The sequence below is a fragment of the Panthera onca genome, chromosome A1, assembly GCF_046562875.1.
Source record: "Panthera onca isolate mPanOnc1 chromosome A1, mPanOnc1 haplotype 2, whole genome shotgun sequence".
NCBI lineage: Eukaryota > Metazoa > Chordata > Mammalia > Carnivora > Felidae > Panthera > Panthera onca.
Window position 1 is genome coordinate 216,704,379 of NC_138339.1, and position 72,089 is coordinate 216,776,467.

Below are 72,089 nucleotides of genomic sequence, written 5' to 3' on the forward strand. Positions count from 1 at the left end.
TCCGACTTTATAAGACTATTTGCTTTTCCTGATTCGTGCTCTGGCCTCGTCTTTTCTTGTGAGTTTGCGTTAGTCATTTGATCCTTTCCTCTAGCTTTAATTCACACATGGAAGCAGATGATTCCCAAATTTGTATTTTTAGCGCTGTCTTACCTTCCAAGCTCAGTCTCACATTCCTAACTCTCTCTGCTAGACATTTGCACCTAAGTGTACCACCCGTATCTGAAATGCAAAGTGTCTAACTTACTTTCTTCCTGCTTGCTGTTTTTGCAAAAAGGTAGTGATATTCTTTGATGCAGTATCAAAATCAGATTGAGTGTAGTTGGAAGTTTATCTTGCTTTTACATTCCCGTTTTCACCAAATTCCACCAATTCTTTTTTTTAAAGTAAGTCCATTCCATTCCATAAACCCGTCTATTGGACATGAGCTACAGCCGCAGCTCAGTGCTGGACACTGGGGTATATGGTTAACTTACCCTGAACAAAATGGAAATCTTGTGCTCAGGGGCCCTAGAGTCCAGTTGTTAAAATGTGTGTACAGTTTTCATTCCCAGGACCATTGGATTAATTGTTGTGCATTCCATATTCTCCTGCTCCAAAACCACCAATGCTCGTTTTCTACTGGATAATGCTAATATTCTGAATTCTGGGTTTCAAAGTAACCCTTAATTGGCTCTTTCATACTATAATAACAGTTTACATGCTTCATTAGTTCACTGTGTGCCAAGATGTAAACCCATTCCGCCCATTGCTTCACGGTTTTGTTAGGTAGATACTACTATTACCCTTTTACAGATGAGGAAGCTGGCACAGAGTGATTAAATAACTTGCCCAAGGTTGCACAGCTTGTAAATGAAAGATCCAAGGTTTGAACCCTGGAGTCTGATTCCAGAGACCAGTCATGAAACCGCTATGCTCTCATGCCTGCCCTGTACCTCTGGGCTATGCTCTTCCTCAGGCCAAGTCACAGGGAAGAACTTGAACACCAAAAGCCAGTCTGTTGACAGGCCAGTCACTTAAAATTTGTGATTTGGCTTGAATGGATGAACTGCGCCTCTCTGAGGTTGGTTGCGTGAGAATTTGAAATAAGAAACAGCAAGAACTGCCATTCACATGGATGCTTAAATATGGGACTTCTATGCTATACTGTTTTGCCAATTCTGATATATTGGGGATGTTTTTGAATTGAAAACTTAAAATTGAGATTAAGATAAATTTGTAATTCACATTATTTATTGTAAAATGCCTTTTTGATAGGTATTTAAGTTGCATTTAAATTGCTTTATAACTGTCACATCTGTTTTTCTTTCTAATCTTGCCAACTTTTTAGTATTTTTCTACAAATTTTCTCTGGTAGCTTGTCAACTTTACTTTTTTGGTTTTAGCAATTAGTATCCAAAAATTAATCTTTAAAGTGTTTGTTTTGACACATCTGTGATTTCTCACTAGTCCAGATTTAATGATCCAGAATAGTAACCCTTCCTAGATTACTCAGTCCCCCCTCACTGCCTGATTTGACTTGACACGTTGCTTTTTTCTATTTTCTGCAAACTTGCACCAATTATTCATGTCGTAGTTAATCTTGTTATAAGTACTTCACATTTACCCAGATTGTTTTGGCTAATTTCATTTTCCTTTAGATACTTTTAAAAACCATTTTTTTTCTTGTTCAAACTTTATTTTTAGTATTCTTTTTCAACTTTTGAAAGATACTAGCCATTTGCAACAATTATGGATCTAAAAATTTTAAAATAAGTTTAATTCAAAACTAGATTGACATTTTAGCACATAACTTAGAAATAATATTACAATTAGAAATATTTTGAATATTTGAATCTGTATAATAGAAATTTTAATATGTGACTAATATTTCAAGTTAAATTTTATTCAAATCAATGACATCTCTGAAAGGAATCAAATTAGCCCAGATAATCTTGTATTAAAAATTATAAGAAAAATACCATATATGAAATCATTTTGATTACTTCTGATATATTTATATTTCATTATGTTAAAATATATATTCATATATTAAAAATATATGTATATATTTTATATATTAAATTAAAAAATATATATTTTATATATTCATATATTTTATTATGATAAAACATACTTCTATTTCATTACATATATTTTGAAACGTTTTTGTTAAGTATCTTAAAAATTCCTGTTAGAAATTATAACATAATATAAATATAAAATTCAGAAAGCTGGCTTTTTTGCAAGCTATCCACTAGGTAAAATAGCTTTCTGAAAATGGATTTAAAAATGTTTCTAACATCTATTTTAAGTTTATGTTGTCCTACACACTGAATCCAATGGTCAAGGGTCAGTTTTATTTCACTCATTATTTAAGTAGCATTTATCATAATTCTTTTTAAAATACTTCTTTCACTTCTAAAATACCATATAGTAAAGTAGTCCCTTAATTCCTGGGTTTGCTTCTCTGATTCTGTCTCTTCTTGACTTCTAGATATTGGAGTCTTTGTTTTCTCTCCCTACACAACTTTCTACTCTAGATCTCATAAAGGTGCATGGTTTTAATAGTCTCTCCTACTGTTCTCTTCTGAGCTTGTATCTTTAGTCCTGTCCTTGCTCCTGACCTCCAGACTTGGAGATCCAATTGTTGTCCACTTAGATTCTTTATAGGCATTTCAAATTAAACACACTGAAAACAGAACAGTGAATTCTCAACTCCTCTCATCCAAATTATTAACGATTCTCACCTTGTCCTAGTCATTACTAATTCACATTCCTGCTGTGACCAGCAGCTGGTCCCTGCTTCTCCTCTGGATCCTCTAACTTCTATTTTCCACAACATAGCCAGAGGAGTAATGTTCTAAGAGCATACTCCAGACTCAGTACTCTGCAATATCTTAGTATCTGTAGATCCCACAGGCCTACATTACCAGGTCTCTGACTATCTCTTCATCTCCAACCCCATTTCCTTACTGTGTTCCCTGTTTAGTTCCAGTGAGCTAAAAGATTTCTAGAACATACCAAGTTCATTTGCATCTCTGAACTTTTGTACTTGCTCTTTCCTATGCTATAGCACTGTTCTCAGCCTGATTTTCTTTCACATGATTTACATCTTTGCTCACATATCTCATCCTTAGGGAGGACTTCCCTGACCATTGCATGTAGAATAGAACTTACCCCTTTTTATGCCTTGAACCTGTTTCATTTTCTTGATAGCTATTATCACTACCTGACATTATGGTATGTATTTTGTTGTTGTTGTTCCTATCCCTCTGACTAAGCTTTATGAAGTTGGAGATTTTGTTCAACTCAATGCTTTCCTAGTAGAGCACCTGGCACATAGAAGATGTTCAGCAAACATTTGTTGAACCCATGTACATGGAAAATGCCACTTTCTTGACTTGGTGAATCTTTGGTACAAATGGCAGTCATCAAACTACCAAAGGTGTCCTTATGGCTTTCACCATCTTGTAAAGTTTTCAACGTCATACATACATTATATTGCTTAAAAGCCACAGGCAAATGGGGCACCTGGGTGGTGCAATTGTTTAGGTGACCGACTTCGGCTCAGGTCATGATCTCGCGGTTTGTGAGTTCAAGCCCCATGTCGGGCTCTGTGCTGACAGCGCAGAGCCTGGAGCCTGCCTCAGACTGTGTGTCTCCCCCTCTCTCTACCCTTCCCCTGCTCATGCTCTGTGTCTATCTCTCAATAATAAATAAACGTTAAAAAAATTAAAAATAAAAAAAAGCCACAGTCAAACTTGGTATGGAATACAGCAAGGTCCTTCAGACAAATTGATCTCCTTACCTCAAAGACAAATTTTTAGTTCCATGGAAAGATTTCTAACAAATGACAGTCACTGGGCTGCATCATGTTAGTTTTTGCAGGGAAAACAAAACAAAACACCACCACAAGGAAAGTTAGACGGTCATTCCAGATTCTAAAATTTCTCTGAGGAACAAGGTCTTAGCTTGAGTTGAAAACAGCCAATTTGACTGAGATCAATAGAATATGAATGTTGGCTGGAATGTGCATGGTTCTGACCTGTTAAAGAGGGCTATATTTTGTATGCAGATTTATAGCAGTGGGCATTATATAAAATGCATGGTGGTTTTTATTGTGTAGCCCTCCGATAATACATGAGCAATGGTGTCAATGTTCTGCTAGGATTTATCCTCACCCTCTGAGCACACCAGACCTTACATTCTGTTATAGAGCTCATTTATTGTGCAACAGATCATCTCCAAACGTGGGAGAGATTAAGATGCCTCACAGGTCAGAAAACTGCTGAATGGAGCTGGTGATAGAATGCTTGAAGGATGGCTTGGGTACTACAATGATATCTTAACACATCATCCTCAAACCTGACTGTGTTTTGTCAGACAATTTTCCTGGCAAGAAAAAAAAAAAACCAAAACAGAAGAACCAATTTGCTTCTGTGTATCTGCGTGTTCCTGCACCTTCAGATCAGCGTGGGTGTATTAAAGGGCATGTGGCTAAAATAATAGCTACCAGGAAAAGCAATGATAAATTGAAAATTAAAAAATTGCTATTGAAGATCATTTTTTGCTTATTTTAGTGCATTCGTGTTTATATAGAATTCCTGAAAGCACATTTTGACTCTTAATCTTTGAGTACTTGCCTTTTATGCCTTACTCGTAACAACATAGCATTGGTTCAACATAGAGTGTTTTCAGAACATTTGTGTTCTCTTTACCAAATAACTTGCTGTTCCATTTGTCCCTGATTTCAAGTCAAGGGGCGAATATACCCAAGACTCAGAATTTAGATACTTCAGATGTGGTATCTGTGAGATGTAAAAACAGAAAAAGAAGACCTTCCCTTGTTTTTTTGTATTAAGTCATAGCTGACAAAGGAGGGAATTTTAGATCTCTCTCTCCTATTCACCCTATGCAAATTGAACAAACATCCATTCCAGAGGGTTACATTCTAACTGATAACAGTACTGTGGTTAAACTTTTAAAGGCCAAGAAAGACCAATTAGGAAATGAGGGGGCAGAAAGGCCTTTTAACATGGTGAATAAGCAGTCCATCGGAATTGTTTCTTTCATTCTTTTTTTTTTTTTTTTTTTTTTTTAACAGGAAACTTCCTGGTAGGGTCTGGGGTAAGGGAACTTTGCTTCTTTAGCATCTCTTCTTGCCATGCCTGTGGCCTGCATGCCACAACCTTTATCCCTTAACCTGCTCTATTTGAAGTTAGGGCATCAAGATGGTTCTGAAGTGACTATTGAGGGCATCCCTAAGATGATAAAGAAATGTGTGAAGATGTGTGAAGCTAGCACTGCAAACAAGTTGGTAATGTTGGCAGTAGGAAGGATGTAGGATTTGGGTCTGATTGTGTTTTTGAGATTCAGTTAATTTTTATTCCGTTAGCTGGCAGGACTGTCTTTATTTGGAGATAGAAAATACAGTCTTACGTTGTGGTGGGCATTAGCTTTGGAATCAGGTCGCAGTTTGAGAATGTATTCCTATCAACCACTGACTATAGTATTTTGAACGAGTCCGTTAACTCCGAACCTCAATTTTGATATCTGTAGATAGCATAAAAACAATGTTTAAATGTTCTAACAATTAGAAATAGTTGAAGAACAATGCCTGTCATAGAGGCTGCCCCTAATTCTATTGTACTGCTTTCCTGAATTTTTCTTCGTTATGCTTTCTATTAACATATTCCCCACCCCATCACCACCCCCACAGAAGCTGTACCACACTGGGGTCTGTTACCCCAAGGTCAGTGCTGACTTGCCCTTTGGGTAAATGAAGCTGTGATTGTGTTTCGTTGGGGTGAGGGGCATAGAAGAAATTACTTAGCTGAATAAACAAAAATCTATCAAGATGGTGGCTTTGAACAGAGGTACTTTGAGACTATTGGAGAGGAAGTGGGATGAATAGATCAGGAAACTGATTTTGCCTTTCTGAATTTTGTTTTCTTTTTGGATGGGGAGCGCTTTCATTTCAAGGGTGTTTTAATGCTTTTTTTAGGGGTACACTACTCTAACCTGAGTGTAGGGAGAAGCCTTTTCTTTGATTTTCCCTACCAGATGGGAGGCAGATGGTAAGTGTTAAAGGAGTGCGGGAGGAAGAATAGAAGAATTCAGTTAGTGGTGAACTCTAGCTGGGCCCCTACTGTTGAGTATGTATCTTGTATTTGCAACACCAGGGGACTGAGTCACACACTAGGGTGATCGGAAAGAGAAACCAGAGTGCTGGTTCATATATTCTACAGTATCCTCCACATTAGGTCAGCAGCTGGCCTTGGAGTTCCCCCAAAACAGTAGATTGCTTTTGACCAGCTGGGCTTTTTGTTACATGATTGGTAAGAACTAATGAATCTGTAAGCCTCTCTCTCCCTATCAGAAAACATTAGAGTACCCACATGCATTACTGTGAGGCTCCCATATTGAGATTTCAGAAACGTTTCCCTGGAGACCACCATTTTGTCCAAGTTGGAAAAACAGGGACCATATTTACCCTCCTGCCTGAAACATTTCACTCAGGTAAAAATACATGAAATGACAGATTTTAAAAGGTAATGGGTATGATTCCATGAATGTAATCTCTGATCACATCAGGCAGGATGGGAAACAAGCAAAGCGATAGGGGAAAAAAGCAAAATGCACTCTGATTGCCACAAATACTGGCTTGAGAGAACTTGTAGCCCATTGTGCAAAGAGGAGGAACCCAGAAAGACCCCTTCAGTTGAATGAGACTAGGGTGAGGGGCCAGGAACGGTAAGGCACCTAGAGTTTGTAGGACAGAGCACAGTAAAGACGATTGCTGTGCCCAGCAGAAACATACCAGAGATGTGTGAAGGGATCCTCAAGTATTAAGCAGGGAACTGATGATTGCAAACGTAGAAGGAAAGTATCCAAGGCTGGAGAACTATCAGAAAGAATGAGAAGTGACAGTCCCTGGAGTTGACACAGGGCCAGCAATTGGGCCTCTTTCCACCAAACTGCAAAAAACCTTTATTCGTGGGACATGACCTAGAATAATCAGAAGAGTCTTCTGTCAGAAATGGAGAATGATTAGCCTCAGACTATATACTTCTCTTGCCTCACCTACCAAATACAAAAATAATGCTCACAGGGACCAAACTGTTTATCAGTAAGTTGACTGCATCGTAGAACAAAATTGAAGAATATTTATATGGATGTGAAAATATCCATGACCTAAAAGGTAAAAATCACAAAGGCTGGAATCCAATTAAAAATTATAGTTCAAAAAGAAAAAAAACTTCTTGTCATTATTAATTGAAACATAAACAAATCATGCTCAAGGACATCATACCTCTGAGATTGATGTCTTTTGCTTTGTTTTCTCAGTCAACTAGCCTACTTGATGTTGCAACAACTTTGAGGATCACAAAGAAACCAATTTCATCTTTATAGAATCACATTTATTAAATTTTTCAGTTAGTGACAAATGAAAGATCATGAGGTTCTTACCTAATTTCACTCTTTAAGTCTTCCTTAAGACATAAAGACAAAAACACAACCCAACAAAACAAATGTGTGCATTAGTAGTAAAAGAACGGGTGTAATTGGTCTCTGAACAACGATACCTACCCCCATTGTTATACAGGACTATTTTTCATAAGAATGTTCAATTGTCATGTCTTAATTTAAAACATAGTATGAAATTGGGGCGCCTCCTGTCACAAGATTTCAGGAAAGATTATAAGGAACTTCTCAATGTTTAGATCAGAGTTTTCAGACTTTAAATGACCTTAGGGTATTTTTGTTGTTGGTGGTAGGTTTTTTGTTTCTTGTACTTTTGTTTTTGTTTTGTTTGTACCCCTTACCACTTCTTTTCACCTCCCTGTGAGTTTGGTTTCAGTCTGTTTCCTAGTTCTGCCTCTCAGACGTAATGAAACCATTAGCAAGGAAACTGTTGTCCTCTGTGTTCTCTTTAAATTCTTGTCAATAGACTAAGCTGGTCTTTGTGGTCCCTTTGATTCTGGAAACTGCTCTAGTCCCTTGTCTTGCTGCTTGATTCCTGGCAACCAATTCAATAACCAAGTCTTGGTGGGTAAGTTTATACCTAGAAACTAAGAAGAGGCACCAGGCATGAGTGAGCTGATGGTCAGATCTTACTTTGATCATATAAAAAAAGTAAGTGGCTTGAGGACAAGGGAGAGTCCTTTGTCTTTGATTACTTAGCGTTACGATTGATACATAACATAAATTCAACACAGTTAGTGAGGGTCAGGAGAAAATATCAATGTAAGAGCCAGCATACAAGCTCGCTTTATAGAAAGTGCCTGTGATAACTAAAAACACAAAGAGGGAAAACTTGCCTCATTGCTGACAAAGGGAATGATGCCAGCCACCTCTCAGGATCCTGGAGAAATCTTGGTCTGCCTGGTAGTATATTGAAGGAAGTAACAAAGGATCAATTCATAGCTCTCTTTCCCCAGTTAAATAGTACAGAATTCTAGGAAACACATAGTTTTGGAGAAGACCACAACATTATTTTTGAGGGTTCAACTGTGGAGGTGAGGGGTGCCATGGGAAAACAAGGATTATTTCACTTAAAGCTAATTTTAGTTTTACCGATAAGGACTTGGAAGGGTTTCAGCATAGACCCTGGAAATGTAACATTTGCTATAGTAAATAGGAAGTGTGTGAGCAGTAGGGCACTTCCGCTGAAAATTCAGTAATTGGTGGGTGTAACCATTTTCCAACTAAAAAGTCAGGAGCACTAGAAAAAAAAATAGTAGATGCATTTAGTCCGTATCTCTGAAGTAAGGGCCAGACCAAAGAGATAATCACATACAGATAAAGAGATGCAAAAGGTAGAGAAAAACATGTGGAAAATTCTCCCCTTCACTGGGGCATTCCATGACCTTGCTTCCCATGCTATTAGGGCTCCTAATGATTTGAAGAACTAGACTGTCTAACATTCTTGGTTAATATCTAAGAGGAGAATTTCAAACATACCTAGATAAATCACGGGAGACCCGAAGGAAGATCTATTTACATTAATTGTAAGCCAAGATTAGGTGAAAGAATGCCTGTCTTTACTAAGATGAAAACTGAAATGATAGAAATGAGATTTTTTTCTCAGAGATTCTGCAAGAGGAGAATTTCAACACTTACATAAATGGTGAAGTTTCTACCACATATTTTCAAACAAATAACAGTTGTAGGAAATATTGCACTTAGAATAACATGGAGTTTTTGGAGAAAGATTTTGTGTCATAAGTAATGGCAAGTTAGAAGAAGAACCTATTTAGGGGAATCTGGTTGGCTCAGTGGGTTGAGCATCTGACTCTTGGTTTCAGCTCAGGTCACAATCCCAGAGTTTTGAAATAGAACCCTGTGTTGGGCTCCTCATTGAGCATGGAGCCTACTTGAGATTCTCTCTCTTCCTCTGCCTCTCTTTTCTGCTTGTGCTCTGTCTCTGTCTCTAAAATGAAAAAAATCTATTAAAATATTTTTATTACAGGGGCACCTGGGTGGCTCAGTCGGTTGGGCAACCAACTTCACTCAGGTCATGATCTCACAGATCATGAGTTCAAGCCCCACATCAGGCTCTGGGCTGACAGCTCAGAGCCTGGAGCCTGCTTCGGATTCTGTGTCTCCCTCTCTGTCTGCCCCTCCCCCATTCATTCGCACTGTCTCACGTGCTCTCTCTCTCTCTCTCTCTCTCTCTCTCTCTCTCAAAAATAAACAGTAAAAAAATTTAAAAAAATTATTACAGACAGAAAAAGAAACTTTAGGATTTGCTATGAGTGCTTGTGTACACAAAAGAAAACAGGAACTTGTTAGGAAAACACAAGCAACAGACTTTATTGAATTAAAGACCTGGTAGTGCTGAGGAAAAAAATGAAGGAGATGGAAAACCAGAACACACAATTAGTAGAAGTAAAAATAACATTAGACATTGTAAAGGGTTGACAGAGTTTTTGTTGAAAATAAAATAAATGAGGTATAAAGCAGATTGTGAGACTCCATCTTAGAAAACAGGGTAAATAGGATAAAGGAAAAGAAGGCTAATGAGATGAAAGTGATTGAAGACAACAGACAAGGAGGACATTTGACAAAGACCTAACACAGGATAGTTTGGTTTTTCTGAGGACATGAACAGTGTGAATTGAAAGGATGATACCATTTCAGTTTTAACAACAACAAAAAAACCAAGACTGAATTGAAAAGCCCTGAACCAGCTGGTAAAAAGACTCAGTCCACCAAGTAAAGTTAATGAAAATTGATGAAAATCTGCACATAGCAAAGGTTTGGAATTTTGTGAGACCTGCAAGAATAGAGGGGAGAAAAGTGCTAATAAAGGGGGAAAATAGCAAATTGGTCTCAGACTTGAAATATTAGATACCCACCCCCCCCCAACAAATGGAGATATACGTAAAGTGAAATGGGGCTATTTTTGTGACCCCACCCTTTCAACTCTATGTCATAGCAGGTGGTTTTTCATTTATGACAACAACGAAAATGTAGTTTCAGATCGATAAGGCTCAAGGTGGAAGTCCTTCCACACACTCTGTGTGGCAAGATATATTTTACTCAACTGAGAAACAATTGAAAGACCACAAAGGAAGTCACAGTCTGAGAAATAATAGTACCTATGGAAACTATTTGAGAATGGAATTAATTCTAAGTAAAAATGATTAGAAAAGATGCAAATATTATTCTTAAGAGAACATACAGACTGTAGCAGAAAAACAATGACCATAATGAAATGAAAGTTCCAAATCATACTTGACACAAGTAAAAAGAAAATGTCAGAGAAAGGGAAGAAGTGCATTATTTAACCTTACATAGAAAAAGAGAAATTCTGTTGACATTAAGAAAATTGTTTAAATTGTTTTTTCTAAAACCTGAAAATTAAGTACTTATAAAAATCACTTGATGTGGCTTTCCAATTAGAGAAGCAAAAGCAATATCTAAAAGAAACCAACTGGGAAAAAAAATCAGAAATAAGACCCACTGTGCCTGTTATGATGATAAATTACATAAAGTTAATTGAATAAAATGTATACTTTTGGGTATCAAACCAAAATGGAACTTTATACTATTAACAAGTGACGCACCCATAACACAGTGCCTCATGAAAACTAAGGTTTAACAAAAAACCTAGTGCAAGTGAACATTTTTTTAGAGAGCAAGAAATTAAAATTTTTTTTCTTAGAGAGACCAAGTACAAGTGGGGGAGGGGCAGAGAGGGAGACAGAATCTGAAGCAGGCTCCAGGCTTAAACTCTCAGCACAGAGTCCGACGGGAGGCTTGAACTCATGAACTTTGAGATCATGACCTGAGTTGAAGTTGGACGCTTAACTGACTGAGCCACCCAGATGCTCTGCAAGCGATCATTTAAAAAAAAATTTTTTTTAACATTTATTTTTAAGAGAGAGAGCACATGAGCAAGGGAGGGGCAGGGAGAAGGAGACACAGAATTCAAAGGAGGCTCCAAGCTGTCAGCACAGATCCTGACATGGGGCTCAAACTTGTGACCTGAGCCAAAGTTGGACACTTAGCCGACTGAACCAGCCAGGCGCCCCACGAGTGAGCATTTTTAAAGAAAGTTGGGTGCGGTATTTTCAGACAAAATGAAGTTTAAAATATGAACCATTAAATTGATTAAAGGTGGAATTGTATGTTATAATGAAGGAAATTACCAAAAAATGAAAGTATGATTTTCATCAACCTTCAGGGAGGTAATATCACAGCATTAAAATAGATACTACAAAATGATTAAGGACGAATAGAGAAACCAGAAAAGATAAATATAACCAAGTAGATAGATACATACATAAAGCAATTTTTAAAAGACTGTGCAGTGGAAAAACCTGAGATGCTTTTGTTCTCTTAGATGATAGTATTCTGGATTTCACAAGTTTTTAAGGGTGTGGTGAGATATATCCTAAACACTTCAAATTGTTCCAGTCCTCCTGGGTGTGCAGTTAGGCAATGTGCATCAAAAAAACCTTTAAAAAGTCAGTGTTTTAAATCTATTCTACCTCTAGGAAATTATCCTGGGGAAATAATGGGAGCATATACACTGATACATTTACTCATTCACAAGAGGATTAAAATCCCTGTATTAAGATAAATATACTTGTTTGAATAAAAGATTTAAATGCAACAATGAAATCCTCCTCCCCAAATACTAGAGGAAATCAAATGAGAATCATTATATAATCTTTAAGTGTGAAAAATAAATATGGGACATGAAAAGACTATTTGAGCCTTTAGGACCTTTTCTGTTAGTTTTACTGGGACTCTGCCTACATATTTCCATCCGAAGAGTTCATTCCCACCCATTCAAAGGTCACCTTCCTTGCCAACTTGCCTAAGAGCCTGGCTTCTCCCTCTGCAGCTCTGCAGTGCAACATCACATCACCCTCCTTTGTTTTGTAAATTGTGCTTGTCCCCAAATGCATTTATAATATATATTTATTTGTTGTTCTCCCACTGGAATATAAACTCAAGAGCACAGGGATATTTTTATTCATGATGATATGCGTTGAGACCAGAAAACTCTCCTGAACGTTTGTGGTATGAATGAATGCATCAAGTAATGGAACATAATGTTAAATATGAGTTCAAAATGATAATGCGGCTGCACATTTACTTCTAGAAAAATTATTACAATAAAAGGTGTACGTACATAGATACAAATCTATTTTTGTAAAGCCAGCACATATTTGCATGTGTCAAAATGTGAAAAAGCAGTTGGACTATTTTAATTTGTTTTCTACTTGCTAGTTGTATTCTCTACAAAGGTATGTGTAACCTGTGGGACTAGAAAGAAAAAATTTCAAAAATAGATGTTGAATGACTTGTGAGGGTGTCCTTGCCTCTGTATTTTGTTCCATGAAGAAGTAAGCCATGTGCTATTTATGTACAGGGTGTGACTAAACTATGTAGGTCTGTGTTCTGACAGGTTATTTTTATATCGTGTTCCAAAGACTACCATAGCTACTACTCTTCTAATTTACCAACATGTCCTTGAAATGTTGGCTAAAACAATTCTGGTGGGAAGACTGTGGAGTAGTACCAGGCTAGACGGGCAGTCGTGATTGTGCTATGTTGACAAGATGAGAGACAGGGGTGTAATACGTGAAAGATGTGACGTTGTGACCAGGAGAAAGTGGAGTTTGTGTCATGGTGGGAAGAGATTGAGACCATACGCCAGAGAGAGCAGTGGGCTGGGCAGAAGAATATCAGAGAAAGGAGACACACATTCAACTTTAAGGACCGAGTCCTTAAATAAGCGACACTTTCATGAAGTCGCCTGCTACTTACAGGAGCTGTTTAAGCTGGGGCTATTTTTTCTTCCCTTTTCAAAAAAATATCATTTTAAATTACAAAAGTTACACGTGTTCGTTGTGAAAAAAAATTGGACAATGTGAGGGGAATAAAGTGAAAGGTTAAATGCTGCCATGACTGTGGTCGCTTCTACTTTGCCCCCATATGCATTGTTATTCCCCAGACCAACTACTTTGTTTTCTACTTCATCTAACCTAATTTACTATGCATTAAAAGTACTTACCTATCTACCTATCAATCCATCTACCTACTTACTTTATACAAACCATGTTATTCCATGCATAAGTTTCAGCCAATGGCTTTGTTCACAGCGACATTTCCCATTTGAAAACACAAGGATAGATCCTCAGGGCAATTATGCTATTGAATACATGTTCTAAATACATGTTTGCAGGTATGTCTGTTGAATAAATTTCCTGAGCTTTCTGGGTCAAAAGGTATGCAAATTTCATTTTTATTGATATCATCAAGGTGGTCTCCAAATAATTGTAATAATTTGTTCCTTTTAGAGCAGGGTATCAGAGTGCTGGATTCTTCCTACCTTCATAGTACTAGATTTATTATTCTTGTAAACCTTTTCTAATTTTCCAGGTGAAAATCTAGACTATCTTCTAGTATTTTTCCTGTTAAAATATTCCTTTGATTATGAGTAAGGTAAGTATTGCTTTCTAGACTTATTTGCTATTTTTTTTTTTCTGTGAATTCTCTATTCACATTGCTGGCTCATTTTTTAGTTGTGCTATGCATCTTTTGTATTGATTTGTAAGAGTTATCTGCCTGTCAAGGAAATAAGTAATCTGTCATGTATACCTACATATATTTCTTCACTTGCCATTTGCCTTTTGACTTTATTTCTTTTGTAAAGCTTTAAACTTTGAAGGAGTCAAGTTTATGTTGACAGGACATTTTATTAATAGTCTAGAAATTTCTATGATCTTCATAGCCTTTTACACTACTGTTTTGTACTATAAGGGCTTAATAAGTGGCTAGTTTATTCTCTGGACTGGGAAAAAAAAAATCTCACAAAGACAGCAAGAGTTGGAGCTTAAACCTAATGTGTTTAAATGTGGGACTCTGACTCTGGAGGACTATAGAGAGGTCCCACCATGAAGGTCTAAAGTTTTCCTCTTGGAAAAGAACATTAGAAGGGTGGTTCAGGCCAATAAACTTGGCTCAGTAATTAGCCTATGTTTCCGGAAAGGATAAGCACAGTGAGCCTAGAACTGACTTGTGGGCCTAGAGGAAGGAGACCTAAAAGCAAATGTTAAAATCCTGTTTCTACTGTTGCCTGCTGGAGTGCAAGGCAGTATACTGCTTGGGTATGAGTTCCTCTAAAAGAAGGTAATATATGTGGTGTAAAAAAAATTTAAAAAAAAATTGTATCTTATTCTGAGAACATTGCACAGTCTGGATACCTAGCAAGGATTCCAGAACATCAGCAACTTTGTTAGTGAATTTTGAAACACAGGGAGCTCAGCCCTTCATAAGGCACATGTGGTCAACACAAGCAACAACCCTCAGTGGAGGAGCAGTGTGACTTTTTATGTGATGACAGCACCACAATTCACACTGGTGCTGTCAGAAGTCAGTGAGGGGGAATCAAGAGAGAGCAAAGGACAGGAGACTGAGTAATGGACACTGTAAGAGAGAACCTCCAGAGGCAGCTGACACGATTCCTTCGACATGGAGAAGAGTTTGAATGAGTGTCACGTGAGACCAGGAAACTTGAGAAAACAACATTGATTTGTTTGAAATTTAAATTCAGAAATTTAAATCATTAGACTCTTGTGGCCCATGTGAGAACAAGGCATTGGGAAAGGAGAGAGAAAGAAACCTAACTCAACTCCTACATAAGTGGTTGGGCTGGCAGATAAGAGACCTAAATGTAGTATTAAAAAACAAAACCCAGTTGAGTAAGTTTGAGGATCTGATTGGCTTTAAGTGATTGTTAAATCAGGCAGCATCTTAACTAGCACATAAAGGGGAGATCTGAGGAGCTGTGCAAAATGGAAAGGTTTTATAAGGGGGGACAAGAAAGTTAATGGTAAAAGATAAGACTGTTCTAGGCAAGGTCAACCACCCTAAGGGGCAAGGCAGGGAATTTTATTTAGTGGATTTATCCCATCTTCCTTTGGGAGATAGAGAGGACCCATGTGACAGACTACCTCATTGACAATCTGAGAATTCATGATTGACAGATGAAGACGTGAATGCCCAAGAGAGACTGAGAATACAATTATGTTACATATTAAGCCCCAGTTTGGTGACTTGGCCTAAGGGACACCATTTTGGGGCCTATTTTTTTTTTTTTCAAACAGTAGATACCATGACAAATTACTGCTGTTGGAATTGCACTGCTAGGTATTTATCTAAAGGATACAGGTGTGCTGTTTCTTTCTTGACATACATATATTTTTAAAGTTTATTTTTGAGAGAGAGTGAGAAAGCAAGCAAGCAGCAAAGGGGCAGAGAGAGAAGGAGACACATAATCCCAAGCAGGCTCCAGGCTCTGAGATGTTAGCACAGAGCCTGACATGGGGCTGGAAATCACAAACTGTGACATCATGACCTGAGCCGAAGTTGGAAGCTTAAATGACTGAGCCACCCGGGCGCCCCTAGGTGTGCTGTTTCAAAGGGGCACATGCACCCCAATATTGGTAGCACTATGGACAATAGCCAAAGGAAAGAGCCCAAATGTCCATCCACTGAAGAACAGATAAAGAAGATGTGGGGTGTGTGTGTGTATATATATATATATGAATATATATACATGTATGTGTATATATCTTTGTGTGTGTATGCATATAGATAGATGTACATACACAATGCAATATTACAGGAAATTGAAAAGAAGGAAATTTTGCCTTTTGCAACAATATGAATGATGCTGGAGTGTCTTATGCTAAGCAAAATTAGAGAAAGACAAGTATCATATGACTTCACTCCTATGTGGAATTTAAGGTAAAAAACAGATGAACTCAAAACAAAGCAAACAAACAAAAAACAGATGAACTTAAAGGAAGGGAAGCAAAAATATAAAAACAGGGAGGGACAAAACATAAGAGCATCATAAATACAGAGAACAAACTGAGGGTTGCTGGAGATGTTTTGAGTGAGATAATGGGCTAAGTGGGCAAAGAGCATTAAGGAGAACACTTGCTGGGATGAACCCTGAACGTTATATGTAGGGGATGAATTACTCGATCCTACTCCTGAAATCTTTATTGCACTATAAGGTAACTAACTTGGATGGAAATTAAAAAGAATTACTGTTGTTGCATACGACTGAAGTTATTTAAAGCATGATGACTGTTCTACGTATTTGGCTGGCTGGAATTGTTTGGAACATAGCATTAACCAAGAAAGAACTCACTGAAAATTAAAGCTAATATAGGTTTGTTTATTTGGGCTGTTAGAATTGCAACTTGGGAGACAGATTCAGGTAGAAACCTAATTCATGTTCTGAGAAAGACATTGTATGTGTGCATGTTTGTGTACAGAATTATATAGGCAGAAGGCTACAAGTGTGGTTCTCAGGTCTGTCCTCTACAGGAAACAGGGATTGAAGCTAGGTTAAACTGGGATTCATTGAGTTACTGTTCAAATGAGGAGTTGAAACTTGTTAAATTGCATTGATTCCTTTTGACTTGAATAATGCGAGTGATCCAGGCCTCAGGGTGTGGAGGCAGTTAAGTGCTGACTGAGGGCTTCCAGCTGATGGAAAGGTTTACAAAATAAGTTTGTAGTTTCTCCAATGAGGACATGCATAAATTCCTCCTCCCTATGGCCTTCCAACTTTATTTTGAAAAGCGACCCTCGTAACTAGGTTTGTTTGGTCACGCCATTTTGAAATTTCCTTTTACTTTAGCTTGACTGTGCTGATGCCATTGGGCGAGCCAGGCAGGATAAGAACCATCAACCATCTCTATCTACCCTCCATATTAGCTCTTGTGGGACAACATATGTGGGCAGAGCTGGTGTTCAAAGGTATTTGGAGCTCTTAGAGGACCATTAGTCTCCCACTTGAAATCTAGTGTGCATAAAGCAAGCTGCTTTAAGCAGGCAGTACAAACCCAGATACAGGAGAATGAGAAGTCACTATAAGCAGTTTGAGGTGTCACTCATTAGATTATAAAATACCTGAGATCAGACTGCTCCCCTTCTCTCCCCCCCCCCCCACCCAGTTCTTACACTGTGTACACTTTCATTAGATATTTGATGAACTGATGACCAAATTAATTCATGCCAGACAGCACCAAGCCCTAGGAAGCCCTGCCTGGAAAGGAAGGCTTACAAAGTTTTGTGGACCATTGTAAAGAACTAGGGTGTGGCCACTTTAAGATCTCATTTCCCGTTAACTTTCAGTAAAGACAAAAGAAGGGTGGGTAATGATAGAGAAATGTCACTAAAAATCTGCGAAATTAATTCTTCGTTATAATGGCAGTGATATTAGGAAGATATGCTCCGGTTGGACGTCACATAATTGGAATCTGTTACTAGATAGAATGTGGCCCTTATCAAATGTAGGAAGCTAGAAGTAGGATCACCTCATGTAGCTTAAAATAGGTAGTTTTTAAGACAGCAGCTAGTGAATTTCTGGAAGTCATTTAAGAGGTAATATGGTCAAAAGTAAAGATTTAGGCAAATGTTTAGAAAATGGTTCATAATTTTCAAGGAAAATTAAGTCCATTGGAAATATATTCTGTACTGTTTGGAGATAATTGAGTTCAAAATGAGTTTACCCCCCTCAAACAAAGAACTCAATGTAACTTTATGCCTAAAGAAATTAGAAAAAGAGCAAATCCCAAGGTGAGTAGAAGAAAGTAAATAGAGATCAGGGCAGAAAATAATTGACATAGAGACTTAAGAAAAAAACAAAAACAAAAAATACAAAAAAAAAAAAAAATAGAACGAGGAAACCAGGATATGTTTTAAAAACTTTTTTGCTTTATTTTTGTGAGAGAGACAGAGTATTGGGGGTGTAGGGGCAGAGAATGTGGGAGGCACAGAATCTGAAGCAGGCTCCAGGTTCCCAACTGTGAGCACAGAGCCTGACACAGGGCTTGATCCCACATACTGTGAGATCATGACCTGAGTGGGAGATGACCTGAGTCAAAGTCAGATGCTCAACCGACTGAGCCACCCAGGCACCCCAGGCATATGGTTCTTCAAACAGATAAAATTGACAAATCCTGGGAGGGCAAAGTATAAGAGACTCTATAATACAGAGAACAAACAGAGAGGGTTGGTGGAGGGGAGGTGGGTGTGGGGATGGGCTAAATGGGTGATGAGCATTAAGGAGGGTAGTTGTTATGATGAGCATTGGGTGTTTTATGTAAGTGATGAATCACTAAATTCTCCTGAAACCATTATTAAACTATATGTTAACTCACTTGGATTTAAATAAAATTAAAAAAAAAATAAAGACAAACCCTTAGCCAGATACATCAAGAAAAAGAGATAGGGCTCAAATCAGTAGAGAAGTAAAAACTAATACCACAGAAATGCAAAGGATTATAAAAGAATACCATGAAAAACTGTATGCCAACAAACTGGACAATCTAGAAGGGATAAATTCTTAGAAACATAATCTTACAAAACTGAACCATGAAGGAATAGAAAATCAGAACAGACTGATGACATGTAACAAAGCTCAATTGGTAATTGAAAAAAATTCCAAAAAATAAAAGTCCAGGACCAGATGGATTCACAAGTATATTCTACCATATATTTAAAGAGTTGATAACTGTACTCCTCAAACTATTCCAAAAAATATAAGAGGAAGGGAAGCTTCCAAATGAATTCAATGAGGCCAGCGTTACCCTGTTACTGAAAGCAGGCAAAGACACCACAAACAACACACAGACAAAAAACCAACTAAGGCCAGTATCCTTGATGAACACAAATGGAAAAAACCTCAACAAAATAATAGCAAACCACATATAACAATAGGTTAAAAAGATTATTCACCAGGACCATGAACAGGATGCAAGAATGTTTCAGTGTTTGCAAATCAATCAGTATCCTATACCACCATCAACAAAAGAAAAGATAAAAATCACATAATTATCTCAATAGTTGCAGAAATAGCATTTAAGATTCAACATTCATTCATGATAAAAAAACCCAACAAAATGGAATTAGAACATACTTTTACATAATAAAGGCTATATATGAAAACCTAAAACTCAAAACCTTCTCAGTGGTGCACAACTGACAGATGTCCAAGGTTAGAAATAAGACAAGGATGTCCAGTCTTAGCAATTTCATTCAACTTAGTACTGGAAGTCCTAACCACAGCAATCAGACAAAAAAAAAAAAAAAAAAAAAAAAAAAATGAGGCTTCCATATTGTTAAAGAAAAAGTTAAACTAATTATTTGTAGATAATATACCAAACCTAGAAAATGCTAAAGACTTAACCAAAAAGCTATAAATAGTAAATGAATTTAATAAAGTTGCAGGATACAAAATTGTTACTCATAAATTCGTATTGTTTCTAACATTAAAAATGAGGTCACAGAAAGAAATTGCACCAAAAAGAATAAAATACCTAGGAAGAAACTTGGGTGAAAGATCTTACTCTGCAAACAATAAAATGCTGATGAAGGAAATCAAAGATGACCTAAATTAGATATTCCATGCTCATGGATTAGAAGAATATTGCCATATTCTCAAACATTTGAGTAAAACGTCCATATTACTCAAAGCAATCTACAGATTCAATGCAATCCCTACCAAAGTAACAACATTTTTCATAAAACTAGAACAAATAATCCTAAAATTTGTATAGAACCGTAGAAGACCACAGATAGCCCAAGCAATCCTGAGTAAGAAAAGCAAAGCTGAAGGTATCACGATTCCAAATTTCAAGACGTCCTACAAAGCCATAGTAATCAAAACCATATGGTACTGGCACAAAAATAAGCACACAGATCAGTGGAACAGAACAGAGACCCTAGAAATAAAATCACATTTATATCATTAACCTATGCCAGAAAAAGAAAGAAAATAAAATGGGGAAAGACCATCTTTTCAATAAATGGTGCTGTGAAAACTGGACAGCTACATGTAGAGTGAAACTGTATTACTTTTAACACCACACACAAGAACAATAGATTAAATATCTAAATGTGAGACCTGATACCATAAAAATCCCAGAAGGAGAAAATAGGCTGTAATTTCTCTGCCATTGACCATACCAACACTTTTTCTAAATACCTGTCATAAGGCAAGGGGAACAAAATAAAAAATAAACTCTTGGGACTACATCAAAATACAAGGTTTTGAATGGTAGAGGAAACCATCAAGAAAACACAAAGACAACCTACTGAACGGGGAGGATACTTGCAAATTATATATTCATTAAGAGGTTAATACCTAAAATATAAAGAACTTAACCCACTGAACACCAAACAATCCAATTAAAAGATGGGCAGAGGACTTGAATAGACATTTTTCCAGAGAAGACCTACACATGGCCAACAGACAAATGAAAAGATGTTCAACATCACTAATGAGAGAAATGCAAAACTACAGTGAGATATTACTTTACATCTGTTAAAATGGCTACAATCAAGATGAGAAGAAACAAATATTGGCAAGAATGTAGCGTAAAAGGAACCCTTGTGCACTATTGATGGGAATATAAATTGGTGCAGCCACTGTGGAAACCAGTATCTTTAAAAAATTAAAGATACCACCTGATCTAATAATTTCAGTACTGGGTATTTACTCAGGGAAAATAAGTTAATTTGAAAAGATATGTGCACCCCTATATTAATTGCAGCATTATTTATAATAGCCAAGACATGGAAGCAACCTAAGTGTCCATCAACAGATGAACGGCTTAGGGAAACCTGGTATTTATGCAATGGACTGTTAGCCATAAAAGAGGATGAGACTGTGCCACTTGAGACTGCACACAGGGACCTAGAACAAAAGTTCCAAACGTTTCTAAACAAGAACAAAAAGCAGAATTGACTTATAAATAGAATAAACTAATGGTTGCCAGAGGAGAAAGGGATGGTGGGTTGGGCAAAATGAGTAAAGGACAGTGGGAGATACAGGCTTCCAGCTATGGAATGAGTGCGACACAGCATAAAGAATATAGTCAATGATGTTTTAATAGTGATGTAACAGGACAAATGGTAGCTTATACTTGTAGTGAACATAGCCTAATGTATAAACTTGTCAGATCACCAGGTTGTACACTTGAAACTAATAGAACACTATGTGTCAGTTATGCTCAAATAATACAATAAATTCATAGTTCAGGGCTCGAGTCATGAAGCACGTGGATTAGTTGTTTCAAGCACCAGCTGTGGCATCAACATGCCTAGGTTTAATTCCAGGTTCCACTATTACCTGTTTTGGGTAACGTGCCATAATTTTTCGTTGCCTAAGCTGCCTGGTAGCCATTGTTATCACAGTAGTCCTAATTTCATAGAGACTTGTTTAGGGCAGGTTGGAACGTTGTCTTGCCTAGAGTGAAGATTTGGTCGATACTAGCCTTTAAAAGCAGATGGCTTTGAGGTACGATCTTATTTTTTTTTTAATAAAGAAATATAATGGTGGGTTGACATTTTCTCTTTCAAAATAATTTTCTGAACTAAGGAACAAAAGAAAAAACCAAACTTGGCCAGCATGAATGATGCTATTTCTGCCCTGATTTTGTTCATGAAGCAGCTTCATCTCTCATATCAAGTAAGGAGGGTTTAAAAGTCCAACAAGGTGGTGAAAGGTCAACGTGTAGCAAATAGAAATAGAGGATGCCTAACTGAATTTAAATTTCAGATGAACAATGAATACATTTTTTTTCACATAAGTGTGTCCCACGCAATGTTTGGAACATGCTTACTTTTAGAATTTTTTGTTGCTTATTTGAAATTCAAATTTAACTAAGCCTTCTACGTTTTATGTGGCAACATGAACACATGTGGTGCTAAAGAACCCTGGGCAGTGTGTCTTTGCAGAGTGATGAGGCAATCATGTCTTGGGAAGCTGATTAATAAATTTTTTTTAATGTTTATTTTTGAGACAGAGCATGAGTGGGGGAGGGGAAGAGAAAGGGGGAGACACAGAATCCAAAGCAGGCTCCAGGCTCTGAGCTGTCTGCACAGAGCCAAATGTGGGGCTTGAACTCATCAACGGTGAGATCATGACCTGAGCGGAAGTCGATGCTCAACTGACTGAGCCATGAAGGCACCCCAAGGCTGACCAAATAGAGTCCTTTTCTGTCTATTCTGAAACATACTTTACTCCTGTCCCCACCTGCATCACAAATTAAAAAAAAATTGTACACATTTAAAATACATTATATTTCATTTTGTAGTAAAGTGCTATGGACTTAAAGCTTTACGATTTCTGGAAAACTGTAATATTTAGTATAAGGAATTGGTAAGTATGTCCTAGGCAAATAGGTGGTTTATACCCTACAATTTACTGAACAGTTTAGTATAGATGAAACTCCTTTTTACATGATTTGTGGTGTTCTTCTGTGTTGTCAATGTGTGTAATATGAGTTTGTTACAATCATGCTGTTCAGAATCCTCAAACCGTGTAGAAATAGTCATGAAAGTTAACTTGAGTGTCTGAAAAGGGGCTATTATCTCTTAATGAGAAAGAAAGCCAGCACTCCAGAGAGAGACACTAGTTAAAGAAAAACTGCGGACTACACTGTCGTGGTAGTAGCATTTTGTATTTCGTTGGCAATTTTTTGAAGAAATGCTCCAATTTGGGTCAGAGTAATGGTAGGGCGTATACAGATCACATGTTGTTTATATTCCCATAGTATTTCTTAACATACTGAGTTGTGGGGGGTGGGGGGAAGGGACAAAAATAAAACAAAACTTTGTTTCAATGCTTCTACCTCAGAGTTTGAGATCCTTTCTAAAATGTATCTCTTCTCTCATTGATACTATTTGAGGGCTCCCCTTGCCGTCAGAAGAGTATCTCCCTGTCCTTCCTTGGTCTTTAGACCTTGGATCTACCGGGTTTCCAACAAGTGAACCTTTGGGCATCAAGGAAGGTCTGTGTTTGTGTCGGAAGATGCTACCTTTGTAAGTTAAAGGGAATAATTTAGTTCTTACTTCTACTTGGGCTTATTTCTGAAATCTAGCACAACACCCACAAAATGGAGAAAATAGAGTGGCTGCGAGATAAAAAAAAAAAAAAGAACAGCTTGGTTACAAGGTTGATGAGCTTGCTAGGGCGTGTTGTGTTAAGGGAGAACCTCTGAAATCCTCTGCCAGGATCCCAGACAAGGCCGAGCAGTTACTACAGGAATCAAGCAAGACAAAAGGGCAAATAGGAGATTTGACCTTTAAAATATTGTGCCCTTTTCCGAAGAAATGAAGCACAACCATGAAATCATAATTGACAACTTTCCCTGCCTACCACGTTTTTTTTTCTTAACAAATTCTAGGGTCACTGTGCTTAAGGGTATGTCAGAAACAATGCTGTGTCACGCTGTGATCAGTGTCATGTGTCATCTCATTTTGGTGAGTCTGTGATGGAAAGGGAAAGATGGTTGTGGGTAATGCCTATCTGTACTATCATAACGTGTTGTACATCTGTGGCACCAAAAAACACCTTCTTGTAGCACTGGCTCTAAGAAGCACTGGGGCTTCTTAGAATGTCAGGGATTATAATAGACCTATCAAATTGAGGAAAAACGGAGTTATTTAAAACTCAAATGTGGGCTTGTCGGATAATTTGTTTTTTCAATTTTTTTTTTTTCCTCTATCAAATTCAGGGCAGGAAACAGGAGGAAGGCAAGGCTCTGATGATAGGACTATGAGCTTGCAGTTTGGTTTCTCCTTTGATAGGACTACTGGCCAGTCTTACACTGTAATAGCTTCCAGCCTGTTTGGAGAGGAGTGCTGCTTTTCACTCCTGATGTTTCTTCCAGGGTAGATGCAGCACCAGTGGGATATCAGTCTTTGCCTGCTTCTACTTCCTCATGCAAGTTCTCTAGAGATGTGACAGTCTCAGTGGGGATTTGGCAAGGAGAACCTGGACGTAAACGTTTTCATTCCTCCTTTATCCCCCTTTGGGAGCAAATGTGCCCACAGAGCACGTCTGCTCTTACCTTTCTGGTCAGTTTTGTTGTAAAGGTTGGGAAGCTTACAGTCACAACTTGGAAGGGGAAGTCTGTATGTTTGAGGGATTTAATAGAAGGAAACTTAGCTCCCTGTAGATACAAGCCACCTCCCCTAATCTTTTCCTTATAATAAGTGTGGTGTTCTACTTGTCTAATGATACTGAATTTTTCAGTTGGTCCTGAACCTCTGTGAGGGAGACAGGTGTTACCTATTGAGCCACTTGGTGCCTCAACACAGTTGTTCAGTGCAGCTCCACATACCCAAAAAGCATGCCAACAGTGACATGAGATAGAGAAGGGACTCAGCAAATGAAACATCTGGTCGGCATATGAAGAAAGACTGTGAGATTTGGGGGAGTAATTCATAGAGGTGGTGAAAAGATAGAGGCTACCTTCAGAGCCCAATGACCAAAAATGACATGCAGATACCTCCTGAAAGTAAACATTCTCCTTTATAATAGACTTGGCACTAGACTGACCAATAAAAATAGCTAGTAACATTTATGACAAGGTAAGCAATTATCAATATGTATTTTTTTCCCTTTTAATCCTTACCACTAGCCTATTAAGTACTATTTTTGCTCATTGTACAGATGAGGAAACGGAAGCAGGATAAGAAACGTCTGCAGGGTCACAAATAGCAACTATTGAGTAGGTGGTAAATGGTGGGGCCAGGACCTCCAGCAAGGAGGAGTGGCTCTCGACCACTCTTGTACCGTCCCTCATACGAACTCCACACCTGTAACTTAGAGTTGACAAAACTGTATTTTGTAGGGTCCCCCGATATTTTTTTCAAAGGATATAAAAAGTGTTCATTTAGAAAGCCAAACTGGAATGCTTGCTAAGCCCTTAATTTTTCTTCCTGAATGCTCTTTCGTATCTTGTGTCAGTGAAGGAGCTGTACAGCAAGCTCACTGCGGAGAAATCGCAAGACAATTGAAATTTGAAGGGGAAAAGCGTATCAATTTAGGGATGTTGTGGGGCAAGACAAGAAAACTGAATCGGAAAGCCATCAAACCAGGAGCTGGGAATTGTGCTTAGAATGGAGACAGAATTGAGAGAGAACCTCCCCTTCCCCACCCCCACCCAAGCAAAGAGGTTTATCACTGAGTCCTGTAGTGCAATGAGAATCAACCCCACCTGTTCTTTGGAAAGAAAAAGACAACTGCGTTTTGCTGCACGATGTTTCATCAGAGCAGCTTCAGAAACAGATTGACAACTTTCTGGAGCAACAACAGCATGGGAAAAGGATACCAGTTTCTGTGGCGTGTGTAATATGCAGCAAAGAATTCATGGAAAACACAGCTGTCTTAGATCCACGTGACTAGAAAGCAAGCCTTCAAGATTTTACTACTGGGAAATTGCATGCCACTTTATGTTGCGAAAAAGTAGGTAACTTGCAGTATGAGCGTTGATCTCTCTGGAGACCAGTGGATTGCAAGTTGAAGATGCAGCATTGTAGGATTAGTACTGCTAGTCTAAACACAGGGCTGATTTTGCATTGTTCAATATTTGAAATTTGGAAAATCTTGGCAAGAAATTGACATGGAAGATACTCGTAAATTGTTAGAAGTTTGGGAAGGTGACCAGAAAGATCACAAAGGAGTTCATCTCTGCTGTAGACTTTGCTTTATGGGAGAAAGTAACTTAAAAGCTAAGATGTTCACCTCTCAAAAGAAAGCTATAACATGGATTTTATTTCTGCCATAGGGATGTTCATTATGGTTTAGGATACTATAAATGCCTTTAAACCAAAATAGAATCAAGGATAGCACAATAAAGCTAAAAGATACTTTTAAAAAGACACGCATGGGAATACACTCACTATGAACTTTTTCGTCTGTGGAAATCATCATCTTTGTTGACAATGCTGGGGGTGATGATGACCTCATTGCTCAGAAATAGAAGGAAGTTAATCTCAGCATCAGGAAAATTATATCCAACTGCAGCCTGTGAAACCAAGCTGTTCAGGGAATCAGTTGAAGTCTGTAGTTGGGTGTTCAGTAGGTATTTTCCTGAAAGACAGGTGGACAGAAGAGTTTAGACTTGAATGATGGCAGATGATTAGTCTTTTGAGAAATAAAGATTTAAAAATTAGGTGCTGTTTTTAAGATCAAGTGAAGGGATAATATCCATACTTCACAAATCACTGATGAGCCAGAAGTAATTTTGGATAAGAGCTCAGGCGTAACTGAGGCCAAGTCAGAGTCCAGATCTCAGGTGCCCAAAGGAGTGAGGATATTTTGAAGACTTAATCTAATCCTTATCATCTCGCCCCTTAAGGAAACCTTGGCCTTGAAGAAGGAGCGATGAGACGTATCATAACACAAGGGAATTTACATGGACATCCTTTCCACATGTTAAGTCACCTGAGGTCCTATCACGTTGGAGATGAGTGTTAGGTGTGTGGCTGAAGCAATAAGTGAGACACGATCCCACATGTGGAAGAGATAAGTGGGGTTGGGAAAAAGAGCATGCTTGTGGGCAAGGTAGGAACATGGGATGGCTTGAAAAATGAGTAGGAGAAAAAGAGGTGCTGATGTAGGCAAAGTGCATAGGACAGCCCTCTCAGTTACAATTGCCCCTTAGCTACCGGTATAGAGAAAATCTATTTGGATAAACAAGCTCATCTTATATGCAAATAAGTTCATAAAGAGTATCTTAATTTGGCTCATTCAAAAACATAATGAGGCAAAAATCTGTGTGCAAAGAGTTTGTTTGGGAGATAGATGTAGGGAACACTGGTAAGGGAGTGAAGAATTGACACAGAGGAGATAAATCAGTCAATAGGGAGTACATCATGATGCCGGCAATGATGGTAGGAGACTAGAAGCTAATCCATCAAGGAAACCCCAGGAAACACACAAAATACACTTGTCAGAATTCACTAACTTGAGGAGGAGGGAGGTAGGGTTTTTATACAACCAATTTCCTCGAATAATTAGTTGAAGCCTGCGAGGTGAAGATGTTAATGACCCACAGCTTCTGGCCTGATTCATACATACTTCATCCTTACTCATTCTGGGAAAACTGTAGGCACAGATAGAATGTTGTGTAAGTTCCCAGGAATATGGGCAGTGAGAGCTTGTATCACTGAATCAAACATCCGCTGGGGCCCCCACGCAGTGGGCTGCCGGACAACTTGATGCCTTTGGCCCTGGTGAGCCTGGGAAGCCACCCAGAGAGGTTGTGTTTTTTTTGTTGTTGTTGTTTTGCTTTTTTAACAGAAAGGTATATGTGTATCCCATCTATTCGTATTAACACTGTATTGCAGTCTATGTGCTACCTGTCTTGTTTCTATGAAATTACGTGTAAATAATATGATACATAATATGTATTTTTTTCAAATTCATCATTAGTCATTTCCAGTGTGATGTGAAACTTGAGTCCAATTGTTGCTTTCTAGATAGGATTAAGAATTTTGATGGGTTTGTATGGAAGGTAGGTAATTTGAGTTGACATCCTGGAAAGAAGGCCAGAGTTTGAATTATACCTTTGCGTGTAACCCACTGCCTCATCCCCAGTCGCATCCCCAAAACTGGTGGTTGAATAGTATTGGAAAGCAGAGTTAAAACAGAGGTGGGAAGTTCATTCAAGGACAAACTTCAAAAGTTCTAACGTTTTAGTTGTGTTTTTTGAGTCTATAAACCCTACATCTTCCTTCACTAAGGTATATATACTTGGAATTTCATAAGTGACAGCATTTGGAAAACAGGATGCTTAATAAATATTGAACAAGAACAATGAGATAATCTATATCTCTCACCATCTGCGGATTTTCACACTAGTATTCAGTTTTCTTGTTCTTATACCTCCTTTTCAATTATACTCCTTGTACCAACATAAATAATTCCTTTCACTGAAGGAAGTTATTAAGTATCTTTTTATTTTTAATCTTCTAAAAATGAATTATATAATTTAGTATTCTTGGAATGGTTCGTTTTCCTTTTAGTTTCACTTCTGAAACCTTTTATCCCATATCATTTACTTGGGAGTGGGGGGGGGTGCTAATTTTATTGATTTGATTACATGTTACAATATGATAAACATAATCAAAGTGATTTTTATTTTGTACTAGATAGCTTCCTTTTTTTAGATATTGTATAGTATACAGTGTGGTTGTTCTTGGAACTGGTGATGATACTTGGCTTTTAAAGTACCTCTCCAGGTCCTAAATCTATTCTGGTCCATGTGGTAAAGATTTCAAATGTCCAATTGTTGAATAAGTTTTATTTCCCATCACATAATTTTCCTTTTTTTTTTTTTTTTGATTTATTAAATTTTATCGCCCCTCCCTTGCCCTCAGCCTCCAGCATACTCCCTTAGAGTAGTACAGGCAATGAAGACCTAACTATTGGGAGGAATCCCTAACACTTTTTCCAGGGCAAAATTCTGGCTCATCCAAAAAGGGTCTTTCTTTTAAGGGTTTTTGGGAAACTAGACACTGAAATTTTTATTAGTGTCGGCGATGTTTGTTTGGAGCAAATTCAGCTCTAGGAGCTGCACGGTTGAACGCAGGAGGGGTTCCACCAATGGCCCCAATTCCTTCCATGGTAGCAGCCTGGCCAAAGCATTCATTTGTTGGTGGGGTCAATCCCAAGGTTCCATCTGGCATCATAGTGGCAGGTCCTGGAGGAGCTGGGGTACCAGCTGGCACTGGAGCAGGGGGCATGGCGACTCTGTTGTTTATGCCCATAGCACCTCCCATGGCCATCTGGCCCATCCGTATCTCCTGTTCTCTCGCATCAGGGAATGTTCCCTTGAATTCTTCCTGCTGTCACCGCATCATTTCTTCCTGTTGCTGCCGCATCTCTTCTTCATGGCGCCTGCGCTCTTCCTCCTGCCTGAGCTCCAGTTGCTTTCGTTTTTGCACTTCTTGGTTGTGCAGCTCTTCCATCCTCCGGACTTCTTCTTGATGCCTCATCAAATCATGTCTCATTAACATGACTTGGTGCTCATGGCGAGCAGCCTCCATCTCCATCTCCATCTCCAGCTTCTCACGAGCTTCCTTGATGTTGCGGTCCACTTGGTCCTGCTGCTGCTTCTCCATCTCAATGAGTGCCTTCCAGCGCATGGCATACTCAAAGGAGCCAGGCTGTGCAAATCTGGGTGGCTGTTCTCGCTCCTTATGAAATTGCTGGTTCTTTATAACCAGCTTCTCTGGAAGTCCCTCTTCATCATCCAACTGGTCCATGGGCTCCACAGTCACAGGCCGAGGAAATGTGGTTAATAGGAAGGAGTCTTCACTGCACCTGTCCAGAGCTTTGCGAGCAGCTGGCTTCCCTGAGAATTCAACAATGCCTTTTCCTGAGGGCCTTCCTCTATCATCCACGATGACTACAGCCCTTTCCACTTGGCCAAACACAGAAAAAGCTTCCTCCAGCAGTTCGTTAGAAACATACTGAGGAAGGTTTCAGACCGTGAGCGATGCACTATGGCAGGCAAAGCACACACGCAGCTGCTTTCCACGAAGTGGCAGGTTGTCCAGCTCACTTTGGCAATCTCTGCTAGGGTTCGTGTTTCCAAGTGGATAAAGCCAAAGCCCTTATCCTTATGAATGAAGACTTCGCCTGCCTTCCCATATTTCTCAAATAGTTTCCTCATCTCCTCCTCAGTGATGTCAGGAGGAAGATTTCCCACAAAGAGTGGGCTACGTTGGGTGAAGGTCTTCTCTCCTGGTTTCCTAAAATTCTTCAGGTCAATAGTCAAGACTTCATTTTGGCTGCTGGCTTGTTGCCCATTTGCAGGTATTGGTGGTGGTGCTGCTGGTGGTGCTGCTGATGATGCTTCCTTGGAGTATGGTTTTGCTTCTCCAAGTTAAAGGTTTTATTGCTCTGCATTTTTGCACCCCTCTATCGACTGTTCTCTCCTCAGAGTAACGGCGACGCTACACGGCCTCTACTGTCCCGAGAAAAAAAACTACCATCACATAATTTTCAAAAGTTTTCCTGTACCATTGAAATTCACCAGGGGCCTTTAAGACATGGGTTATTAAAATGTGCACAATAGAATTAGGACAAATCTTCAAATACCACTCCCATTTTGTGCCTGGATGTCACATACCTGACTCACTGTCATTACTTGGCAGTAAATTCAAACTGGTCCTAGTGATGATGGTGCTGATAGGGATGTTACCAGGTACTGGGGAGTGGCATGGAGAAGAAGCAAAGGTGAAAACAGGGCAGAAATAATAAGGACTAAGCTAAAGTCAGTAGATGATAGTTTGTCCTATCAGTAGTGGTTTGCTGAGAATCCTGGGGAAATTTAGAAAAAGTCCTCCAAAGAAGAATAAGAAACATGTGGAAACCTTTATAAGTTCCGTGACATTTCAAACTCGCTCCTATTTCAGGCCCTGTGTGCTCTTTCCTTAGTCTGGAAATCTCTTTGTCAGTTCTCTTCTTGAGGTTGTGTACCAGACTACCTGTAGGTGCCTGAGTCGACCATCTCTGTTTTTCTTCATTTCATCAGTCTGGCTGACCACCTTAAATATGTCCTTGCCAGTTCCCCATTTCCTTCTTTTCTGTGACTTTTTATGTCCCACAAAATGTCTATGTGGGTGTCTTCTCCTAATTTCTGTCTTATAATAAAACGTCATCTTTTTTGAGTCCTTTGCCAACCACAATAGAGGACCACTTCTCCCTGATACAAATACCCAGTCATGTCATATTCCGTTGTCCTGTTTTATTTTCTTCACCATAATTTCTGTCTGAAATTATATTACTTATTCATACTTTTTTGGGGGGTGTTTATTGTCTCTGTCTCTTGATTGAATGTAAGTTCCGTAACGGTGGGGACTTAATTTTGTCCACAACTGAATCCATGGTGTATAGGATTGCTACATAGCAAGTACTACATAAACATTTGTTTAGTGAATAAATCTTCATGAAATTAGGAGATGCTATGAGGAAAAGGATAGTTTCTCAAGTTTTTCTTCTAGGAGTTCAGTTTGATAGACAAAATTTCTTCCCTGTTACACTCCAGGAGTGTATGGTTTTTACCATCCAACTTTTTAGGGATTATCTCTAATGAGTGGTATTTGGAAAACCTCTCATTTTCCCCATCACCTCAGAATTTCTTGAACCAAAACTAGTATTCTGCTTTTGAAAATTACAACCTGTCCATATTTTATTTACCACAGGGGTCCCTAGTTTCCTATTTGGGCTGCAAAAAGTTATAGGCAAGGTAGCTATAGGGGATGAGCTGGGATGTACTGACATCCCCAAAGAGACCAAGGAAATGAAGAAAAGTAAATGTGCTAAATTCAAATGTGTACAGAGGACAAGTATGCAACTCAAAGGAGAGATTTGGGTACCATTTCTTTCTTTCTTTTTTAACGTTTATTTTTGAGAGAGAGAGAGAGAGAGAGAGAGAGAGAAAGAAAGAAAGAGAAAGAAAGAAAGAAAGAAAGAAAGAAAGAAAGAAAGAAAGAAAGAAACAAAGAAACGAAGAAACGGAGTACAAACGGGGAAGGGGCAGAGAGAGAGGGAGACACAGAATCCAAAGCAGGCTCCAGGCTCTGAGATGTCAGCACAGATGCAGGGCTCAAATTCATGAACCATGAAATCATGAGCTGTGCCAAACCTGGATGCTAAACTGACTGAGCCACCGAAGTGCCCCTGGGTTCCATTTCTTTGGATCACAATCCTGTGGGCTATAGGCCTGTGTTCCCACATTTTCTTGTTTTCTAAGAAAAGACAATTATCTAGATTTGTTTTTGAAATTTTGTAAATTTTCAACAGGGGGATAAAAAATTTAAAGATACTGAGCAGGACAAATAAAGCTTGTTTAAGGATCCTAGATAGCTAGCATGCTCCCAGGCTATAAGCTAAAAGAAAGTTTTTAGGCATATTTCTGGACTTTTCAATGAGTTGTTATAAGAACATTTACCTAATCTTTTGGAGTGAATTGTGAGGGTGGGGTGGGAAAGGATTCTAAAGTGATGCTATTTGCACAGATTAACTTAGTTCTGATATGAACTCTCTAAAATGTTAAGTAGTGTTTCTCAAAAGCTCTGTGCTTAAGGACTGGTTATATGTACATGTATGTATATATATACACATACACACATGTACATACATATACATATTCACATATATATGTATTTTAATTACAAATATGTTATGGTCTGAAGTTATGTAACATACAAAATAAATGAATTACTAGAAAAGTGATCATATGCTTAGATATGGCAGTAATTTCAACCTTACATAAAATTTTCTGAAGGTATAGTCTCACTTTGTGTTGAATTCCTTGCAGACCAGTAACTAGCAGTTGACAAACCAGGATGACACTTGGAATAGTGACTAGCGTGCCTCAAGGCCAAGAGTAACTAGCACAGATACTCTTCCCTCTGTTCTACATGTTTGTCTTACACATATCAAGTGTCTTAAAGGCAAGGTCTTTGTATTTTAATGTATTTCTGAGCCTCTCAGCCTGGCATATAGTAGGTGCTCAATAAATGTATGTTGAATAAACCAAAGTACTAAGGTAGATGAAATTAAAAAGGGGACTGTACATTTTGTAGATAATATATATTTAAATTTCTCATACTTTCCTGTGATAGAACTTGATATCATGAACATTCTTCTATCTAATGTCCACCAACATGACCCTGGTTGGAAAGGATCCCTCCCAGGGTCTCATTTCCCATGGACTTAAATGAACAGATAAAAAACCTCCTTGACCATATATCATTTCCTTAAAGACTACATTATTCCAATTAATTTCAAAGCTGGTGACTTAACATGTACTAAGCTTCTTTCCTACTGTCTAAAAATGGGAATTTGCTTATAACAAAAGCCCTCATTATAATGTGACTTACTCTTGAGTAACTCAAGTCAGTCTGTGCACATAACAGTGCTCTGTTCAGATGCCATGGAGCCTAACTACTGAAATACTTCTTCAAAACTAATTGCTTACAAAATCTTTTTCTCTTTTTTACAGAGAAACAGAGAAGGAGTTTATTCCTCCCATTTCTTCTGTGTTGCCACTTTCCAAGGCGGATCTCTTGCTCTTAGCTATACGCCCACCTTCTCTATCCACTTAGTTTTCTGTATGGTCTGCATTTCACCCAGTTAACCACACACTCCAAATTACTCTTCAGAGAGGAACTGATTTCGTTGAGTTGTTCTCTGGAATGCACTAAGTTAGGGTTCTAAAAACTGAATGAACAAAGAAGAGAAGGAAGGAGCGATGATCTTAGACTTAGTTGCTTTCTACTTTATTGAGTAATGAAATTTCATTTGGGCTGTAAATTCTTACCCTGGGGGCTGAGGCTCCCCATGGGCTGTTCCTAGCTGCGATAATGATGGAGATCATTAGAGCCAGCCTCTTCAGGGATCAATCCACAGCTGGGAAGTGCTTTCCTAACTTGGTGAAATGATTGATAATTTCAATCAATATGTCTCTTAATGGTCTTATCAATATGTTATTCTGACTGAAAAAAATAAAAATAAATGTTTGTTTGCTTTATGCCTATCACGAGGTTGATGAGTATCTCCATGTTATTTGAGAGTGGAATGGAATTTCATATATTTGCTCTAACAAAATCAGCAATAATTAGACCCCAAAGAACTGCTTCATACGTGTGTTTGTCTGCAAGTTCTCTTTGTAGCCTCAAAGAGAATTCTCATGATGGAGTCATCAGAGCACCATCTTGTGAAATTGGTTGAGAAATTTGAGGGTGATTGACTTTCCTTCTTTGCAAAACTGAAAATGCCAACTCACATTCTTGCAGTATGATATTTGCCTATTTGAAAAAAAGACCGTGGATACATTTTAGGCTAGCTCTTGAGGTTTTTTCTGAGCTGTGTGTCCAGAATGCCAGCTGTAGTCTTGCTTTGTCTAATGTTCGAAAGCCAGACCCACTGATCACCTCCACCTACGTCTGAGGTGCAGGTGGATTTAGGTGCAGATAGATTAAGGATTTAGAATCCTTACTTGTAAAAGGATACCTTGAGGATAGCAGTCTGTCTTCCATGTTGACTCTTAAATGTATCAATCTCAGCCTTCTATATTGTCTGAATAAAAGGGCTACCTTTCTGTCCTCATTTCCTCTCCTAAGAATTGAATCTCTACGTTAGCATCATGCATAACTTTTGAGAATCTCACTGCTTGAAACGGGGTTCTTTCCCTTTGTCCACCTGAGTTCTGAATCATGTGAGAAGTAAAGCAGACGTGTGGGGGTGAATCCATTAGCTTTATTAGTGATTATAGCTGGATCAGAGGATATGGCTTACATTTGCTTCTGTGGTGGGTTCCCTATACCAACCTCCAGAACTGGATACTCATCCAAACATAGGCAGCACTGAAAGACCGCACACCTTCCACCCACCCTGCACAGGGGTTGGTGCCTGTAGAAGCAATGGCCTGGAGAACCACAGGGAGGTATATGCTTCCTGCAAGGGCTGCCCCTAGGAGGAAGGGAGTAAGGAGAGGCTGAGTTAACTATATGGCTTCTCAGTGAAACTCTAGGGAGAAGAGTAAGGAGTGGGGACAGGCCAGGGGTGTTACGGGAAAGTCTGTATTCCTATTGCTGCTGTGACAAATTGTGATAAGCTTAGTGACCTCAGACAACACAAGTACCTTAGAATGTTGGGGGTCGAAAATCTGAAAGTGGGTCTCCTGGGCTAACATCAAGAAGTCCGCAGGGTGCATTCTTGAGGCTCTCGCAGAGAATTTTCCAGCTTGTGATGGCTGCCCACATTGCTGGGCTAATGGCTCCCTTCCTGTAATGGCATCACTTCAATTTCTGCTTCCCTTGTCGTGTCTCTGACCCTGACCCTCCTGCCTTTAAAAAACACTTGTCCTTTTGGGATGAGCACTGGGTGTTGTATGGAAACCAATTTGACAATAAAATTTATATATTAAAACAAAACAAAACACTTGTGATGACGTTAGCCCACCAATGGATACCTTCCAGGATACTTGCCCCATTTCATGATCCTTAATCATAACTGTCAAGTCACATATAATATTTGCTAGGTGTCAGGCATGAGGATGTCGATCTCTTTAGGGGTGCTATTATTATGCCTGTCATCTGTCTTTATGGAAACCAGGGGAGTTGAGAAGTAGTATTGTGTCTAACTTCTTCCCAGACCTTGGTGTCCTGTCCGGGCTACTACATCAATATTAATTGATCTAGTGACCAGCCCTCCTACATGACACCAGAATTTTAAATGCTGCCATTGAGACTTGGTGTGCTTCAAATCAAGAGAGAGCACTTTGTGCATCATAACTGAAATTAACCTGACCTGAGATAGCTGTGCCTTAATACTACTACAACAATACACAGAGCCTACTGCTTTCGAGCTTTATATAAATTATATTAAATTAAAAACAGGTATTAACTTTGTAACTTCACTAACAAGAACTGAACTTAAAAGGATAAATTACTTGCTGGACAAGTAATTTAGACAAGACAGCTAGAAAGGATTAGATCTGATATTTCAACTTAGGTCTTTGATTTCAATCCCATGTTTTCTTTTTCTGTAATTTTATTTAGTTTTGATAGAGAGACAGAATCCAAAGCAGGCTTCAGGCTTTGAGCTGTCAGCACAGAGCCCAATGCGGGGTTCGAACTCACAAACCTGGAGATCATGACCTGAGCCAAAGTCAGATGCTTAAGTGACCAAGCTGCCCAGGTGCCCCTGTTTGCTGTTTTTCTTGTTGCTTCTTCACTTTTCACCATAGTGGTTCCTGAGGCCCTGTCCCACCATGAATGGGCCTTTTCCTGCTCTTCATCATTCTCTATCCTTGTGGCTGAGGACCCATCATGTCTCATTCCCATTGACATAAAACAGTAGTGAATCACAGAACCTCCTTGTGTATGGCTTCTTAGACTCCCTCCATTTCCATTTTAGTACAGCTTCAGAGAGAGTTTCCTTCAAAGCACTTGTCTGTGAGTGTATGAACTAAAGGAATGTCTTTCAAACTCAGGGAAGCCTATCCCACTGCCGCGCTTGGAAAGTGTGATGTCTGTTTCTTCCCAGGGAGTGAGCTACTCTAGTTCTGTTCCAGGGTAACTTGGATGATTGACAGCAAGTAGGGCATGCTGAAATTTAATGAGAAGAATGAAACCAGTTGCTTATGAACTTAGGACTAACCAGAGAAATAGTCCAAGCATGAGTCTAGGCTTTTTAGGGTACACAACCCCTTTTTCTGGACCGCCTAACAAAGTATTTGGAACAAAGATGATTTGGAACAAAGACTGACATATGGTTTTTAGCAGAATTGCCTTCAAGTGTATCATTGTTAATATTAGGATCTATTGAGATCTTAGTATGTGGCCAATAGTGGAAGGGAAACCAAAATACCTAAGAGTGAGATAATACCATAATCTATATCAGATGCAATAAAATTTTTCCTTGGTTTTATCTTTAGTAAGGTTGCGTATGAGACTAGCTTTTAGCTTTAATATGTATTCGATCTTTGAAACAATCATACTAAGGAAACAAGCCTTTATAAAGCAGTAATGACAGGATTCCTTCTCGAATTTTATTGTTAGCTTAGAAAATAATTATCAAAATTTTTAGGTTCCTATGATTATATTGCCTGGCGAATTTTCATTGTTGCAATTCACATGGGGTAATGGAATTTAGCAAAGATATAATGTTTAAGGACATTAGCTTCAATTTGTGGTATATGTGTTCACTCTCCTCAAAAACTCAAATGTTTAAGACCTAACCAAAACTGGGCTATAGTGTTACCTTGATTTCCCCCAAAGGCTGCTTTTTTTAAATGCATTTTATTTTGCTTTTTGAAGCTTGTATGATGTTAAAAATGTTGTGTTTCATCCTGTTTATACAATGAAAGAGTCAAATAACTATGCAAGATTGGTAGGATGCAAAGTAACCTTCTTTCCTTTTCTACAGAGGTACCCTCTTAGAATATTTTTTCCTAAGGTTTTGCAGTTTACTTCCATGTCTATATATAATATGTGTGTATTACTACTTTTTTTTCTTTTTTCAAGTTTGTTTATTATTTTGAGGGAGAATGAGCGGGCCGGGGAGGGGCAGAGAAAAAGAGGTAGACAGGGGATCCCAAGCAGTGTCCCCCCTATCAGTGCGGAGCTCCAAATAGGACATCATCTAAGGGTTTGTGAGATCACAACCTGAGCCAAAATCAGGAGTCACACACTATGAGTTAACACTTAACTGAGCCACTCAGGTGTCCCACTACTTTTCTTCTTACATCAATTTTTAATATTTTCTACTGATTGACACTTGGAAGATCAGGAACTACCAAATTTTTCCCTTTTTACCTTGATAGGCATACTTGCCTTTCCCTACTCTGTTGAGTCAATATAACTAGAATGTAACTTCTGTTAAATCTTACATTAACTATGGACGTGTTATTTAGAGCTAAGTTAGTAAGCTATGATCATATTTCCTTCACGTACAACTTTTGGTCTTTCCTGGCATTAGTAATTAGGCATGTTTGCTTATCTTTCTATATTTGTGATATTAATCACATACTTTGTAACAGTTGTCTAAATATATTCTCTGTACACACAGGTTTATCTATTTATAGAAGTCTCTCTTGATGATTTCTGATCTGTTTCCTTCGGGCTGTTTGCTTTCTATACCTGTGTCACAGATGTGTTACCTTGGGAATCTTCTGTTTGTTTTTTAAAATTATTATTTAAGTTTATTATTTATTTTGAGAAAGAGAGAGTGAGAGCGAGCAGGGGAGAGGCAGAGAAAGAGGGAGAGCGACAATCCCAAACAGGCTATACACTGATGTAGGGCTTGAACTCATGAACCTCAAGATCATAACCTGAGCCAAAGTTGCGTGTTCAACAAACTGAGCCACCCAGGCTCCCGTGTCTTCTGTTTCTTGTGTCCCTTTGTTTTTAATATGTGGTTTAAGGACTTGTTTTATAGGAAGACATTTTCTGGTACTTTTCTGGAAATAGTGTATGAAGAAAAACATTCTGGGATCTTGTGTTGCTATAAATGTCTCTCTTCTGTCCTTAAACTTGATGGCAGTTTGGTTATAAATAATTATCTTTCAGTATTTTGGAGATGTTCCATTTTCTTTTAGATTCCAGAATTGCCATTGAGAAATTTGAGGTTTTTCTATTTCCTGATCCTTCATGTTTGACTTAATCTTTTTCTCTCTGGAGACTTGTATGATCTTCAGCTCAGATTCTGAAATGTCTACAATGACGTAGACTAGTGTGTCTAGTTTTATTCTGTGACTTAGACATTTGATGGAATTTTTCAATCTGGAACTCATGTCCTTAGTTCTGACAAACTCTGTTGAATCATTTCTATAATGATATCCTTTGTTTTCTTTTTCTAAAATTATTTAAGTGAATATTGGATGATCTGTAACAGATGGAATGTGGAAACAGATGTGAGAATCCAGCTGTCTTTTATTAAGCTAGACATTAAAGAGAATTGAAAAAATCTAAAGCAAAGTAAGGATTGTCACTGATGATTTTTTGTTTTGTAAAATATTTTTTCATAAAAATGCATTACTTTTGTTTTTAGTTAAATATCCTACATAATATTTGGTGATGTGGAATACATATTTTTAAATTTGGTTTCACTTCTAATAAGATACATACTGATAACCTACAAAAACAAAAGCTTTGGGGGGCCAACAATTTCTGAAAGTATAGGTAAGGAATATTTATACTAAAAAGGTTTAAAACTGCTGCTTTAAATGTTTCTTATTGGATGATTGAATTCTTTCAAGTATATGATCCTTCTCTTACCTCTCTGAGGATATTAATAGTAATGGTTTGGAATTTCCTTTTGCCTTGGAATTTTCTTATCCCTTGACAGTCTAAGTTTTTTTCTTCTGTTTGTGTCTTTTGGTATCCATCTGAGAGGCATATGTGAGGTGTCTGGTGATTTTTGGTTGTCTGCTCGTAGAAGGGTAGGGGCTAGCAAAAGTGACGGAAAGTTCAGTGGGATTTCCTTTGGTGCCCTTCACTTCAGGTTGGTCTCACTGTTGAGGAAACCCCAGATGTGGAAGTTGGTATCTTTGGCCATTTCTTGTTAGGCTGAGTGGATTTCCCATGAAGATTCTTGGAACCCCTTGCCTGGAGACTGACAGGGAGGACTACCATTGTTTGGGGAGCCAAGTGTCAGAATCAACCTGGGGATCTCAGCATTGACCATGCCCAAGTGTGATAACCTCCCTTGTTTGCAGTGAGGTAGCTCTGTCTTTATTTGTGTGTTTTCCCCTCAGGGCAGAGATCTGTACTTTATTTTCTCCAGAGGATAAATGTCCAGCATTCTGTACCAGAGAAGGGGCAGCAACTCAGCAGCATGAGTATGTAAGGTAGGAATCTAATGGTTCTCATATGTTTTTAAACCAATCTTCGCGTTTCCCCTGGAGCTCTACCCTAGGAAGGGCTGAATTCTGAGCTTTTTGAGCATATACTGGGTAAATCAGGTTACTAACCAAAATTCTGTTATTGCATCTTTTTCTTCTAGTCATGTTAGTTTATGCTTGTAAAAAAAAAGAAAACTCATTGTATATAGCTCTTTTGGAGGTTGCTAAATCTATAGCAAAATTGGTTGGATGTGTTCAATGTGGCAACTTTACACAGAACCAGGCCCAATTTCTATATGGGCCGAGGCATGTGTCCAGTGTTTATTTTTATAAATGTTCCATTCTGAATGTTCAGTAATTATGTTCTCTTGCCAAAGTTGTCTTTTAGCGCTCTGCTTAGTTTATTTTTAGCAGAGGACAGATACATTGACAAGTCTAATAATAAAAATCCTCCCCAAGGGTTGTTTTGTTTTTTTGCATTACGGCCTTAAATAGATATATTTGATTTCCAAGAAGTTGATTTTAATTTAAGAAAGAAGAAATTGCTTTAAAAAAAAAAAACAAAAAGTTTCACAATGATAAATGTTTGTCTTCAGAAAATGGTATCAGGGCAGTGTCATTTTCTACAAGAGATGAACTTGTCCTGTAAAAAATCATATAAAAATCAGATAAGCTGTGTATCCTATAGGGATATTTTTGATATTATTAAAATTCACTAATATTTATTGAACTCCATAATTCTTGGACTCTATGTCATACCCCCAGTTGTATTTAAGGAGACTCCGTCACCATTTCAGGTTCCTTGGAGACCATTTAAGGCATAGTAAGTGCTAGAATCATTTTTAGAAAAATGACTAACCAAAATCTACCACTAGGAAAAAAAAAATGGGCAACGTTCCCTGGCTTGGTATAAGTTTTTAAAAAGATCTTTGTATTCCCTGCTTATTTAAGTGGCTCAAGAAATGAGACGCTATACTTCAGGATCTTGTAGCCATGACTCCAGAGATAAATTGTTTGAGCTATAATTAACCCCCACTTCGGTTTTGGACACTTGTTCCTCTTCCTTGGAGGGGTTAGCTTCACTTCTGCACTGAGGGCAGCAGTTTCAGCTGCTAAGGCAATTAAAGCTGGAATCATGGAGCAAAAAGGAAAAAAAATATTATATATATATATGGTATTTTATATACATATATATGGTACATATATTATATATATTTATGGTACTTTAGTACTGCGGCTGCTGGGAAAGATTTTACTTTGACAATTTGCCTTGTCACTTTTCTATTGGTATATATTGTGGATACAATTTAAATTAAAATCTCTTTGTTTATTTTTGGTCTATAGTTGGGGCACTGGAGCAGTAATGTGAGGACTGAGTGCTTACAGCTAGCGGAGGGATATAAATGTCAGTGTAATTGATCGGAAACAGGTTGTAGGTCAGAAGTCAGATAAGGGTCACTAAATAATCAGCAAAAGTTAGGGATAGGACCTGGAAGTTTGTGATTAAAGTCAGCCCTGAAACACCGGACTCTTAGGGCTGAGTGGGTCCAGAACACTGCATGCAAGATAAATCCCTCAGGTGATTCTTACTGAGGTTTTCCTTTATAATTTTAAGGGCCAGTTTTAAGACCTTTATAGATTCTTACAATTCTGTCGAATTCCTTGACTTTAAGTCAAAATGCAAATATCACTAAGATTGTATACATGTAAATTGTTTATGTCTTGTGAAGATTTTTGAGATTTGCTTTTGACTTTTAAATTTTTTAATTAAAAACATTTTTAATGTTTACTTAATTTTGAGAGAATGTGCGCAAGCAGGGGACGGGCACAGACAGGGAGGAACAGAATCTGAAAGGGCTCCAGGTTCTGAGCTGTCAGCATAAAGCCCCACGTGGGGCTTGAACTCAAAAATGGCAAGATTGTGACCTGAGCCTACTTCTGACAAACAACTGAGCCACCCAGGCACCCGGAGATCTGCTATTGACTTCTAAAGAGATTTGGCTAGGGGCGCCTGGGTGGCTCAGTGGGTTGAGCATTCCACTTAGGCTCAGGTCATGATCTCACGGTTCCTGAGTTCGGGCTCACTTTGGGCTCTGTGCTGACAGCTCAGAGCCAGGAGCCTACGTCAGATTCTGTGTCTTCCTCTCTCTCTGCCCCTCCCCCACTTGTGCTCTGTCTCTCTCTGCCTCTCAAAAAAAAGAAAACTAATAAAAAAAATTTTTTTTAAAGAGATTTGACTATAATAATTTATAACGAGCTCTCATTTCTCTACAATTGTGCGTATTTGGAAATTACTGGCAAGTGAGAAAAACCTACTCATTGTTTGCATATGTAATTATTTTGTAATGAACATAAATTCAATCTGGCAAGTGATAGGTTTTGTAGATATCTAACATATTTTATTTCAGTTTTTAAAATTTTCTTTAATACTTTGGAGTCAATACTCACTTTTACATATATTTAGCTCTGAAAAGCTTGTAAGTCCCAAGGCCAGGTGTCTGTAATATTTGAAAGATAAACCCACTTAATGCTGTAGAGTTTGATCTTGGTGTAGGTGTCGAGGCATCGTCAGATGAGTCCAAAGTGTAGAAAACTTTGATCCAAAAGAGCATGAAGGAACAGTGATTGGGACATTAGAATCAATAACTAACTGAAGAAGAAGGTTAAAACAGACATGGCAATGACCTTCAATTATCTGAAGAGATAATTAGTGGGGGGAAAAGGACTTAATTTTTTATGATTCATAGGCCAGACTTAGGATCAATAGATGTATTTTTGGAAATGTAAATTTTGGTTCAATTTTTTTTTAGGTTTATTTATTTTGAGAGAGACCGCATGAGTGGGGGAGGGGCGGAGAGCATCCCAAGCAGGCTCGGAGCTGTCGGCACAGAGTCTGAGGGGCCTCAAACCCACGAAGCCATGAAATCATAACCTGAGCTGAAACCAAGAGTTGGAAGCTTAACCGACTGTGCCACCGAGGCCCCCCAATTTTGGTTCAACATAAAGAAGGATTTTCTAACAATGAGAGAGTGTCGTTGATAGAATAAGTGGATTTCTAAGATCATGAACCCATTTTACTTGTTTATTTAGGAGGCACATTCATCTACGAGAATATGTAAATTTTTGACAGATAATTGGTTTAGATAACCCAAGATCCTCTCAAAGTCAAACCTGAGAGAAGTTTTAGAAACACATGGTTAGTAGGTAGAAAGTGGATCAGATTTGAAGATAATCCCTGAGAAGTTTGCCTTGGTGTTTATCTGTGGTCAATGAGTCTGTTGCCAAATGTAAGGATATACTTTCTTTAAATACATTTACTTCAGCAGCACTTTAATTTCATTAATTTTTTTATTAGGTATTTGCTAAAGGATATAAGAGGCTGCTGAAGCAAGGGAGTCTATCATATTTGTCATGAGATTTGAAAGAGCAGAAAAGTTTCACAGTTGGAGGAGAAGCTGAAAGTACCACTACTCTGTCACCTTGGAGTCAAGGCTTTAAAAAAAAATAATAGTTGATATTATCTTTTTCTAATTAAAATCTGCACAAGATAAAAAAAAAATTAATGAGAATATTGGTAGGCTGTCTGTCTTATTAGCCCAGAGTCGGGGACGTATTTGTCGGAAGTTTTAGTGTTAGGCACCAGTTTAAAGACAACGGGGTGAATTTCAGGCAACATGTCGATAGGATGTCCCACAAACAACCCTGATCCTTGTTCTCATAGTACCTTCACACCAACAAAACCAGAAGCCTCTCGATAATATAATTTCTTGTGCTTATTGTAAAAGATAAGCTAAAAATCTGGACCAGTAAAAAGCTGTCCAAGATTTTTAAAAACTAAAGATTAAAAAATAAAAATGAAGCCACTTTAGTGGATGGACTTGTCTGTCTGAAAGGGGAAAATTGTTAAGGCTCTAGTATTTGATGATATACTATTAAAGAAATGTTGTTTAAAGTATTTTTACCTACTGTGTGTGTGTGTGTGTGTGTGTGTGTGTGTATTTATTTTACCTTGACAGGAAACATGAGGTTTCTGGAATAGAGAACAGAGAATTATTTACTTACAGAACATCTGTGCCCATTCCTGGGACCCATTCTCTCTAGAAACCACATGGTAAAGCCAGCTATCTCCTGCACACACAGTGGTTTTAAGGAGAGGAGGTCTAAGATGAGGAATTTTGGAGTTTATAGAGGAACTGCTTGCACAGCTATCTCTTGTCACTTTCAGACAGAAAGAATACTTTGTAGCTTTTATCGTGTGGAATGTAAACAAATCCTTTCTAAAGAGACCAACCAAAGTGCCTAGGTCTGTTACTCTGTGGAATGTAAACAAATGGCTCCTGGGAAGAGAAACTAGTAAATTTCTCCAGCCAGCTCTATTTTTGACTTCTCAGACTTGTTTGTCATTTACCATCCTTTAACCAGGCTGCCACCACTCTTTGCCCAGGAAGCTGTGACCATGCAGAAACAGGAAATCAGTAGTTGCTACCTGACATTAACAAACTCAGTACCACTTATGTATCACCTGTGGTTCAGGATCGAGTTCCCTTGTATCATTTCTCAAGTCTTTTATTATGGGCTTTGTTTCTTGCTTATGGAAACTTAATAGCAGAATTGGATGTTTGCATAATTATTCAGAGTTCCTAAGGTCATTTATATTAGACTATTGTTAGGGGCTGAATTGGGTCCCTCTCAAAATTCACATGGTGAAGTCCCAACCCTCATTACTTGAGAATGTAACCGTTTTTGCAGATAGGGCCTTCAAAGAGATGACCAAGTTACTGAGGTCATTAGGGACTTAATCCAGTAGGACTTGTGTCCTTGTAAGAAGAGAGAGAGACACCAGAGATGTGTGCACACATAGAAAAGGCAATGTAAGCACATAGGAAGAAGGTGGTCCTCTGCAAGCCAAGGACAGAGGCCTCAGGAGAAACCGAATCTGCTGACACCTGGATCTTGGACTTGTAGCCTCCAGCAATGTGAGAAAATTAATTGCGGTTGTTCAAACCACAAGTCTGGTATTTTATTATGGCAGTCCTAGCAAACTGGCACACATTTCACTCATTCTTGTACTTAGTACGTAAGTATTTACTGAGCTCTTGGAACATGTGAGGACGATCTATTAGGGCAGGCAGGACAGAAGTGCTGATAGGAAAAAAAAATGAGCCTAGAAAACCTTATTTACAGAAATAAGTAATAGAGTAAGAACTTTAATTCAGGTTTCTCGAATTTCTAATCTAGTATGTTTGCTTCTGACTTTGAATAGAGCAGCTGTTTATGGAAGTTTATCCAAGTTAATGTAAGTGTTTCAATAATCCATTGTTGTGTAAAAAAAAAAAACACCTTGAAAAACCCACTGGCTTAGTAACAATTGCAGTTGGTTGTCATAATTGCGTGGGTTACTGGCTCAGCTAAGTTTTCTTGAGCTACATATCAGTATAGTTGGGGTCACTCACATGACAGATTCACCTGGGAACTTACTGGTGTTGGAACGTACAAGACGGCCTCTCATCCTTTGGGGCTTCTCTCCATATGGCCTGTCACCATTCAGTAGTCTAATTTTAGCTCCTTTACGCCATAGTGCCTGGCTTTCAAGGGAAAGTGTTTGAAAAAGACAAGCCTCACTGTATAAATCTGCATCGAGCCTCAGATGACATCCTGCTTGCTAATGTTCCACGGCTCACATGGATAACCGGGGTCAATGGAGGAGCAGATGACATATGTCATGCACATAGGAAGGTGGGAATCTTTACAGGCCCATTTGTAACAGTCTATCTCAAGAATGTGGAAGGTAGTCCTTAAGTCGATTTTTGGACTATGAGAAAGATTCCCAGAATTCTCAGGTGCTGATAAGAAATAGACACATACAACCAAGTTATCACTTGATACCAGGAATTAACAGATTTCTGTGTTCTATTATTACTGTTCTTCCTGCAAACATTTGTATATCATTTGGCTTACGTTCTCTCCACTAATAGCTCAGCTTGCTCATTTAAAAACATAAAAAAAAAACCATTGTAATTCCTGCGTAATTAACACAGTGTTACAGTAGCATCAGGTGTACAATTCAACAATTCTATACGTTACTCATTGCCCACCACGGTAAGTATACTCCTAATGCCTTTCATCTATTTCACCTATCCTCTCATTCACCCCCTTGTGGTAACCATCAATTCTCTCTATTTAAAAGCCTATTTTTTTGGTTTCTCTTTTATTTCTTAAATTCCACATGAGTGAAATCATATGGTATTTGTCTTTCTCTGACGGACTTCAGTTGACGTTCTATCCTCTAGATCCATCTATGTTGTTGGAAATGGCAGCTTTTCATTCTTTATGGCTGAGTAATGCTCCATGTTACCTGTATACTGTTTTCTTTATCCATGCATCTGTCGATGGACACATGGGTTGTTTCCATAATTTGGCTATTGTAAATAACGCTGCAATAAACATAGGGATGCATGTATCTGTTTGAATTAGTGTTTTCATATTCTTTGGATAAATACCCAAAGTAGAATTCCTGGATCATATAGTAATTGTGTTATTAACATTTTGAGGAATCTTCATCCTCTTTTCCAAAGCGGCTGTACCAGTTTGTGTTCCCACCAAAAGTGCATAAAGTTTCATTTTTCTCCACATCCTTGCCAACACTTGTTTCACGTGTCTTTTGGTTTTAGCCATGCTGACAGGTGTGATGTGATATCTCACTGTGATTTTGATTTGCATTTCACTGATGAGTGATGAGAATCTTTTCATGTGTCTATTGGCTATCTGTATGCTATCATTGGATAAGTGTGTCTTCTTCCCATTTTAAATTGGATCTTCTTTTGTTTTGGTTTTGAGTTATAGAAGTTCTTTTTATATTTCGGATACTAAGCCTTTATTGGATATATCGCTTGGAAATGTCTTCTCCCATTCAGGAGGTTGTGTCTTTGTTGTTGTTTGTTTTGTTGATTGTTTCCTTTCTGTTCAGAAGCTTTTTTTGCTTGCTTTGTGTCAGGGGACATATTTAAAAAATGTTGCCATGGCTTATATCAGAGTCTTTCTTTTTGTTGTTAATTTAAGAAAAAAAATCTCAAAAACGAGTACATGATTGTTAAAACTAGTTATCTTTCAGCACTTTTACTCCGAGATTTCATGTCCAGTGCCATTGTAGGCCACTACTAGGTCGTAGTCCTATACTAATTCAGCTGGCTATCACCAGAGGACAGGGTCATGGGGTGAAAACATGTTGACTTTTGCAAAAACAGAAGGTGTCTCTACATAAAAAGCCCTTAATGAGAGCAGCAGGAGACATGAAGTCTTGGCCAGTCTCTTTTATGCCTTAGTATTGCTTTGTTCCATGTATGTTCTTTAGTAATATGGTTAGTCTGCTTTCAGTTGCTGAAAAAGGCTAATATCAGTGATCACCAAATTATTACTTTTCCACCTTCCTTACAAATCCCTGTCCAAAAGCCCAAGAGCACTACCTTGTCTCAGAGTCATCATTTACCTAGTGCTGTGGATGGTGAGGCCCAAAATTACATGACTCAGTGAAGCTATCGCTTCAGTACCAGACTTCCAGGGAATCTTGACCCTAACTTGGCTACTACTTCTAAAGCTCTGAGGGCCTAAAGGTTCAAAATAATCTAGAACTAGTCAATCAATCCTTGACATGTACAAAGGGAAAATAAAATAGTTGAAAGCTGCCAAAATTAAGAATAACACTATAATATACCATTGCCATAAAGTATAACCGACCTATTTAAATAAACTCTTCGTTTCATTAAAAGGAGATGCCATGCATGTGAAGGGAAATAGTATACTGTAAAGCCATGTTAGCTGCCAATGCTGAGCAGTCCTATTACTACAAATCTATTTCTCTAAGAAGCTCACTCTTCCATCCTCTGTAATGACAATTGCATACTGTAACTCTCTTCTCAAAATTTGCATTTAGACCCCAATCGTCATTTTATCTGATACCTTGTTTTCTATGTCACTGAAGAAAATATTGTTATTGAGCTATGTCCACATCCTGCCATCTTTAAATGTACATATGTGAATGTACCTTCATCCACTTATCCTTTGCTCCTGCATATAAAATGACCATGTATGCTTAGGATCCCTTCCATTTTCATTACCCTAAGGACTTTGTTACTTCAAGAATAGCCCGTCTTTTCTGTATATTCAACTTCTATTATTTCAGTCACAAAAGACCCTTCACTGACACTCTCTCCCCCTTCAACTATTTCATTATTCTCTGTTGCCTAAATTCTCAAAAATTTTGTGTACACATTTTCTTTCCTTGTGTGCTTTTTCATTATTGTACTCATTTTGTTCTTTCCATATATAGAAACTTTTCCCCCCCAAGGTTACTAGATAAGTCCATCTTTGAAAATCCTTTAACTTCTTATTCTGGATAATCCATCAAAAACTGATTGACATTGGTTCCTCCATCTTTGAGACCATCTCCTTGATATATCCTTGTTCACTGGACATCCCTTTTCTATTTCCTTAGCTCCTGCTACCAGACTGCAGTATTGGAGTAATATATGACTCAGTACAGAAATCCTTTCTCTCATTCTGTAGTTAATTTCATTATCAGGGCTTTAGATTCCGTCTCTCTCTGTCTCTCTCTGTCTCTCTCTCTCTCTCTCTCTCTCTCTCTCTCTGTGTGTGTGTGTGTGTGTGTGTGTGTGTGTTTAATGTTTATTTGAGAGAGAGGATGTAAGCATGTATGTGAGCAGGGGAGGGGCAGAGAGAGACTGGGAGAGAGAGAATCCCTGGGAGGCTCCACACTCAGTATGGAGCTCAACATTGGTCTCAGTCCCACAACCCTGAGATCATGAGATCATGACCTGAGCCCAAATCAAGACTTGGATGCTTAACCAACTGAGCCACCCAGGTTCCCTTAGGTTCTATCTGTATTTTGAAAAATCTCAAATTATCTTCATTGAAGGCATCTCCATGATGCTGGATGTCTTAAAAATATATATTTCATGTTTACTTCAATTTCATATTTTATCTTCACTTATATATTACATAAGGTCTTTCCTCCCTATTATTCCCACAGTCTTGCCCAATTTAGTAAGTAGTTTACCTACTTGAAGCAGGAATCTTGGGAATATCTCAAACCGTGATCATTTAATCGGAGTTTCTGCTGAGGATTTATTGTACATGCTTGAAATCAAATGCCATCAAGCAAAAAATGTGTTTATAACAATTTCTAAACAGTGAATAACAACATGTGAAATGCATAATAAATTGACACTCATACTTTTTAATGGCCATTGCCACTGACACCTTCTCCTTCTCTTTTTTGAAGTGAGGGGGTAGTGGGAGCGTCCAGGCCTGCATCCACTAAAGTAAAATTAATATCCTATCTTTACACACCCCTTTGGTAGAAACAGCAGGTTTGCAGGTCTGTGGACTTACCAACTAAATGCTTCACTAGAAAAAGACTAATTAAAGGTGTTGTACTCCTAGGATTAGGTGTAGTAAGATTTCCCCTTTTCTTTCATTTTTTGGTGTCATCTTTATGGCATTCTAAGAAATGAACTTGTGTCAAGTAAGTGCAATGGTAGAGAAATCCAAAGTCAAGCCATTTTTCCCCCCTTAAAATCTCTTGATTAACCCATTGAGAAGAAGTACCTTATTCATCATGGATGATAAAAAGTATCCCCTTTATCAGTGTTGTTGGAACACCTGTCCTGGTTTGACCCTACATATATTGTCTCCAAATTATTTTGAGAACCTTCGCTATGTATATATACCAAGAAAATTAGGACATTGTAGATGCATGAGAAGTTGGCAAACATTTTGATGTAACACATGAGACTTCAATTTTAGCATCTTTTAAAGTTATTTAGAACTTAATAAAGATTACTTAGGATAATTTGTTTTTTCTAATTATCTTTGAATAGCAATGAAAATTTGAAGTTCCTATTTTTTAAAAGGCGTTTCAGTACTTTTATCTTGTGGCATGTAAAATGCCTTCCTTGTTTTTCTACTTAATTTTTAAAGAAACTCTAATTAAAAAAAATCAAACTTAGTGCCAAAATTTATATGTGACTCTTCAGGGTTCAATACACTAAAATTTAGAATTAAATTCTAGAATTTTAGCAAGCATTTCAGTTTAGTAATCATTTACTGAGCATTTTCTATGTGGCTGGCACTGACACAAGTAACTTTGTCAGCATTAATGGTGTGCACACTGCAGCTTACCTGCTGGCTTGCTTGGCAGGCATTGCTAATGTTTAACTAGAGTCCTTTAAAACGAATTCAGTTGAAGCCTCCTTAGCATTCAGTCTCAGTACAGGTCACTTTCATGCCAGGCACAGTATATTTATCATTTTAATTTAGCAGGCTCCAGATTTGTGAAGGGCCTGAGATTTTATTCTACTAGCAAGCTAATAGATTATCTTCTTACTGTTTTGTTGGTGCTAGCAAAAGACATGAGATGCCTGGGACAGAGACAAAGAAATTTATTACTCGTGGCATAGCAAGGATCTTGAGCATCATACTCAGGCATGATGATTTGCTGAGACCCAGTCCTCACAAGTTGTGTTAGAAACCTGAGTCTGAGGAACCCCAAACTTTAATAATAGGAGGTAGACCTGTTGGCTCTTTTACTCAGAGGGAGAAATTATTTCTATCTTTCAAGGCTGTTCCTACACAAAAATCCTTGAAAAGATAATCTTAAAGAATAGTCTGCGTCTTTGTTGGCAAGACATAGAAACAAACAAACAAAACTGGTGGAGAATGATCTCTCAACAAACAGAATATTTGGTCTCTCAAAGTGTGAAGGTTGAACTCAGGACTTAATCCACTTAAAGCACTTATACATCACACATCTCCAGAAGTCAGAAAAATAAATTGTACTTTAACAGATGGATCTATTCAGTCACTTCCTATACAACTAGGAACGAATTTTGAGCAAATAATTTAAGGTACAGTGATCAGAATTAATCTTGGGTTTTCACTTGGCACATATGTACTACATCTGGATTGGGTCTGGGTACCATTTTAGTTTTAAAGGGCATTGCAATCATTTTAATTATTCTTTTTGACCAGTTATCCTATTAAGTGCAGATCTCAGTCTTGCTCTCTTTAGAAATCTATCAAACTAGTATTTTTTTTTACTTATTATTTTCCGATATACATAAAAGTAGGGAAAGGAGTACTTGTAATGAAATATAGGTATACATCACCCAGTTTAATCAATTAGCAACTCATGGCCAATTTTCTGTCCCTATCTGACTTCTCTTGGATATGTTAAAGAAGTCTCAGGCTTCATAACATTTTACTTGGGTTATTTAGATCTTAAGATATTTTTGCTGTTCCCCTTTTTTGCCTATTACCTTTTAAAAAATACGTATTTTGATAGAGAATGTGTGTGTGTGTGCATGCAAGGGGGGGAGGGCAGAGAGAGAGAGACAGAGGGAGAGAATCCTAAGTAAGCTCCACATGTCAGCACAGAGCCCACCATGGGGCTCAATCCCACAAACCATTAGATCCTGACCTGAGCTGAAGTCAAAAGTCGGCCGCTTTCTGACTCCCATTACATTCTGATAAGTTTATTCTAGTGTCTGCGCCTATTTGGAAGCCTGTGTAAGTTGTAGATTTGAATCTTGTTAGGGGGCTTGGCATATAGGTGCCCTGTACTGTATTTTTTTTTCTTTTATTCTTTGACAGTCTTCTCTTTATATTGACCTATGAAGATGGAAGTTCCAGTATGATCAAATTTGGGCACCAAGAAAGCTTGAATTTTTTTTGTTTTTGATAAAGAAAAGTCCTACCTTTGGTTCATTTCCTTTTAACCCAGCAAAGATGTTCTTAAGTCTGTCTCACATTTTCGTTTAGGAGATATGTGGCCATGAAATTCCCTTCGACTTGCTAGGACACCTTGTACACCTGAAAATTGCTGTAACCTCCCTGAAGTAATGATTTTGTCCAAGCCATGAATCATTTTTTTAATTTTCCTCTGACCCTTCTCTCGGTGTACCTACAAGTTTAGAAATTAGTTATGCAAAGATGAATGTAGGGCTTAGGCTTCAAAATAGACGTGGCCACAAACTCTGTGGAGACCTAGATCTGTATGTTGAAAAATAAAGCAAATGCTTGCAGAACTTGTGATTTGGTTGAACACTTCAAGTTAATCTCTCATAAGTACAAAGTAGGGCTTCCTTTCAGCTTGAGAGCATTCTTTTGGCAGATAATGATTTGTCTGTAACAGTTTAGGTGCTAAATTCTTAACATAAGCTGATAATTTAAAATTTGTGGTTCGAATGCTACTATCCTGTACTCCCATAATGGATAAGGAAACTTTGCTGTGAAGACAGTGGGGTGGGAGATGGTGATACACAAAGGAAGCAGTCTTTAGGGATGAGGTTGTTGATTGCATCAATCAGGTAGCAAAATACATCCATGTAAAACAATTCTCAAAGATTAGACTTCCTAAATAAGAGGAAAGAACCAAGGAAGCTGGCAAGGGTAAAAAAAAAAAAAAAAAAAGGAAAGTCTTGGCAAATGGCTAGGAGTTTGAGATACAATTCTGGAGTAGTGGCAATTGAATGGTTGCTTGCCTTAGGTAAACAGATAAATCTTAGGAAAAGAAGAAAGTCATTGTGATTATAACTTTGCACAAAGGCACTGGCAAGTAATCATCACAGGATCAATAGCCCCCCAAAAACCAAGAAAAACAAACCATCTTTGGTGAACTCCCTGTGTTTAGTGGTTTTTATTCCTCTTCTTTGGTTGGTTTTATAAACAGTTCTTTGGGATGCTTCAGATTTTCTTGTGAAGCATATCCATAACTTTTAATGGTTCTCTCTGTTCACTGAGGAAAAAGATTTTTTCCTTCAGTTCCCAACATATTTTTACATGTACTACTACAGAATTTGTAGGGAGAAAATCTACAGGATTATTTTACATGTACATTATACCAATACTCATGAATAAAACTTAATGTTCTCTTTTAATAGCATTTTGCGGAAGAATTTTAAGGAAGTAGCTATTAAGTGTCCAGGCTGATGTCTTAGGTAATGTTATCTGTGGCACATCTGTTGTACATGGATCATGAGTTTCATTTTATATATGTATTATTATATATATAATTATATATAATTATAATATATATAATTTTTGCTTAGCTTTCAGTCACATAAAACATTCTGGAGATGAATGTTTTTCATAAAAATCAATAATTACCACTTTACAATCTTATGTGTGACAATTTTAGTTTTGATTCCTTTTCACAGGAAAACGCAAGATTTATAAATAGAATATCAAAAGATCGCTTTCTGGAGTGTACCGACGGTGTTTTCTTTGATGGCTTCTGATAATACTAAGTAGGAAATAACAGCGTACTGAATCACACTCTTCATGTTATATAATCGCCTAAAGTCAGTTACATAAGGAAGTAGACAAATAAGGCAAAAGCCAAATGTCTGTTGCATTTGTGAAAAAACCCAAGGTACATAGAGTGGAAATGACCATTGGTTGCCATCCAGGGTCTTACTCACCACTCATCAGTCTTTCAGGTTGCTGATTGCAGTAAGCATCTTTATGTTACTTATACCTTATGGATTGCAAAGGGAATGAGAGGAGAAATTAATTTCCAGTAAAGAAACATACCCTTGTTAATTTCTTAAGGCCTGTGTTAGGTCTCAAAATCTTAAAATACCTGACTCTGAAGGACTGGGGGGTGGGAAAGCCCAGATGTGAAAGGATCAACTCTGATAGTCCCGTCTGTACCAACATTTCGTGGAGGGCGCTGGTGGGGCAGAACAGAGGCAGTACTGAGTATGATTTTGGATAAATCACTTACCATTTCTGAGCCTCACTTTCTCCTCTTTTATAAAATGTGGACAGTATTATCTGTCCATATCAGGGTGGTGTTCAGAAGGTAAAATGAGATGTGGGGCGCCTGGGTGGCGCAGTCGGTTAAGCGTCCGACTTCAGCCAGGTCACGATCTCGCGGTCCGTGAGTTCGAGCCCCGCGTCAGGCTCTGGGCTGATGGCTCGGAGCCTGGAGCCTGTTTCCGATTCTGTGTCTCCCTCTCTCTCTGCCCCTCCCCCGTTCATGCTCTGTCTCTCTCTGTCCCAAAAATAAATAAAAAATGTTGAAAAAAAAAATTAAAAAAAAAAATGAGATGATATGCGTTAAAATGCTTTATAAACTGAGTGCTGTGCAAGTATAAGATGTTAAAAATCTTGAGTTTTGTTCTAATAAGGCACACAAAGAATGACATCCCTGGAGAGACAGGATGGGGGGATAGTCAAGGATTTTGATATAATCTTGTGTAAGACCTGCCCTTGAACATGATCTTCTCAGTTGCTAAAGGGATTAAGGGATATTCTTACAGGGATGTATCTTTTCTTCATCAACTTGTATAAATTTTTCAGAAGATCACAGCACTTTACTTAATGCTGTAGCTCTCCAATCACCTGATAGAAAAAGCTGTGCCTTTTGTCCTCTAAGAACACAATATAGGCCATGTCACAAATATGCTTCATCGGATTATCAAGAATATTCATTGTGCACACAACTCAAATAGCATCTGGAGGTGACATAGAATGGACTTCTTAGGGGGTGGAATGTAATCATATGCTGGCTGTATTAAAATCACTCATTTTGTTTAGAATTCAAGAGTATCAGAGGTAGTAAGAAGTAGGGAGGTCAAGAGGTTCATAAATTGCTTCATTTCTTTATTAACACATTTCTGACACAAAAATAGGTGGATCCAGTGTATGGACCAAAAAGCAAGACCTTTCTGCAAGCCATGTTGGTCTGCTTCCGTCTTTGGAGGGACACGAGGGAAGCTTTAAGAAGTTAAAGGGCATACTGATTTATTGCACTGATTAGCAAGGCCTTGGCCTCTTAAAGCTCTGTCTGGGAAATCTAAAATGGAGAGTTGAGACCATTAGCAATATGGTTCCAACAAGATTCTCCACTCAGTAATGACCGGCTAAGTATTCATATAGGACACATTTGGCCTGAATTATACTGAAAATTACAACAGTCCTCTGTTTGACTTTGTATTTATAGAGAAACACTGCTTAAGTGTATTGTAGACATTGGAACCATGTTGCTGGGCACACAGCTCTTCATGCTCTTTAAGGCACTGGACTAACAGCCCATTGAGTCTTGGAGGGTTCACAGGATGGAACCACTCTCGATCTGACTTTCATTCTTAATGGACCACGCAAAACAATACCGGAAAGAGCAAAAGGGAGACTGACTTGTGATCTCACTCTGTGTTCTAATTATAGTTGAAATTGTGCATGATTGTTTCACATTACTGAGGTAATAATTTTTGCTTTTTGCCAGGTCAGAATATTAATACTGGCCCTTCCTGGAGTGGCACATAAATAACTTAATGAACATAAATGAATACAGACACAGGAGGATCACTATCCTGTCTCTACTTCAACCAAAAGCTGAATTTCCTGACAAAGAGCTCACGATCAGACTGACTAAATGAACGTGCTCCATCAAAGAGTACAGAGCTCAACAAATGTGCCGAGTGCATACATCCAGCTATGCTTGTATGTCTTAGAAAACTGCCATGGTCTTTGGGACCCAGGAATGAGAGCCAGCTGCCACTTGTGCCACTATTCAGGACTTCCACTAGGAAGCTGGACTCCATCATTAGCATACTGACAGGGGGACCTCAGTGAGGGATAGCAGAAGAGGCAGACCTTTGGAAGCAGCAAGGTTTGGGGTTGAATCCTTGACTGTTTACTACAAATGATAAAACTCCCCTTGGCCTCATTTTACTCTGAAAAATGGAAATGTCATGCTTTCATGAGACAAAACTAAGTGAACACAAGTAAAGTGTCTAGAACCACGTCTGACTCCAAAATGGCAATCCGTGCATATGGCTTCCTTGCTCTTCTAACAGGTTACTGGAGAAAGAGGAATGAGCGTATTTAAGGTAGCTGAGGTTTAGTCCATTCACTTAGGGATCATGGAGTTGTCTTTATGTAGCAGGACAATGGACTCTAGAATCTAGGTCTGAGCCTTCCCTCTGGGTCTCCTTCAACCTCTTCCTTCTTTGCACATTCCGATTTGCAGCTGGCTATCAGGTGACACCAGGGGCTGTAAGAGGAGATCCAGATGCTCCTATAAATGCAGGTGCATTTTTCACAGTTCTGACTCCTGGAGAAGGATCCTTCATTATTCCTGTCCAAAAAATACTGTGCCTTAAAGAGAACTCGAGGGAATTTGCAGGAGTATTTGTATTTGACACCATGCTACTTCTCTGCCTGATGCCCCTCCCAAAACAATTTGTGTTACTTGGCTGGGTTTTTTTTTTTTTTTTTTTTTTTTTGGTCATCTTAAGGTCACTCTACTGCTGTAAAATAACTTCAAATGTTTTTGAAATAAGTTTCTCCTCCTGTGGCCACACCCCCCCCCCCCCCCCCCCCGCCAAACAACTTCAATTTAGTATGATTTCAGGTAGATTTTTTTTTTTTTAGAGAGAGAGAGGGAGAGAAAATACCAAGTAGGCTTCACACTGTCAGAATGGAGTCCAGTGCAGGACTCAGAGTCACAAACCATGAGATTATGACCTGAGCCGAAACCAAGAGTCGGATGCTTAAACGACTCAGCCACCTGGGAGCCCCTCAGGTAGATTTAAATAGAAAGGCAAATGGGTTGCAGTAAACGTGTACCCAACTCAGTCAACATTTATTGGTCCTTTGTCCTTGGAGCTGTGCTAGGAGCTGGGGATACGAGTTAACAAAATACATCCCTGTCCTCACGGCCACAGTCTAGGGGTATCAGAGCCACATGTGAGGGGGAAAAAAATAGCATTGCAGTTGGAGTCGTGGACTACCAGAAAGAAGGAAGAGCCAGGGACCATACCTGAAGCCTTCTCATATGTTTCCTTAATTCTCACGGTGTCCCTGGGAGGGAGGTTTTGACATCTCCACTTGTTTGTATTAGGAAATGTCTGGATAGAGATTTTGATTAAAATAACACATTAATGGCAGAGCAGAAAAACAAGAAAACTTGCTCTGCCTAGGGACTGGAAATCTTTACATGGAAGAAATGGCATTTGATGGTAACCTAGAACTAGGATGAGAAATTGGAAAGTTGTGGCTGAGACAGAGGAAGGGTTAAACATTAAGAGATAGTGGATTGCCTCCTTTCTTAGAAACAATGCTCGGAAACACCAGCTCAAGCACAGAGACTGACTACATTGGGAGAGGTGTTCTAATCAAGTAACCCTGATTCAGTTGCCCTTAATGTATACTGTTACTAGAATTTTCTGTCTTCATCAGTACCACTGTGACCATAGAGTAGCCATGGGTGGTTGAATTGGCTCCTCTTAGCTTAGAGAAACAAGCTGGAACTTGGGAAACTTTACTGAGTATCAATGGAGAAAGAATAAAATGCAGTTTAAGGGCATGGAGATTACCATGTACTGGTTTTCCAATACTATTATAGATTTTTATTGCCAGGGTCCCCTTATCTTGACCAGCACCCCCGTCTTTCAATTTCTGTAGGAGAGTGGGAGCCTAACCTTTATAAATGGCAATTAACAAACATAAATGGTCTGATCACATAGGCCAAATATCCCATAATGTCTTCCAGTACTTTCTCACTAGCTCATCCCATCTTGTTTCTGTGGGCTCAAATTCAATCTCTGTTTTAACAGTCTTGAGTAAAGTCTTCCTTATCTGTTGATATTCATCCGGTGCAACTTTTCTTCAACCCTGCCACATAGGCACACACATAGCAACATGAAATTTCAGGTAAAACAGTTGTTGTATAAACCAGGCAAACAACAACTACTCTATCTTGGAAATTAAAATGCAGCATGATTGGGCTTTTGATGGAGTGTAAGAATGAGACTTCTTGGGGACCCTTAGTGGCTCAGTTGGTTAAGCATTTGACTCTTGATTTTGGTTCAAGTCATGATTTCACAGTTCATGAGTTTGAGCCTCACATCCTGCTCTGTGCTAACAGTGCAGAGCCTGCTTGGGATTCTCTCACTCTCTCCCCATCCCTCTCTGTCCCTCTCCCCGCTCCTTCTCTCTCTCCCTCTCCCCCTTCCTCCCTCTCTTTCTCCCCCTCTTTATCTCTTTGCCCCTCCAGTAAGTACTCACGCATGCTCTCTCTCTCTCTCTCTCTCTCAAATAAATAAGCTTAAAAAAAACAAACAAACAAAAAAAAAAAAACAAAACAAAAAAAACGAATGAGACTCTCTATAGCATCTTAGGGTGGCATTGAAGCTGTGAGCTTTGAGACCATGAAGGAATGTTGTTTACTTCAGATATTACTGTCTGTAAATGCTGTTGCCTGCCTTTTAATTTTGTAATCCCCTGTAGACTAAGGATTACTTAATTATGATTGCAGAATAAAATATAAATGTTTTCACCCTTGATAATGTCAAATGTGGAGGTGGGAAAAGGGAAGGAGAGAAGCAGGAAGGGATGAAGGTAAGGGTGTGAATACAGCTGATCTAAAATGGCTTAAATATTTTACTAAAAACTAACAAAACCAAAAAACCGCCAAAAACCTAATGATATTGGGCTATACTGGAGGACAGGAGAGGATGAAGAATTTTAATCATATTAAATGCAATTACAAGAATAATTTTTTTAAGTGTTTATTTTGTGAGAGAGAGCATGCATGCATGTGACAGCGTGGAGTCGGGGGCGGGGGGGGTGGGGTGGGCAGAGAGAATTCCAAGCAGACTCCACACTGTCAGCACAGAGACTGACTGTGGGCTCGATCCCATGAACTGTGAGATCATGGCCTGAGCCAAAATCAGTAGTCAAGCCTCTGAGACACCCAGGCATCCCTACAAGAGTAATTTTTAAGGGTAATAAATCAACAGATAATATGTGTGGTAGTTAAAATAGAAGCATCATGGCATTTGAAAACAGAAGATCTAAAACCAGAAATATTTAAAAGTTACTGGCTCTGAAATGGAGTTTTGGAAGGTAAAGAGTAAGGTGGTAAGAGACTGTATGTCATTACAAATGTTCTTGTACTATTTTTTTTAACCATCACGATTGTGTATTATTCAAAGTTTCTCTTTGGCAATCATGTACTGGTTCTTTTGGGGAGGGGGCAGTGGAGGATTCCCTGTCCCAGGCCAGGCTCAAATCTCTCTGAATCCAGTTCTCCAAGCACATGCCTCTGAGAATCTTTGTGTGTGTCTCATATTCCTAGTGAGTTTAGCCTTTTTTTTTTTTTTTTTTTTTTTTTTTGTCTCTCACAACTGTGAGAGACAGTTTGTCTCTCAGAAGGCTAACGGACTTCCCCTTTTACCTTAGTTATTTCTTTTCCTAAAATCCTTTTTTTGAAGCAAAATTCTCTCCCTGTTAGCACCTTTGTCATACTCTTCTTTAAACACTTTTGTCATATTCTAGAACTTTATTCTGTCCTCCTTTAGACAAGTTTGTTAATGTTATGTTTAATAGTTGGTTCTCAGGACTGAGTAGAATACTCTTTTATGCAAGACTAAATAGGAAAGGACAGACCAACCCCTTTCTTGGATTCATATATTTAGAGTTCTCTTTTTTTGGACATTAAAATTAATTTTATAAATGCTATGCCTAGGTGCTTAAAGTAATGACACTTGACTAATTCTAGTCACCTGATTTGGATATTTATTGCGATGAGTATTCTTATGGTGAATGCTTATTGTGGTGGAGAGTCTTGTGTGCTTACTATTCCTTAATTCCTGTTAAATCATAATTTGGGGAGCCAAATGTATATTTGCTGATGTGAAGAATAATCTTAAGCAGAGGAAGATATTAATGTACAAAAAAATAACATTTTGTAACCTTTTTTCCATGTATTACTTTATTATAATATTGGCTAATTACAATTGTAATTTTGACTAATTGTAATATTGACTAATACTATTTACATTTTTATTCATTTCCTGAACTCTTACTCACTTGAGATAAATATTTCCTAAGGGTTCCCTCCATATGAGGGTTTATCACTTGGTTGGAAATGGGTAGGCCGGCAGGAGCTAAGGGACAGATGGGACAGGTATTAAAGCATCATGATTTTAGAGGGAAAATATAACTCCCTTTGAACAAATAAAGGGTGACTGGGGGATTATCCTTAACTGTTGATTTCATTAGTGAATTTGCAATACTTAGAAGGATGGGCAAAGAATGAAAAGGCAAGTATATAAGGTGGGTGGTCTAAGAAGCTGAGTGATTCGTTGAGAAGAGAAAAAGAAACATTGAAGTAAAACCCAAGACTGCAATACACTTCTGAAAAAAGACTTCAGAATTATTAAAAACTAGGGAAGTAGAGTTTATGCTGAAGAATCTGTAGATAAAATTACTATAAAGCTGTTCTACATCACTGTCCAGCGTGTAGTATTTTACATACCACAAAATAGTAATCATTGTATGACCAAGTAAATCAGTAAATTGATAAAAAAAAAAAAAAGCAAGACTTTAACTCTGGTTTCCATAACCCCTTCAATATTAACATTCTATAAATCTAAAATCTCTATTCCCATATCCTCATTCTTCTAAGTCAGGCACATACATGGCAGCTGTCACCAAGAAGCCACTTCCAAAAAAATAAATCCTGCTCCAGGAAATTTCTAAATTATACTTATCCTCCCTTGCTCTTTGCTTTCAACCATTTTTATCTTGGATCCCTAGTGCTGTAGAGCAGATTGCCTTCTTGTTTTTATACTGTGTTTTGATAGCTATCCCTTTGTATTCTCATTTTGTCCTGACTTTGCTTGTCACAGGGTCTCAGCTTTGGGCTTTTCCTCATGTAGGGGTATCACAAAGATGTGGAGAATCCTACCTTAGCTTCCAACTATTAGGAGGAGGGGAGCTGAGTCACATTTGTTCAGCACCAATTCTCACGTAACTATTACGTTCTGTCTTCCTTTCTAGCTTTGGACACAGTTGCTATTGTTCTTTTTACTTTGCTTCCTCCCATTTACTTCCTACACCTACTTTACTTTCACTTTTGCTTTCATCACTACACCTCACTTTTCTTACACGATGACCAGTGAGCAGTCCCCTTGCTGGGATCTTCAAAGGGAAAACCCAAATCCTTAACATACTTGACTGTGTTCAGACTTAAACATTCCCTTCTGAATAAATACTTGATTTTCCATATATCTCTCTGATAACTCTTTCTTTTGTTTCTCAGAATCCATTTCCTCCACTTGCTCCTGAGATCTTCTCTGGGACCTGTTTCCTCCTAGATCTACAAACTACAGCTAGAAGAGCATTTTCTTCTATTTGTAAGACCCCTGTCAACTATTGCTCACCTGCCCAAATCTCTCCCTGGAGTTCTAGACCTAAATATTCTTGTACTTACTAGTAAGCATCCCCACCCCATTGTCAGATCACGTACAGTGAAGGAAATCATATTTTCAAAAAAAAAACAAAAAACAAAAAAAGTAACGTCAAGTTGGTATCTTCTGTTTAAAATAATAAGTGTCTCTATTTCTAGGAAATGGTTATGTTTATGACTGTTAAAAATCTTAGAATTATAACCTAGAATCTTAGAACATAAAAATTACTGAACCATATAGGAAAATAATACAAGCTGACACTTAGTAAGCACATACTTTGTCCCAGGAACTGTTTTAAGTCTTCCGGATGTGTACAATCATTGAATCCTTGGAACCACTCTATAAAGTAGCACTACAATTATTGGCATTTTACAGATGAGGAATCTGAATAGAGAGCAGCATTTTTTCCAAGTCACATAGGAATAAAGTGGCCTAGGACTTAAATTCATGCCCTGATGTCAGGGTTCACATTGCTTATCATCTTTGACTTCCTTCCAGGAAGACTCTGAGAGATTGTAGCACATTGTTAATGAAATACTAGAAGACATTAGGAAACACATAAAAGAGATGAGGAGATAAAATGACTCTTTGGATATAGAAGAAAACTCTGAAACCAGACAATGACTCAAAATATGAGGAAGATCCAATACAAAGTAGATAATTTTAATGCTATGGTCAGGATGGAAGATCATAATATAGAAGTTTGTGTTTCAGTTGAATCACTGCCATCGATGTGTTGCCTTCTCAGGGGACTGCTAATTCGATTTATAATAGGATGCATTATATATACGTATGTATGCATATTATAAGGCATTAACAATAAACTTAATAGGCAATAAGATCTGCTATAATAGTACACAGTACATTGGGTACAAGTTTTTTTCTTTCATTAGCTATGGGAGAATTTTATTTCTTCTGTTATGAATTCACCTCAACACACACTGAGTGCATTGGCAATTCCTAAAAGACTCCATTATATAAAACAAACAATAAAAAAAAATGTATATGTACTTGTGGATTGGGAAGACAACTTGAAATGGATTTAGGAAAACTGAGCTTTGATAGAGTTAACAGCGGTTCTATTTGGCCCCAAACTGGAAGTCCCATGTCCTAGGAAACTTCTCAGTCCCAGGCAAACCAAAATGTTTGGTCATAGCTAGATCCACTTCTGTGAATTACCAGCCTTAAAACTCCAGTCAGATCCTTAAGTCTTTCTGATCCATCTTTCCTCATCCATGAAATGAGTCATCCCAGCACTAATGGGGCTGTGTGGACAGTGGTGCTACTGAGTCAAAGCAGGCATGTTCCCTGTGGGTGTGGGGGACCCTGGATGCTCCTACTTTGTGTGGAGCACTGGCATTTTTCTCTGTAATGCTCATCAAGCTTAAACCTAGCATGTATAACACCGTGTTGACCGTTGCTTTATCTGTAGCTATAGTCAGAGCCTGACATAGTTTATCATCAGTCACTCTTTGTTGGATAGACAAATGGGTCTGGGGCAAGAGGCCTTGGAATAGAAAAGTGGTCATAGTGCACAGGTATTGCCCTAATCTACATCTGTCACCCACACTGTTCTCTACTGTCTTTCTGTAGCATTCCCTACTCCTTAAAAATACTAGCCTGGTTTACCACATATACACCAAATGGGAGATAGGTAGAAGGCTCTTTGGGGGAATCCAGCAGTGCAACAAACCTAGGGGTCTCTAGGCAGGAGTGGGGGCAGGACTTAAGAGCCTTTGCATGGACTATATTTACACTACCTTGGCTACTATTTCTGAGGATGAAACATACTAAAAACACAGATTTTTTAGAAACTGAAATGTTGGGTAATTGTGTTTTGTGGAGATGAGGGTGTCAGTGTAAATATTTACCTTATTCATGCTTCCTCTTCCTTATTTTGTAAAACCATATGAGTGTTCCTAGTCATTACAAGAGGGGTGGAGTAGGAGGCTGATTGATTGATTTCAGAAAGAAATGGCTTTTTTCAAGTGACCATTGAAGCTAGGGTTTGAATAATGTGTTTGAAAATTAGAGGGTTGAAGCTACGCACTAAAAGAACGATAGCAGTAATTTTCACAGATGTCATGTGAATGAGCCAAAGGAATCAATGGAGCACAAAAAAAATCAGTGACCTGAATATATTTCATATACTCATATTTGAAAACCTGCATATAATATAAATGTCTCTGTGGAGGCAGTGTGACTAAGCATTTATTTATCCAAAATTTTAAAGACCTATTATGTGTGAGAATTTTGGTCAAAGAAACTGTACATATGCATCATGAATCTTTTTGGTTATTTCCAAGTTTAAGGCTCTCGTCTTCCACCATAGAAGCCTCACTACTGGGTGCCTTGTAAATATCCGCTGTTAATAAGAGTTTTAAAAGGACTTACTCTTCCTTCCTTTGGAGGAAAGAGTGTATATCATATAATGGAAAATTACATCAAGGAAAAACTGGCCATATAGTCTAGACGGTGGAAAACAGATGTCAGGCACATACGTTAGGTTGAAAATAGCAGTTAGATTAAACAGAGGAGCAGATTCATTTTAATGATCCTGAGGTTATCTCCTGGAACTCAGGGACATAAAAGCAGTCAGATTTCAGGAAAGTCTGCCTCTGAAGTCTGCTCAGTCATCTCCGGAAAGGATGCTGCTCATCACGAGAAAGCAGGTGAGAGAGTGGGTGACTCAGTGGGGAGTCTCCAAAGTTACTAGGAAAACATTAACTCTGAGGGACAAATAAACGGCAGATGCAAGACTTGTGGGTTTGAGTCAGTTCTGAGTCTTCCTACATCAAGAACATGAAAAAAAAAAAAAAAGGAAAAGAAAGAAAGACATTTATTTTTCCGTTTTCCTGGATTGTTTTCCTTCTGAGGAGCCTTTTGCTTAAACTAAAATGGCATCACCTGCGCATGGCTTCCTAGAGCAGGAACTGTCAAATCGTGAAGTGCAATTATTATATATATTTTAGCATTGTGCCCTACCATAGTAGGAGTCTTTTGACACATTTTAATGAAAATGCCTCACCCTCAGGGTTTCTCAGGTCTGTGTGGCCTAAAATGAAGTGAGGAATTAGAGTTAAGTGAGTATTACTGACTGTCCATAGAGGCAAAATGGTTAATTCAAAATGCGGAACAGAAATTATAAAGTAAATTTTCAGGCTCAATTGTTTGATTGCTTTACCTTGTGTGTGTTGATAGGTGTGTTTCCAGCAGATACAACCTCTACTGTTTGGTGTAAGCGCTGCTTCCCTGGTTCCACCAGGTTCGTACATTCCAATTGAAAAAAAAAAAAAAAAAATTGCATGCCTCCCTAGGGACTCGTTTTCAGTGTCCTCCATTCTTAAAATTACTTGTTCAAGATTTCTGGTGAACTCTGATGAATTCATGATTTTCCTTATGAATTGGAAGAAATGGTGAATTTATACTTCTTTGCCCATTTAACATTTTTTTTTTTGACAGCTTACTATGCTCTAGGTTCACGTCTGGGTTCTTGGAATACATTGGTGAATAAACCAAAAATACCTCCCCTCAAGGAGCTTATATTTCAGGGAAGAAAGACAAACGTCATAGACCTAAGAAATAGTAAGTTATATATTGGAAGGTGATAAGTGCTATGGAAAGAAAAACGGAGGGAGGTAAAGAGAATAATTATGTTGAGGTGGAGTTGGGTGGGTGGAATTTAGTTTCAATTCAAAATAGTGTGGTTTATGTACAGCTCATTGATCAGGTGACTCTCGGAGCCAAAGACTTGAAGTTAACAAAATGAGCCATCCTGAGGGAAAAGCATTCTCAGGCACAAATAATAGCGAATGCCAAGGTGCTAAGGGGGGAGAGTCCTGGTATGTGCATGGGCAGTAAGGAGGCCGGTGTTGTTGAAGTGGAGTGGGTCAGTGAGATGAGACTGTATGTGGGTCAAAGAAAGGAAGGGGTTTGAGATGACAGCCTGTAGGCCATGTAGAGTTGAATGAGTTGTATTATGTCCCCCTCCTCACCCTTTGGCATCTGTTGAAGTCCTAACAACGAGTACTTTAGAAAGCTGCTTTATTTGGATATAGGGTCATTGCAAATGTAACAAGATGAAACCATACTGGGCTTAGAAGGGGCCCCTATTCCAATATGACGAGTATCCTTATCAAGAGGGGCAATTTGGAGATAGACACACAGGATAAGGCCATGTGAAGATAAAGGCACAGACTGGGGAGTTGCTTCTACAAGCCAAAGATTGCCATAAAATCACCAGATGCTAGGGGAGAAACAGAACAGATTCTCCCCCACAGCCTTCAGAGGGAACTGACTCTGCCAACACCTTTAACCTGGCCTTAAACACCTTGAACACACGAAGCCTCCAGAACTGTGAGACCATACATTTCTGTGTGCAAGTCGCCCTTTTATGTGGTATTTTATTACTACAACACTACCAAACTGATACATAGGGAATTCAAAGGATTTTGGCTTTTATTCTGGTGGACAGAAGAGGAAGTAAAGAGTTTTGAGTAAAGGTAGGGCATAGTCTGATATATATATATACACACACGTACACACATAAATATGTATGTATATATATATACATACATATACAGATAGATATATATACACATATATATACATATACGTAGACATGAATACAGACATACAAATACGTAGACATACGTATACGTATATATACATATATATACATGTATATATACACACATACATATATACACACATGTATACACACACGTATACACATATATATAAGTATATATATACACATATATACACACATATATAAATATATATACACATACATATTTTACCACTTAAAAAGTTTATTTTAAAACTTTAATTCCAGTATATTTAATATATAGTGTTACATTAGTTTCAGGTATACAAAGTAGTGATTCAACAATTATATACATTATACAGTGCTCATCATGATAAGTGTACTCTTAATTCCCTTTACTTATTTCATCCATCCTCTCACCAATCTCCTCTCTGGTAATTATCAATGTGTTCTGTATAGTTAAGAGTCTCTTTGTTTCTTTGTCTCTATTTCTTTTTTCTCTATTCATTTATTTCTTAAATTCCACATGAGTGAGATCATATGGTCTTTGTCTTTCAATGACTGATTTATTTCACTTACCAATATACTCTCTAGATCCACCCATATTTTTGCAAATGGCAAGATTCCATCCTTCTTTATGGCTGAGTAATATTCCATTATATATTCTATACCAGTTTTTCGTTATCCATTCATCTGTCCATGGACAGTGGGTTGCTTCAATAATTTGGCTATTGTTGGGTGCCTGGGTGGCTCAGTTGGCTAAATGCTGGACTTCAGCTCAGGTCAGGATCTCCTGATTTGTGAGTTCAAGCCCCATGTTGGGCTTTGTGCTGATAGCTTGGAGCCTGGTGCCTGCTTTGGATTCTGTGTGTCTCTCTCTCTGCTCCTCCCTGCTCATGCTCTCTCATTCACTTTCTTTCAAAAAATAAACATTACAAAAAACCCCATAATTTGGCTGCTATTAATAGTGTTGCAACAACATAGAGGTGCATATAAATTTTGCAATTACTGTTTTCATATTCTTTGGTTAAATATCCAGTAGTGTGATTACTAGATCATCTGGTCATTGTTTGTAATATTTCGAGGACCCTCCATAGGTTACACAGTTGTCGCATCAGTTTGCATTCCCTCCAAGAGTGCACAAGGGTTCTTTTTTCTCCCTACTTTTCCCAACATTTGTTTTTTGTGTTTTTGATTTTAGCTATTCTAAGAGGTATGAGGTAGTACCTCCTCATGGTTTTAATTTGCATTTCCCTGATGATTCGTGATGTTGAGCAACTTTTCAAGTGTCTGTTGGCCATCTGGATGTCATCTTTGGAGAAATGTCTGTTCATGTCTTTTGCCCATTTTTTCAAATATTTATTTTTGAGAGAGAGTGTAAGCATGGAAGGGCAGGAAGAGAGAGGGAGACACAGTAAATGAAGCAGGCTCTAGGCTCTGAGCTGTCAGCACAGAGCCCAATGTGGGGCTCGAACTCAGACTGTGGGATCATGAGCTGAAGTCAGACATCAACCAACTGAGCCACCCAGGTGCCCCATCTTTTGCCCATTTTTAATTAGATTACTTGTAAAGTTTTTGTGTTAAGTTCTTTAAATATTTTGAATACTACCACTTTATCAGATTTGCCATTTGCAAATATCTCCTCCAGGTTGCCTTCCAGTTTTGTGGGTTGTTTCCTTTGCTATACAGAGGGTTTAATTTTGGGGCGCCTGGCTGGCTCAGTCGGTTAAGCGGCTGACTTCAGCTCAGGTCGTGATCTCATGGTTCGTGAGGTCCAGCCCCATGTCAGGCTCTGTGCTGACAGCTCAGAGCCTGGAGCCCGTTTCAGATTCTGTGTCTCCCTCTCTCTGACCCTCCCCTGTTCATGCTCTGTCTCTCCCTGTCTCAAAAAAAATAAATCAAATGTTAAAAAAAAAAAGTGTTTCTTCAGAGGGTTTAATTTTGATGTAGTCCCAATAGTTTATTTTTACTTTGTTTCCCTAGGAGACATATCTAGAAAAATGTTGCTTAATGCAGCCAGAGAAATTACTGCCAGTGCTCTCTTCTCGGATTTTTATGGATTAAGGTCTTGAATCTATTTTATTTTTGTGTATGGTGCAGGAAAGTGGTTCGGTTTCATGCTTTTGCATATTGCTGTTCCATTTCCTCAGTACCATTTGTTGAAGAGACTGTCTCTTTCATTGCACATTCATGCCTCCTTTGTCAAAGATTAATTTACTACATAATCATAGGTTTACTTCTGGGCACTCTCTTCAGTCCCATTGATGTATGTGTCTGCTTTTGTGCCAGTATCATACGGTTTTGATTACTACACCTTGTAGTATACTTGAAATCTGGGGTTGTAATACCTCCAGTTTCTTTTTTCTTTAAGATTATTTGGGAATTGAGTCTTTTGTGGCTTCATACAAATTTTAGGATTATTTTTCCTAGCTCTGTGAAAAATGCTGCTGGTATATTGATAGAGACTGTATTAAATTTGTAGATTGCTTTGGGGATTATGGACATTTTAACAATACTCTTTCTCTCAAACTACGATCATGAAATATCTTTCCATTTGTTTGTGTGGTCTCCCAATTTTTCAGTAGTGTTTTCTACTTTTCAGAGTACAGGTCTTTGACCTCCTTGGTTAAGTGTATTTCTAGATAGTATTTTTGGTATAATTGTAACAGGAACTTTGTATTAATTTCTCTTTCTGCTACTTAATTACTATAGAAATGCAAGGGGTTTCTGTGTATTGATTTTGTATCTTGCAACCTTACTGAATTTATCAGTTCTAATAGTTTTTTGGTGTAGTCTTTAGCATTTTCTATATATATAGTATCATGTCTTTTTTGTATAAGAAATTTATTGTCAAATTGGTTTCCATACAACACCCAGTGCTCATCTCAACAGGTGCCCTCCTCAATGCCCATCACCCACTTTTTCCTCCCTCCCACCACCCCCCCTCCCCCATTACCCCTCAGTTTATTCTCAGTTTTTAAGAGTCTCTTATGGTTTGGCTCCCTCCCTCTCTACCTTTTATTTTTTCTGCCCTTCCCCTCCCCCATGGTCTGTGGATGGAACTGGAGAGTGTTATGCTAAGTGAAATAAGTCATACAGAGAAAGACGGATACCATATGTTTTCACTCCTATGTGGATCCTGTCTTTTATAAATCGTGAAAGTTTTACTTCTTCCTTACCAATTTGGATGCTTTTTGTTTATGTGGTATGATTGTTGTGGTTAGGACTTAGAGTATGATGTTGAATAAAAGTGGTGAGAATGAACACCTCTGTCTTGTTTCTGAGCTTACAAAAAAAGCGATCAGTTTTTCCCCATTGAGTATGATGTCAGCTGTGAGTTTTTCACATATTGCCTTAATAATATTGAGGTATGTTCTCTCTAAACCCACTTTATTAAGAGTTTATTTTTATTTTGAATGGATGTTGTACTTTGTCAAATGTTTTTTCTGCATCTTTTGAAATGATATTACTATTTTTTATCCTTTTCTTTTGATGTATGTGTCACATTGTTTAATTTGCAAGTATTGAACCACCCTTGCTTGCATTCCAGGAATAAATCCCACTTGACTGTGGTGAATGATTGTGTGTGTGTGTGTGGCTTTTTTTTTTTTTTTTTTTTTTTTAGTATTTAGGATGTGATTTGCTGAAGATTTTTGCATCTGTGTTCATTAGTGATACTGGCCTATGGTTCTCTTGTTGTAGTGTCTTCTTTTGGTTTTGGTATAAGGGTAATGCTGGCCTCATGGAATGAATTTGGAAAGCTTCCTTCCTCTAATTTTTTTGGAACAGCTTGAGAATAGGTTAACTCTTGTTTAAATATTTGGTAGAATATACCTGTGAAGATATCTAGTCCTGGACTTTTGTTTTTGTTGGGAGTTTGATTCCTGATTCAGTTTTATGGCTGGTAATCAATCTATTCAAATGTTCTATTGCTTCCTAATTCAATTTTTGGAGATTATATGTTTCTAGGAATTTATTTATTCTAATTTGCCCAATTTGTTGGCATATAATTTTTCATAATTTTTCTTATAATCTTTTTTACTTATGCAGTGTCAGTGTTATCCTATTTTTGATTTTGTTTGAGTCCTCTCTCTTCAATGAGTCTGGCTTAAGGTTGATCAAGTTCATCGATCTTCTCAAAGAACCAGCTCCCAGTTGATTATTTTTTTCTATTTTATTTCTGCTCTAATCTTTATTCCTTCCTTCTGCTGGTTTGGGATTTTGGTAGTTATTTTTATAGCTCCTCTAGGTGTGAGATTAGGTTGTTTATTTGAGATTTTTTTCTCCTTGAGGTAGACCTGTATTGCTATAATCTTCCCTCTTAGGACTACTTTTACTTCATCCCAAAGATTTAGACTATTGTGTTTTCATTTTCATCTATCTCCATCTACTTTTTTTTTTTTTTTTTTAATTTCCACTTTGGTTTCTTAGTTAACCCATTTATTGTCTAGTAGCATGTTATTTAACCTCCATGTTTTTGTGCTCTTTGCAGATTTTTTTCTTGTGGTTGACTTTTAGTTTCATAGCATTGTACTCAGAAAACATGCATGGTATCACTTTGATCTTTTTGAATTTGTTGAGACTTGTTTTATAGTCTAATATGTAATGTATTCTGAAAAATGTTCCATGTTCACTTGAGAAGAATTTTTATTCTCTTTTAAGATGGAATGTTCTGAATATATCTGTTAGACACATCTGGTCCAATGTGTCATTCAAATCCATTATTTCCTCATTGATATCCTGTTTAGATAATCTCTTAATGTAAGTGGGGTGTTTAAGTCTCTTACTATTACCAGTATTGCTATTGATTACTTTATGTTTGTTATTAGGTGCTTTGTGTATTTGGGTGCTTTCATGTTGGGTACACCGGTATTTGTAAGTATTATATCTTCTTGTTGGATTGTTTCCTTTATGATTATATAGTATCCTTATTTGATTCTTGTTATAGTCTCTGTCCTAAAGTCTATTTTGTCTGATATGAGTATTCCTATCCTCGCTTTCTTTACACTTATTTGCATAACAAATGGTTTTTTGTCCTTTCACTTTCAATCTGTTTATGTCTTTATGTCTGGAATGAGTCTCTTGCAGGCAGCATATACATGGGTCTTGCTTTTCTGTTGATTCCTTCACCTTATGTCTTTTGATTGGGGCATTTATTACATTTACATTAAAAGTAATTGCTGATAGATATGAACTTATTGCCATTTTTTCACTTATGATTGCTTTTGTAGTTCTTCTCTGCTCCTTGCTCTCTACTCTCATGATTTGTCACCTTCTTTAGTGATACACTTGGATTCCTTTCTCTTTATTGTTTGCATATCTATGGTTTTTGATTTGTGGTTACTATCAGGTTTGTATATAACATCTTAGGTATATAGCAGTCCATATTCAGTTGATGGTCATTTAAATTTGAACCCATTCTCTTTTTTTTTTTTTTTTTTTAATTTAAATTCAAGTTGTATAACATACAGTGTAGTCTTGGCTTCAGGAGTAGAACCCAGTGATACATCTGTTACACTGGACACCCAGTGCTCATCGGGAAAAGTGCCCTCCTTAATGCCCATCATCCATTTAACCCATCCCACTCTCCAGCAACCCTAAGTTCTCTGTATTTAGGAGTCTCTTATGGTTTGCCTTAATCTTACTAATGGTCTTTCCTTTCTACTCAAAGAATCCCCTTTAGCATTTCTTGTAGGGCTGTTTTAGTCATCATGAATTCCTTTAATTTGGTTTGTCTGGAGACCTTTTACACTCTTCTTCTGTTCTGAATGATAAGCTTGCTGGATAGAGTATTCTTGCCTGCTGGGTTTTTTCCTTTCAGCACTTTGAATATATCCTGAAAATTCAGCTGATTCAGTTTCCCTTGTACACAACTGTTTTCTCTTGCTGCTTTTAAAGTTTTGTTGTTGTTTTGTTTTGAGAGAGAGAGAGCCAGAAAGAGACTGAGAGAGAGAATCCTAATCAGGATCCATGCTGTGAACACAGAGCCTAATGCGAACCTTGAACTCCCAAACCATGAGATCATCACCCCTTCTAGATGTGTTAAAATTTTTCTGTCACTAGTTTTTTGCCATTTCAATTACTATGTGTCTTGGTATGGACCTCTCTGTGACTACTGGATGTGGATATGTTTCCTTAGCCAGATTAGGGAAGTTTTTAGCTATGTATTCAAATAAATATTCTCCCTCATCTGTCTTCTCCTTCTGGGAACCCTATAATGCAGATGTTATTATGTTTGGTGGTGTAGCTGAGTTCATAAGTCTATTTTCATTTTTAATTATTTTTTTCTCTTTCCTATTCACCTAGGTCATTTTGCATTACTCTGGTCTCCAGCCCACTGATCCATTCTTCGGTTTCTCTAGTCCACTATTTATTCCCTCTCTTGTATTTTTCTCTTTATTCAGCTTTTCACCTCTGATTGGTTCTTTGTTTTCATTCTCTTTGTTAAGAGGGTTCCACTCCACTCTGCTGAAGTCAAGTGAGTATCTTTATCAACGTTACTTTAAATTCTCTATCAAGTATGTTTCTTATCTGTATTTCCTTCAGCTCTTTTGCTTTGACTTTGTCTTATTCTTTTAT

The 72,089-nt window shown here is 38.1% G+C and overlaps 1 pseudogene; it reads right to left on the reverse strand.

Annotated features, from left to right (window-relative positions):
• Nucleotides 1-28,737: 28,737 nt before the first annotated feature.
• Nucleotides 28,738-30,308, reverse strand: LOC132682081 (non-POU domain-containing octamer-binding protein pseudogene; annotated as a pseudogene).
• Between the last annotated feature and the right edge of the window lie 41,781 nt (nt 30,309-72,089).